The sequence below is a fragment of the Channa argus genome, chromosome 7 (assembly GCF_033026475.1).
Source record: "Channa argus isolate prfri chromosome 7, Channa argus male v1.0, whole genome shotgun sequence".
Classification (NCBI taxonomy): Eukaryota; Metazoa; Chordata; class Actinopteri; order Anabantiformes; family Channidae; genus Channa; species Channa argus.
The window spans coordinates 7,681,471-7,742,999 of record NC_090203.1 but is presented as its reverse complement, the minus strand read 5'-3'; the positions used below and the strand labels follow the sequence as shown (position 1 = coordinate 7,742,999).

The following is a 61,529-nucleotide window of genomic DNA, read 5'->3' as shown; positions in this document are numbered from 1 at the left end:
GGCGGATGTGCAGCTTATAGATTTAGATAAACTGGTGTTGAGAGCATGAGTGCATACATGAGGATGATGCTCTGTTCTTCTACTGATAGCCTCAGTCAGCACCTCATTTTCTAATTCCCTTTTACTGTTGCATCATCTCTTAATGCTCTTCCCTTTTTGTTTTTCATTGTGCTCTAAGTTGGCAGGCAACACCAGGGATTTTACAAATAAACTGAATGTGAAAGTGCTGAGTGAAGTCACCCACAAAATTCCTGTCGCTTTGTTCCTCGCGCACACAAGCAGCCAGATTCGGGGAGCAAAAAGTACCAATTTAAAAACCATAATTTACCACTATGTCTGTTTTTGGTGTCCGTGTGGCACATACCACTTAAAAATAATTTCAGTTTGAAAACAAGAGGGTTTTGAGGTTAATGTGGGGCCAAGCTGCAGCTGAACGTTGGCTCCAACATTTTTGTCATTCCCATGTACTTTATTTGTCTGCTGTGTCTCAAACTTGTTGCACATTGCAAATGCTACCACCACCTTCTTCCCATTACGTTTGTGTTTGACTGAGGCTTTAGTTCATAGCTCATATTGTACAAGCCGATGATCTTTGTTCAGCCACGAGCAGAAAGTTCATCGACAGGTAGCGTTTCAGCTCAGAGTTGTGGCACCTTCTTGAGTTCAGTGAATACCCAGGGTGGGAGCTCCCTTTCAGTGCGTGAATAATTAATAGATCAAACTTAGAACTTACAACGGGGGCAATTTAATCTCCTGACTATTTGATGAGCAGGGCTTAGGTTCACTGGACTCAGCTGCATGTGGCTGACGGTGAAGAAAGGCTCTTAGTTAAATGGATGAAGGTGCAGAAAACTTACACAATATACAGATGCCACAGTTGCCTGATGAGATGAGTGTTTGTTATGTCCCGTGCTGAATAAAGGGCAGTGCGATGAAGGTGGATTAGGAGTAGAACAATCAGTTTTCTCGGTATGTTAACAGCCCAATCCTGTCTCTTATCTCCATAGCGTGTGAGAGCAGATATGGATAGGCTGAGGTGGGCTTTTGGCAGGTTGCACAGAGTCGTAGGAGTGCCGGGTTATGAAAGAATCTCTTGCACATGTCTTGAGTTACTCAGTGCTGGAAAGGTTGAGTTCTGAGGGATCCAGAGTCTTAGCATGTCCTGTTCTCTAATCATCGCTCTCTCTCAAGTAACAAACAGGTGCTGGAGATGACTGGCTGTGCCACTTTTTTGGCTCTTTTCTGTAAATATGACTTTAGCTCAGAGGTGTTGATGACATTGTGAGTCATTAAACGTTAAGAAGTAAATAAACTTAGTGGTGGGGAAGAGAGTCTGAAGCGTTTCCCAAATAGGAGAAGCTCCAAGTGCTCCCCTGCTCTGTTAGGACCTCTATGTAATTCAGAAAAAAGTGTAAATTATTGCTATAGAATTGCATTCATTGGAAAAACCAACCCCCACACGAGTGTGGATTTACGTGTGTTTCAACAGGGTATGACTGACGTGTCAGAGACGTGACGAGATACTGTGACGAGATACTGTGATCCCTTTAATACCTCTTTACCTAATTTTCAGTCCCTGAGTAGAGAAAGACTCTTTAGACAAGGACTGGAAAACTATATGAGTTCTTACATCATTGTGCATCAGATAAAAATAAAATACCTTACATGTTACTTTGTAACCTTTGTATTTCCAAGTAAATCCTAGTGTATGTGATTTTTATTTTTGTACTTTTCGATTAACAAAGAATGCAATGTCGCTTGCAGAAATGTTTAGACACACCAAATGGCATGGTCTGTAGTGTGATTCAAAGCCACAACCAACAGCCAAATATGGTCCTATTTTTCTTTATTGAGCTGCGAGGGAGGACCTCCCATAGCTAAGATCCGAACATGTTCTACGTGTCCTCTTCACACAAGAGCTGTAAATACAGGCAGCGTATGACACTATCTAAAAAAGATCTCAGCAGTGGATATGACAAAGGCCTTCAGTCTGAGCGCGTGTTGCATTTCCCAGAGAGAGTTGACTACTCTGTATTTTCAAAGGATAAACATGCTCAATTCATCATCCAAGTCTAAATACAGCTTGAAATGCCCCGACCCAAAAGTGGTTGTGATTGTTAGTTGTTTTGTTTTGTGATTGATCCCTTGAATTGGCCGGTCGTGAGTTTAGCTCTTCAGATTACAGAGATCTCTGATGTTAGGATAAAAGTATGTATTACAGTTAGAATTAGTCATTTAGCAGATGCTTTTATCCAAAGCCACTTACAAGTAACTAGCAGACACTAGGGACAACTTCGGGGTTCAGTGTCTTGCCCAGGGACACTTCAGTTTGTAGCCAGGAGTACCAGGAGTCCAACCACTGACCGTGTGGTTCGTTGACGACTGCTCTACTAACTGAGTTACAGCCATATTAGACAAGAATGACAGTTTAGGAACTAGATTAGATATTAATGTTGCTAGTCTGAGTAAGTAAATGTCTGTGTGATATGCTACAGCTTGAAAGTGGTTGGCTTAGCCTATAGCATAAAAACTGTAATCAGATTAAGAATCCAGCTTGGTCAAAAATCCAGATCAAGATTGGATTCAAGAATCCAGCCTGGTTTTGCAGAAAGGCTACAAAACATACTTACAATCGCACCTTTTAAACTAAATTACTAATAAAAATTTGTAACAAGGCCCCAAAAGATCTGGAATATTGCCTAAAAAAGGTTCTAATCTTTTATTCAAGCAAAAGGTCAAAGCAGATTATCTACATTTTAACTTAAAGTACAATGAAAACTATGTATTTGAAATAATAGTTATTATGGTAATTATTGTAAAATGTACAGTAATTTAAAGATAAGTGTTGGTAAAAATGGAGCCGATTTTAACTATTTTATGTGCTCACAGGTGGTAAACCCATATTGATACATCAAGGTTCATAATATTTCTATAATAATGATTTATTTTTGTATTAAAACCAACAGGTGGTATTAATGTTGTGGTTCCATGCATCTTAACCCGTTCCTCCACTATTATCTTCACCTTTAACACCCTCTTCTGTTTTCTGTTTTCAACCCTCAGCAGGCCGTGGTACTTGTAGATGTGTTGTCACACACAGTCCAGAACCAGCCTCCATCTTTTCGCAGTCTGTAAGGACTTATTTCAGCGCCTCCTTAGAGCATCTTGAACACAACACTTATGAGCTCAAGCACTCACTGACCATCCTCACACAGCTGGTGTCGTGCTTCTCTGCCAGCTCACCCCAATCTTCATGGGTTGAACCACCAGAAGTTCGACAATCTCCACTTCAGTATCTCCTCCTCTTAATTCTCTGTGCAACCCCTCAACCTTCCCCGCCCCCCCCCCTCCTCCATTTAGTACAGCCCTGCTCTGTCTACTCCACCATTGTGATGGCTTGTCGTGCCTCAGGCTTGTTTGGACATACAACTGCAACATCACCCTCCACTACGCAGACTTCCGAACGCAGCAGCCACTAGAGTGGAAAAAACAAAGAGACAGGAGGAGGGGGGGAAAAGGGTGAGAGAGAAAGAGAGCAGTACCACACAAGAGAGGAGGGATCACCCATCCTAGCAGCAGAGGGATCCACCTGTCCCACAGAGGAAGGGGGCCCCCCCACCTGATCCATCTGGCTGCAGGGGGGGACCCTGCGTGGCCGTGAAGGCAACAGGGACTATGCAGCTGGGACTGTTGGCACTAGCAATGGTATTCCTAAGTTCCATGGGTCATGGCGATGTTCAGAAGTTCTCCAAGGCAAGAAGACACATACGAGGTGAGTTCTCTCCCTTCACTTGGTTTGTTTTGATTTTCCTCCTCTTCAGCACTGCCGCCTTTCCTTTCTGCGGTTCTGAGTCACAGTGGTGGATGTCTCATAAACATTTAACAAGCAAAGTAACAATAACATTTTGTTTATCTTCTCATCATTCTCATTTGTTTTTCCTGGGGGGGTTATGTTAGGTTCAGTGTTTCTCCTGAATGGCTCATGTTTCTTTCTCTTTTTAAGATTATGCTTCTCTCAGTTTATGTAAAACTCTTATGGGTATTAGAATTGTTTATAGTGGGGTTTTTGATGGATTCGTCCTCAAAGCCATTTCTTTTTTGTGTGTCTGGCTCTGTGGGCACATAATGGAATGAGTACCTGACAGTTGTAAGCTCTCAACTGGACCATGCTGCCGCTGTTGTTGTAAGCATTTTTCTGACCTCACGCAACCACAAAGACGGTGCTTAGGCCGACATGCAGTATATCTCTGGCCTGAGAGCCTCAGCGCTGGTGTTACCATCAGCTTTGAAATAATTCTTCCTTTACACACAAGGAGCTTTTAGCCAATGCCAAGCTCGCCCCAACCGCTGTGAACCAGAATTTATGTAATACAGCGTCTGGCTGCAGGAACAGATGTGGTGTTATTGAAATCAAACATACTGCAAAGGAAGAAGTTTGTGTCATAAAAATGAAATAAACTGTATAGCTGTTCACATGCATACATGTTATATGCTGTCTCAGTTTGTTATGTGCAACTGGAGGAAGGACAAAAGGATTTGGGTCACTGACCATATACATCCTCCAAAGCATCAGTCACTCAAGGAGGAGTTTACATGTCTGATTTACAGCTTCTATGTCTTTATTGCCATCAGGCTGTGTTTTTTTTCTTAAAATATCTCCCATGGCAAAGAGCTGATGATAGGTTGTTTTTTCCTGCTGGGGCTGAATTCAGTGTAATGCAACTATAAACCTCAAGCTATCAGAGAGGACAGTATTCATCCCAATGCTTTAGACAGCACAGACCTTCTGCTATGTAACAAACAGTTTACAACATCACATTGTCAGATTCATACACGCTCCTCTTCTGTGGTTAAATATTACTCCCCTGAGTCATTACTTTGTCATTATTAGTGATATTGTGCAATACATGGCAGTAACCGCAGTACTTGAGGTTACTGTGACCCAGGTGTGGTGTAATCTGTTGATAGGAGAACCCTTTTAAAGTTGTTTTTTTTTTTTAACAGTCCAACTTATTTCAGGGAGACAGGAGACCAGATGGATGCCTGTGTGAAAGTGTGTATATAGAGTTGATACGGCAGAGGATTGTAAATCAACTCAGACGACTGTGGTTTGTTTTTTCTGAATAGCTCCTAGAAAAAGGGTGCGCACTTTGCCACACTTTTCCTAGAAGTGTTTTAGATTAATCGTTGTGTGCACCACGTTTTTGCCATTTTGGAAGAGTTGCATTAATGTGTAAGCCAGGAAATACAAGGGAGGGAAGTGCATCTTCAGTGCCTTTCGAAATGGAGGACATGGGATACTTTGTGGCTAGTATCACCATAGAAGAACTTTGCCGATACCGTCTGTGTTCTCAGCCATGTCTGTCATTATCGCAGTTTTCGAATACCGAATATCTAACTGACCCCAGTGGAGGCCCTCTGTGACGTTAGTTGCCTGATTTTGACTGGCTTGTCTGTCAGCCCCAATTACCCGGGTTTCTCCTAATGAAAATCTGTTAAGGATCTCCAGCAAGCAGTTTGAAGTAAACAGTGAGTAACTGTTCAAAGATGTTTGGCATGGCCTCTGTTAGACTAAGCTGCGAGCATTAACCCCTGCTTGTTGGAGCGATAAAATGCTGGCAGGTTTATGGCTGTATCCATGGAGATTCTGTGAGAGAGGTGTGCTGTCGCTGCTTCACCAGTCAACAAGGTGTTCAAGTATTAGTGAAACCAGAAATAAAAAGAACTCGACGACGCTGGTTGACTACATTATCCTGTGCCGAAACGTGTTAGTATAATAAAAACGTTTCTTCCATTAGTTAACCAGCGTTGCCGAGTTCTTTTCTTTTGTCGATCTGTAGGGATACCAGCAAATATTCGGTTCCCTGGTGGTGTTTTTGGAGCAGAGTGTTGACAACTACCTGCTTTTATTTCCTCATCAAAATCCATACATGGCTGGAAACAGTTTGTTTTTATGTGATGGTGCACCACGCTGTTTCCTCCATCAACCCAGCTGTTCATTTTCTCTCTGTTTACCTTATGTTTCCACAGTTAGTACTGAGGGGCCACCATCTTGTCCCAAAGGCTGTGACCGATGCTCTGAGTATAACGGCTGCATTAAATGTAAGCCCAAGCTCTTCATCTTCCTGGAGCGCAATGACATCCGTCAGATAGGTGTGTGCCTCGCCTCCTGTCCTATGGGATACTTTGGTATGAGGAACCCCGAAGGAAACAACAGATGCTCCCGTGAGTTTTGCTTTTTCTTGTAGAAGCAGAAAGTGTCAGTGGTACATGAACAGGATGTGTAAGTAAGCACATCTCGTATTCCCTGTGAGAAAACGACACCTTATGTCAAATCCAACTTGCATGAGTGTAAATGATCTGTTTCTTTGGTTCATCATTTCCTGTTACAATATAGGGGGACACCCTGCTCATTTGTCTTGTATTAATCTCTATATTACTGCACGTGGGTCGATAAAATCGACATGCTTATTATTAAATGCACACTAACAGGGACATTTTCAATAATAATGAGCCACTTGATGAAATTGATGTGTTGCTACAGTAGTTATTATATATATGGGAAAGGGCATGGAATAGCCATAAACAACAGCTAACAATTTGCTCAACTGGATTTTTAATTTGATCTTAATTGGTTGGTTATAGGCATCTTTTGTTAATTTGGAAGGTGGGTCAAAGGGTGGCCACAATACCAGACTTACTTATCTGGCTCTCGTGGCACCGGTCTCGTACTTTTAGCCGATGAGAGCCAGCACATCAGCCTGCTGTCTGTTTCTTCTTATGTGTGGGCAGAAAACAGAATTGCAACAAAATCCCAACAAAAACATTTCTAATGCATTGTTGTTTGTCTCTTTTTAAGAGGATGTCTGTGTTTTTCATTTGGCCTTCATGTGCAGGGTTCGTGCAAGGCCACAGCTCATGTATGTTATGCCTTTGTTTTTACAAACCTTATTCGAATAATGCATCATGTACATTCTGTATATCTGTAGGCAGTGTAGCAAGTGTACAGTAACAGTTAGTATACATATTTGGTGGGCAGATACAGTGCACTCCGTCCAAATGTGGGAGACACATGGTGGTTACTCTTCTCTTTCAAGACTTTTTGCTTGACTGCCAATTCCTACAGTGCATCTCCTGATAACTATCAGATGTGCTAAATAATGTTTTCTGAGAAAAGGTTTACACAATCCCAAAGCAGGTAAACAGAGCAAATATTATCAGGTTTAAGGATGTTGCAAAAAGCAGCTGTAATTATTCAGATGCCACAGTATGGATGATGGTACTATTTCAGAATCAGAAATCTGTTTTATTGGTATGCAAACATACAAAGACTGGTTCTTGGTGTTAGCTTCCTAAATAGAACATACAATATAAGTACAATATTAAGAAATAAAATGAGTAAATAAAAGCAAAGATGCAGAAGGCAACATGGAAATTTGGATGAGAATGTAAAACCTCTGGAAATTAAAACTACTTTCATTTTTAATTAAATAAATTAAATTAAATACATTGATGACTTTGATTAATTGAAATTTGAAATGTATACTAGCAATGACTAAGGGAAAGAGGTCTGTGAAATAAGCTATACTGTACTTGCATGTGTCATTAGAAGGTAGGTTGTAAACATGGAGTATTTAATAGTGATTAGTGGATCTTGTGCTTTACAACTGTGATAATGAGAGGTACAAAAGAGACTTTGTATCTTTTTCTAAAGTAATTACATCTTACTTGGTGTTTTTTGCACAATTCAATTATATCTCAGTGTTTTTCACTTTAATTAAATATTAGAATGTCACCAAATTAATCCTTTAGCAGAGAGGAATGAATTTCTTCAACAAATTCTCTTTGGAGGCCCTCAGTGGCTAACCTGGGTTATTATCCAGTCATCTGACTTTATGTCATCCTAGAATATCTTGTTAGCAACATTTGTCTTACATTATAGAGCTACAAATGTCAGGACTGTCACATTTAACTGTCAAGGGCTTAAAAATAGTAATTGGGAGCAGAAGGCAAGAACTTAAAGATCTCAGTGATGGATTTCTACGCTTGGCATAGCACCAGCTGCAGAATAAACATTCTTAACTTCAGCACACATGAACACGATGAGCCTGGATCTCAATATGTTTCCCATATAGGACCACTGACACACGGACTTCCATCTTTCACTGCTGTTTTCAGGGAGGTTAATTCAGATGTAGTGAGTGATGGGAATAAGGAAGTGCCTTTCATGAGGAAGCCAGGGCTTTTGGGAGTCTTTTAAGATGTCTGGTTTTTATCCTCCTGTGTTTGTAATTATCCAAATTTCAAGAAGTTGTTTGTTTTACTGGAGAGTCAGAGAATTTAATGAGGCTGAGGTGTGGAGAAACCCACTTTTGAGAAATCCAGTGAAGTGATACACTTCTGGCTGTACTCGTTCATTGTTGCTTTCCAAAAAGCACAAGGCCTGTGGTGCATGTGTTTTTAAGAGAAGAGTGTTACTCCCCCTAAAAAGACCCTGTGTTGTTAGATTACTAATAAATCTCTCTGAAAAAATAAAATTCAACTTCCTCTTGTCCTCTCTCTGGACAACCATTTGCATGTATGTGTAAGCCAAAAATGTATTGAATACCTCATTAAACGAATCGAGATGTCTGCATATCTACTAGTTTTTATGAGGTAAATGATATGATTAGGACCCATTCATACTTTGCCTGAACTTCTATGACGTTTTCATTTGATCCTCTGTTTTTTCTGTCTCTCTTGTGTCTTTCAGAATGTAAAATAGACAATTGTGAAGCATGTTTCAATCGCAATTTTTGCACAAAATGTAAGGAGGGCTTGTATTCACACAGTGGGCGATGTTATGTAAGCTGTCCTCCAGGACAGCGCACAGTCAATGACACCATGGAATGTGTCGGTGAGTGACATTTAACGTTTCTTTCTGGGCTACCTCTTATAATATACGAACTATAATTAACTATCTGAGCAGCAAACTTGCCAGACTAGAAAATAGGATGTGAACTCTTGAGTAACAACAACAAAATATCTTGACATTTTCTTTACATGCTTTTATGTTTCTTGAAATAAATTTAATATAAGTTAGAAATGATGCTGACACTTTAGCTTGACCCTGAGAAAAGAAATGTTTCCTTAAAAAGTAGCTATTGTCTTGAAATACAGTATCCAACAGTAACAGCCAAATGCTTTTGTGAATTTTCAGTTTTGTAGGACCCTTCTCAATCTGTCCCTTTCTAGTCAATAAACAAACAAACGAAAAAATAGCTTTCAGACTGGGAAATGACTTAAACTCATTACCCTGTGCTAAGCTGTAAAAGGCAGACTTGAAGGCTGCAAAACAAATGTGAGAAGTTGGAACTGTGAACCATTCACTCACCACCTTCAATTTTTCCCCCCCAGGTCAGCGTGCTTTGGAGTGCGAACTTGGCGAGTGGAGCCAGTGGAGTTCCTGCATGAAGAAGAACAAAACATGTGGATTTAAGAAAGGCTCGCAATCTCGGTTTCGTGTACCCCTTCTGCAGGTTCACAGCCCAGACACCTCTCCGGTGTCCTTTGTGCCCTCCCAGAACTGCACATCACTGACAGAGAGACGGAAGTGTGTTGTGACCAAGACGCCCTGTGTGAGAGGTAAACACAAACACAAACCGAATAAAGACACGTACCGTACCGAAATTACTGCTAATTCACAACTAAAGCTCAAATCAAATACATTTGAACATGCAGCAAAGTCTCTGCGCTTCATGAAAAGCTTTGACCAGTTTAAATGATGACTGATGGAACCATTACTCAACATCCACAGACTTGCATTCCCGCCCGTGTGTGTTCCCCGCAGCGTGTTGATTGGGTTTAGTTTGGCTGAGATCACAGAAGGATACAGAATTTCTTGACTTCACAGCATGTAAACAATAAACTCCATCGAGCCAAGCAGATGAAGGGCGAACATACGCACTGCAAAGCTGGACAAGGATCAGAGCTACAGTAGATAGGATTATTTGTTTTAAGGACCACTGAAGCATGAAGCACTAACATGTGTGCTTGGACCTTTATCAGCCACACAGCAGGATACCAGTCATTCTAGTCCCAGTCAATGGCCATTATCAACTTTCACAACTTTAGTGGTTGTTCTTGGCCTCATGTGCAGCTGAGGCTAAGAAATGACAGGTTTGGTTCAGACTTTATTAGATGAAAAATGCAACAAAACCAGCAATGATCCTGAGTATTTGCTTTTTAAAACTTTGTTGTAGCAGTGAAAGATATAAAAAATTTACCAGCAGCAATGCTGGGATGATAAACCTTAATCTGTGTATCTCTAAACGTCACCGTAAAATATTTTGTTTTGCAGAATTAACCAGTTTTAACCAGTGTTGGAAAAACAATTACAAGGGCTAAGAGAACTGTAAACAAGCAGTATTTTAAGCCTTTATTGGATGGTGGCACGCTTAGGGGATTTGTGGCACATCAGAAGCATTGCATAATATTTGCACAGTGTTGGCAACTGTACAGAAATTGCAACATGATATGCCAGCATATATGTGAGCAAACATGGAGGGTGATTGCATATTCCAGCACAATCTTCCACTCAGTAGTTTCTTTGGTGATCTGACCCTAAAGAGCTTTATATGATCTGACATTGTCCTATATAGATCTGTGGTCATGTCTAGAGGGAAGGAAGCTATGTAGTGTGTAATTGCTCAGTGAGGAGGGGGGGCTCTTAGTTGGATATGTTGTGTCAGGACACCTTGAGAAATGAGAAGCAAATGCACTCCAATGGCTGCATCATGGAAAGAATTCCATTCCACTCGGTTCAGAAGAACAATTAACAGTGAAATATTATAAACTGCCCTATAAAAGCCGCTATGTTGTCCAATTACCTTGGAGCAGTGGTGGCTCACATCAGAAAGCCTAGGATGGCACGTGAGGCATCACGTCACAAGCGATGAATTCTTTTTGGGTTGTGAAATGGCCAGCTGACTTTTTTTACTCCGTTGTGTTTCCTTCATTGTATGAGAATAAGTCATTTTACTTCAAAGATGAACAGGAATTAATTTTGCTCTGTAAGGTAAATGGGTGATGGTACCATGACTTCAGTGAACCAGTTCAATCGGGTAAACTCACACAGCTGTGGATTCATCCGTGGGAGTTGGCTGGCAGGCTGGCTAAATAAAACACAGGGGGCAGACATTGTATAACATTAGTGATTTAGTGGTCTGCAGATCTCACGCTTTGTCTTGATTCCCCCCCGCCCGCTTTTCCTGAAGCTCCACAAAAGGGTCTCACACGAAAACAGAATTTTCTGGAAGTGTTATTGCATTCGTCAGGCATAACTGTTTAGCTTGGATGCAGCAGATGTGCAATCAGAGCTGTCAAACTGATGGAGTCCCCCTCTCGGCTCCATTAGTGATTTGTCAGAAGTATCTAAGTCCTTACATAGTAAACCCATCAACTCAGAAGCTGCAAAGTGCACTTGAGGACCCTTTACTTCCCTCAGGCTCCACTTTTGCTCACTATGCCTCATTCATAGACCTTTAATGTATTGCTGCTCAATATTATATGCTTGTTAAAAAAAAAAGTGATCACCAGGGGCTGAATGTGAGCAAGGGGTTTAAATAATGAGGCTTGATTGAGTGAGGAATTGCAGCTGATCACGGGTGTGGCTGATGGCAGGAGAGGGAAAATGAACAAGGAACAAAGTGGGAGGGCAGCCGTAATGTGTGAGTAGGTGCACCCCATTTGGCCATGCCAGTGTGCCGTTTTTAGATAGCGGCAAGCTTGGGGAAACTTTTGTAACCCTGATCATCATCAGCTGATAAACAACTGAGGATTTTAATAGCAGTCTTTGTTGAGCACATCTTTCAGGTTGGCATAAATTGGTGCTGTTGCCGGGCAGACTTTGAAGCGCACATTATGTGGCATGTGACTGAGGGCATGTAGGGAGTGGCCAGGTGATATTGTGTATGTATGTGTGTGAGCAGGAACAGGAGGACGAGAATAAATGAAAAATAAAAAATAAAAATTAGGGCAAAGACGTGGATGACGACAGCCACCAAATTTCACTTCTCCGAAGGAGCTACAGGCTTTTGTGGTTGAGATGGAAAAGCAGCTGTTGATACAGGTGTTTTCATACTGCAGTCCTTGAATCATATTCACAGCACTGTGGTGATCACCATTTAACTGACTGTGTGACTTCTAAAAGCAGCTGGCTGCCCCACTGATGATTTAAGTGAATCACTTTTAAAGGGGAGAATATTTATGCAATCGCTCATTTTGGTCTGTTTTTCTAAATATTTTAAAAAAGCTAAATACAATTGACTATGATTCAATTCATGTTCTTGGGTGACTACCTTTTAGAGGCCATGTCTGTTTGATGAGGCGACACATACGTGACATACGTTTCGGACGTACATTCTCCTTATACTGTACAATGTGAGGCAACTCCCCAAATTAGTTTTCAGTGATGTTTTGGCATTAATAGTGCTCAAAAAAAGATTATATATTCCTGTTTATGTACTACTGTGTGGGACTAAACATTTCACTTCTCAGTTGACAGTAAAACAACTGTGACCCTACATGGGCTTGTGGTGAATAAATATTTTCGTGTTAAGTCTGTCCACATTCAACTACATCACATCCACTTCATCACCGTACATTCACACTGGCTGTGTAGAAATCCTTTTTGGTGAAATTTGAGCAACATTGTACCCTGAGTTTTTTGTTTTTTGGAGTATGCACTTACCCCAAAGAATCATAACTGTTTATACAACAAGTTTAAAAATCCTGGAAAAGAAATAAACACAGACCTACGGTTAGTACTGCTGGGCAGTAGACAAACACGGTGGCGCCATAAGCCCTGCTATTGTCAGCTGTGTCGTGGACACTGTACAGCCCTTGGCATGTGTTCAGTCAGTTTCCCGAATGTGCAGAGACTCTCAATGCACAAGTTCATAACAAACATCCTCCAGCGTAACTACACTCCCTCCGATATACAAAACCGAATACTTTTGAGTGCTGCCTAAACAATACTCATCTGACACTAGACACAATGCCCAGTTCCACTTTTTGTCAGCTCTGCACATCCTTATGGGCCATTACTGGGCCCTTGACAATGTTTAACTCATTATTTCAGAAGTGATTTCAAGCTGATTTATGTGACAGGAATTACTGTCACTTAACTGTCCTGAGTGCTCCAAACGTGCAATTTTTTAAAATCGTCATCTTAACTAAGCTCTTATCTTTCTTGATTGGACTATTCGGGGACATTAACTACACTGTGCTGGTTTATATTTAGAGAGCAATTATGCTCTTAAAATGTGTGATAAGTGTGAATCCTAATGTAAGCATATCAGCAGAGAGGAGACAGGGTAGCTGTATGTGTGTGGTTTTATATACTGAATAGCTCTTAAAATAGAAAAAAAAAAAGATTACAGAGTGTAAAGTGTCTTTGGGGCAGAACTTGAATGAATGTCAGGTATAAGGTCAACCATGTAAAATGGGATTGCTATTAGTTTTAGTACCAGACAAATTAAATTTGGGATGTGATGGTTGCACCAGAGGAAAAACTAAGAGAATATCAAAGGAGAAGTCTGCACAAATGTTCATGGCAATTAGTCTAAAAGATGTTGACATATTTTAGTCTTGAACAGAGTGGTGGACTGATTACTTGATCAATCAACAGGACAAGTAAACTAATTTTTAAGTGTTTAGATCTGTCTTTTTTTTTTTTCGGTCCTATGAAGTTGGGGCACACTGGTCATATATCGTCAGCAAGGATTCCATTATGACTTAATGAATGAATTAATATTTTTGAAAGATTAAAATTTGGTTTTGGTTGTGTTTAAAGCCCCACAACAACTACTACACATTCTGATCTTTTATTATTTCCCAGAATTAAAGTTTTGGATTTTTGAGTAGTCAAGCAGAGGCATTTCTACATACAACATCCAATCATGTGAAATAACTCTTCAGCTCAGTGTTGCCACAACAGTGGATCAAGCTACCAAACACTGCACACTTAGCAGCCTCACTTCCAATGCACTAACATCTTTTTAAAAAAACCCTACAAAAAAAAAATCTATCTTGTATTTGTTTCTAATGAAATGGTAACACGTCTTCTGACAGCACTTTGCTTGAAAGGGCAACTTCAACAATTACCAACTTGCTTTCTATGGCTTTAGTTTAGTGTGTAAATGTACATTAATGCTTTTAAACTTCCCTCTGACTTTCTTATATTTAAACATTTCTCTGCTTCTAACTGAAAATCACCTGGAGGAGTTTTTGGAGGAGCTCTGGAAAATACTAACCTCCATAGTATGAAAAACAAGATGACATAATCTGAGCAGATAATAAACAGATGATATGTTGTTAGAGGGAAGTCAGAGGGAAGTTTAATGGCATTTAAGTAGATGTACTACCCAAACTAGATCCAAATGAAAAAAGTTCAAAATCAATGAAGGTGTCCTTTAATGTTTTCCCCCTGACTTAGATTTTTGTTTGCCTTGTTCCACACTTTTGATAAAAGCATCTGCCAAACTAAATGTAAATGTAAATAAGACAACCTAGCATTAATCGTGATTTCTCTGAATTTTTGTTTCAGAAAGGAAGAGTAAGGGAGGCCGACAAGATGACACAAACAGGAAAGAGAGGGAGAATGCACGTGGGCGAGGACGAAACGGAAAAGATGGTGGTAGAGGAGGAGGAGGAGGAGGAGGAGCTGGAGGTGGAGGTGGAGGGATTGGGAAGAGGAGAAAAGGCCAGAGCAGGGCAACCACTGCTCCCAGCGTCACAACCAGTTTTGTCACCTAAACCCCAACACCAGCTGGATGGGGCTGAGCGAAAAAAAACACAGACAATGCTTCAACCAGCTACACTAACAATGGACTCAAAGAATCAGAGTGGTAGAGGAATGGGTTAATGCTGCTATGCACTGTAGAACTGGAGGACTGCTGCAACATAAAAGGCATATCTGGAAGACACTGCGGTCTCAGTGGCACTGGACAACACAGCCACAGTGAAGATTGTGGCTGGGCACGCTTCTTACAGTCACGAACTGCGACTGTGGCACTCGTTGAACTAAGAACACATCCCATGTTTTAAATGCAGCATTAAATCTAAAAGTGTGATCATGAATGAAGAGTCCCTTCAGACTATGATGGATTTTGTTCCCCTCACAATCTGTTCTTGATTTGTTTTAGTGTGTGTGAGAGGTGGTCGATGGAGTTTCTCAACCGTCACTGTACGTGATGTAAAGAGAATGAAAAGAATTATGTCTTTGTACCTTTATTTCATGTTGGGAGATTGAACAAAAAGAAGGCACTGGAAATCATTCGTGGTTGCTGAGGACAGAAAGTCCTCTGTATATCATTTAGAGAAGGGAATGTATTGCAAAATAAAGTGTAGAGAGGGATTACTGGGAGCTCGGCTCCTCTCCTTCTCCAGTGTCTTGACACAAACCTTTGCCATTTGGTAGTTTAGTTGTTTGATTCCAAATAAATGTTGCTGTTTGTCTTAGAAAATGACTGCAAAGAAAACAATGAATAAAAACACAAGTATTGCATGTGTCCAAGGTTGCATGTGTGTACCCTTGTGCCTCTAAGTGTGTATGTGTTTGTCTCCCCCCCTCCCCAGCTCAGTGTGTTTGTGTATTTTGTATGCATTTCTGCATGGAAATAAGTTGTTTGTACATGTGAGTTTACGTTTGTAAAAGTGTTCCTATTGGTGTCATAGATTGGAGGAATAGGGTCTGGAAAACAAAGCAATCGAAATGTTAATGCACAGCGATATATCAAATATGCAGTAACTACAAGCCACTGATTTTAATGTAAGCCATCAAATCATCAGCTGCTCTGTAATCGTGTATGTTTGCAACAGGTTCTGAAGATCTTTGCACAACTGTTTCCTACTGCTCAAGTTTCAGAACAATCATAGTATTTTACACATTTATACTCAAAAGCCTTGCTAAGCGACAATGCAGATACAGATGTTTGTTTTTTCTTAAAAGGTTTTCCATGGGACAGTTTGCTTTACACACGATATTAGTTTCAGGAAAAGTTACGTGCTACAATATTCATTCATACTATGGATTGTGATACATAATATGTCAAACAGTGTTTATCATCAAACATAAGAAGTACTAGTATCTTTATGTATAGCTTATTCTGTGAACACATTAATAAAATTCAGATGAAGCTGAAAGAACTTCTTTCACACACTGGTTTTGCTATTAGTCTCATTGAAAACAATACTTCTACTGCGGCGGCGGGAATCATGAGCGCTTTCTACTAATAAATGTTTTAAACAAATCTCAAGGTTACAAACTTATTTGGAAGGGAGAAACAAAGTCACCGGTAAACTGTGAATTATCACCTTTATCCTTAGTTTGTCTTCTTATCAGACGTGCTTGTTGTTGATTCAACCTTCAAATAACGTGGTAGAAATTCTAGCTAAACCATTGACTTATTTATGGCTGTTTTTATATTATGCATAGCAAGCGAATACATGATCAATCAGGCCTACATTTATTTTGTTTTTTTCTCAGGACATGCATATAAAAGCCCGGGGAAAGTATTATTTTATTCTCTGATGTGAGATACATTTTAAAAATCTGCATAGGGAATGATGCCTCCAGTCAAGACCCCCCCTGTATTTACAGCACGGTCTTCCCCAAGACTGCAGGAGGCCATTTTGGATAGTGGAGGACCTTAGATGTTGTGATGGTCCTGATCATTGCCTAATGCCGGCGCCTGGACATGGGCTGTAAAAGCAGAGACAGAAATAAAAACTAATGGTGTGTCATAGCCAGAAGGGAGGGGATATACCATGCCTTGGCCCTACATCAAAACAGCCGTTTCTCATTATCAAAAGGGAGGGCAGGGGGAATGGTAGAGTATGCACCGTAAATTACACATGCATCGCTCTTCCTGACCATAAATTCTTACGCTGGCTCCATTGGACGGACCCACTCTCTCGTTGCACTCATGTTCTGCACTCCTGTGTTTTCCAAGAGAAATGAATGGTAACTCTTTGTAGTACATGGGTGCCCATGATATGCCAGGATCCTTAACACTGAATGATTTCATTACTTTAGTTTGGCCTTTAGGCCAGGCCTCAGGGAGTACATCGCGTCAACAAGGAACACCCATGTCCATGCCTGACTTAAAAACAAAAGCCCTGATCCAAATGTGAACAAAAGGGATTAACCACCAAACCAAAAGTCTTATTGTGAGCCTGATATCATTGTCAAAGTGACAGAGATGTGTCTTTTAACACATAGACTACCAATGTACAAGACACCTAAATCCAACATCATAGTGTTTTCTAAGACTGTAAATGGCTTGTTTATCCAATAAACTGCAGCTCCAATATCACTTCCAGAAACAAAGTGAAGTCAGGTAACCTACACACATACACAAAGTTTTTTGCAACAATCAGCTTCCTTTGAATTGTAGCAAAATTTGGAAACTGACCACTGCAAGGTTGATACAGGTTTTATAGGGCAAATTGTTATTTTAGGTGATCTGATCCTTTCAACTCATTATTTCATCACAGTCTCAAACTGCCTGAAACCCCTGTTGGCTTGCAACAATATTTTTTTCACGTTTCAGTTTATTAAAAAGCATGACATCGTTTTTGTAGAAAACTCCCAAACTTCTGTCATCGAATAAGAGCTCTGAAGGTACATGAGGCCAGTGGAGTCTCCAACTGACTAGGCAGTGATTGCCAACAGAACCTACTTGACCCCCATCCTGACAGTTTAGCTGTTTCCAGCTCTTTAGACATTAGCCTTTGGAAAAGTCCTGTCAGCAATCCCACTCATCCATGGTAATTTTTCATCTCTTAAAAGATGTACAACCATCCACTTCATGACTCAAGAATTAATTTGAGGATCTACAAAGTTTTCTCTTCAATTCAGCAATTTTGCTACAAATTGCACACCAACACTTAACAGTCTAATGTGTTTGATCAGCAACAGATATCCATAAAAACAGAGGGCTATACTAAATCAAGATTGATGTGTTTAAATGCATCGTATCATACATTGCACCACAGTTAAAGCTAATTCTCATCACTGCTGATAACATAACCACAGTGACAAAGCAACACCAGATGAACTAATGAGCAAAACAAGAAGCTTAACTGATCCAAAGTGAACATAGCTGCACACAAAGTGTAACAAAGACAATGCATTTTCAAAAGTCTTTTACATCTCATATATTATCTATGGCACCAGTATGAAGTTTCACGGTGAGCACTGACACCTGCCTTTGTCACCAGCTCCAGGCTGGGCTTCACCACTCTCCTAAAGTGGCACATTTAGAAGGTGTGGTCTTTGGATGCCTCAAACTAAGGTATTTGACTAGTCATACGTACATTGCAGATATGTGAATTACATCTATCTAATGAAACCTATAATGATGCAATCACATGATTTTGCTGTCAATAATTTTATAAAATTGACTATCTAAAAATTAATCAAAATCCAGTGATGATATGTTTAATTTAATTTAATTAGCCAGGTTTGAATATGTAAATACATTACAATTTCACATCCAAGCCAATGTGGAAATTTGAACAGTATAAATGTAAGTGCAGATAGACTTTTGAGTAGGTGTTTATTAATCATAAGTGCACTAGAGAGATCTTAAATGTAAATTCTGTCCTTCTAATAACTTTTAAAACAGCTTGTGAAAGCAGTTCCTCCCCAAGAGAAATAAAGATTTGTCAAGATATTCCTGACAAAGAAAGTGCGGAACCCAGACGATGGGGGAAACATAGTGAGTTTAGCTGTTATTTTGAAAAACCTAATTTAAACCAAATGTGCCATGGGCTGTGGAAAGGTCAGAAACCCTTGACCGAGGAGAAGAAAAGTTCAAAAGGTGTTTGTAGCTTGGTAGACATGACACTGGATATGTACTGCCCCCATTTGGAGGTTATTGGTGCTACATCAGAAGAAAGCTGTGATGTTTCAACAAAGTCTTTATGGTGAGCGATTCCTAATGCCTTTAAGTAGAGAAAGAACAAGAGAGAAACCATATTTACTTTGAAATCTTGTGTTTGTGATAAATTGAATTTTACAATTATCACACCCCATTTTTTATATTTACATTCTGATTCTTGCAGTAGATATAAGCACAGGTACAACATATCCTAATTGTGGTTTTTGGATGTCTCAAACTAAGTATAGTTCTTCCTCTGTTTATCTGAGTAGACACCTTTTGGTCTGCAAAGATAGGTCTTCTTTTGCTTCAGACTTAAGTGAAACAAGAGACACAAATGGTAAATTCACACACACACACACACACACACACACACTCACACACAGATCGCGGGGCTCATCTTACCCACCAGCAGCAACTTGATGTTCAGCGTCTTGCCAAAAGACACTTTGCGTGTACCCAGGAGGGACCAAGAGTCAAAATGCTGACCTTGCGGTTTGACCTTGAGTATGCAGGTTAAGATTTAAATTCAAAGATTCTAATTATTCCAATATTTTAACTACAACTGACACGTTGGAAATTATGGTTCACGGTATAGAGGAGAAACTGCAATAAATGAAATAGCCACAAGAGGGGCCCGTGCCCACATTTAAGACTCAGCCCTGCAGCTTAGCCGTCATTATTATGTGTGGAAAGACAAGAATTCAAATCCAAAGCTGGGTCTTGGTTCGCTGTATCATTCATGAAATAACATGCAAAACGTGACAACTCATAAGCAGTAAAAAATCTCCCTTTCTTCTCAAGAAGCTTGGTTAAATGATTTGAACCATTATTGGACAGAGAAAAGACAAATAAAAGTGAAAAAATAATTAAAGAGAGGATCATAATGAATACAGGCATCACTGTATTAAAAATCGATTTGGAAATAGATTTTGTGATAAATTTCTGTTTATACTTTACAAGAACATCAAATAAAAGCATTCACAAACAATAATCTGTCACAAAAAAGCATCTTTAGGTGTAATTTTTTTTCATCTTTCCACAGATACAATTGGCCTCAACTGTCCATGTCTCCTCGTTGAACCTTTGAGGATGTGTGACCTTCATTTTCCTGCCTTAGCCTTCCATCTACACATTCCCTTAGAAGGTCTCTCTGGTTTTTATATGGTGAAAAATCATGAAGGTAGCATAGAAGTATAGGAATTATTTTCACCTGGTGCTATAAATTCATTCAACAAGATTTATGCTGAAAAACATGCCTTTTGGCCTTCAAACATGATCTCCACAGTTTACTGCTCCTAGAAAATCATTTCCTATGACCAATATGAAATTGCTAATCAACACTTATCCAATCCTTGTGTACTCACTTTGCTAATTTTTTAATTAAAAGCGAGCTGTTTGTCTTTTTTCACCTAATCTGAGATAAGAATAAGATGTATCCAAAGAACTAAAGAGCTTTCACACTTTTGTCAATGCTAAACCTTTATGACATTTAGAATTACAGTCAATCACAGTCAATCCACTCCTCAAACGTTTTGCATTCCCCACACGTCATCTCCGAACAACTGCTCGAATAGAGCGGCCCAGCTGCCAACGTGACAGGACAGTACACTGGAGTGCACAAGGCTGGAAAGTAATGCGTGTGTATTGCTATATATATTATACATTATATATTTAAGGGATCGCCCTTAATTCACCTCTGCTTCATAAACTAGTGCAGAGTCAGACAAACCTTGCAGTAGGAATGTTTTCACTGACAACCTGAGATCCCAATGAAGCAGAACAGTAATCAAGAGGTTCTTCATTTCCTGTCAACACCTTTGGCTCATTTGATCTGTCTGTCATCGTCCTCACTGCACTCACCGTTAGTCTGAGTGCGACTGCACTAGAGACTCACTGAACTGTGATCCATGCTCCACTGTTGTGTTTAATCTTTCTACTGCTTATTACTGTTGTTTTTCCATTTTTATTGCTGTACAAAAACCCTACTACAACATTAAATAGTAAACAAGCTCTCACTCAAAAGAGCAAGAAACTGGATCAAGAAAATGTGCTGACACTAAATGCTCTGCTCTTCAGGAACAAAAGACGAGTTTATACTGACTATTGTCCATTTCAGACATTAGGTTTTTATGGTTTATATGTCAGACCAAATACCAAGACGGACAAAGCTCAAAACCACAGTCAAGACAATAGATGCTCATAATTTCTTGTGTCCTGTTCAAGCCTGCGTCTCTTTTTAAGAATTTATCACATTCCTGGACTCCTACTTTAATGGACTGTTTTAGTTTCAAATCCACATCGAAGGCTCGAAAGTGTAAAATGTATAAGGAGGGAGAAAATGGCAACAGAACAAACAAACTGTTTGTTCTCACAAACTTGTAGAATGTGTGAAATTACAGTTTGGGTGTGAAACACAAGTACAAAATACACAAGCTGACTATATATAGAACACTTTCTGCATATTGTGATTTTGCTAACAAAACTACCTTCTGCTTGTCGTTGTATTTACAATGATGATAAACATGTGGCCCATTATTATAACCAAGGTGAGAGGTGGCCTCATCATCCTGTTGGAATAGTAAACCAGCTAGGATCCTGAGCTGTAGCTGTCATCAGGCATCCTGAGAAAAAGAGGGATTTTTAACAGAGGTCAGAGCAGATCGGTGGACACAATCAACCCTGAACTCTGGAAAAGCAAGTCCTTGTTTTCCTGTTGAGAGCGCTCATTACAAGAGACAGTAAGACCTTCCCACAAGCAAGCACAACTCCTTGACCTCAGATGGGAGTGAATGGAGAGGACAAAGCCTTGGCCAAGCCACAGAGGCAGACTCCAAACCTCGCCAACAAGCACCAGCCCTGTGAGTGTCAGCTTGGGACAGAAATGAATGTTGCTGTTTAGTTCTTTCTTCCTCCAGCCACGGTACAAAGACTCTCAGTACATTGTGAGTTGCCACAGCTGCTGTGCTGTGAACTCTTGTGCTGTGATACTTTACACCAGTAGTGTAAGATGATTTCTTAACATGGTTTACTTAACTAAAAGTATCAGTACTACTTACAAGTGAAAGTCCTGCATTCGCTATAATAACTGTATTCTGTCGGGTAGGTTGTGAATTTCATAGTGGGGATGAATAATGTTTGGTAGTTATATTGTGTTTTGTATTATTATTCTCGATCAGAAAAGTAACTAATGAAGTATAACTCATTTCATTATTGCAGTGAAGTAAAAGTACAATATTTGCCTCTAAAATCTAGTAAAGTCAAAGTCAAAGTATACGGTAGCAGAAAATTGAACTACTTTAAAACTGTGCTTAATTATAATTTTGATGTACCAGTCTGTACAACTGCTTCAGCTAATCAGTGAAATGACTGTCACTCAACTACACATCCCGTCCCATAGTCTTTAAATGCTGCAGGTGCATCTGTCTGTTTATATCCAACTACTGGCTGAGACTTCAAGTTGCTGAGAAATTTAACTTAAGGTAAATTGTGTTTTTGATTTTTATTTGTAAAACGCGCTGTTTCTTATTTTGTACTCAACCAAAGTTTTGAACCATTCAGAGTCAAGAGTAGTGTCTTAAAGATATGAGCATGGCCAAAGAAATGGGATAAAAAGGGATGTATAACTAAAACAATTGCCTTAATTGTAAAGACGTGATGCTACATATAAAAGAGTGAAATTACACAATTTAATTAAACAATAAAATTGGACATTGATGAGCTACATGTCAAAAACTTCTTCCAACTTGTGTTTGCCATATGAACGTTTCAGAATTTAATTTTAAACTGTAAAATGACATGTTTAGTCATTTAATTTATTTCTGACTTGGCATTGCTCCATTCTACAGCTTCTCCAGTAGCACACATGCACCTAAGAATTCACTGAGCTATGCTGAATTACCAATGAGAGTTATCTCAGACATTTGGGGTTAAACCACATCTGCTGAGGTTACATACTACAGACATGACTGCGGTGGACCAGTGCACTTTGTCAAGTGGACACCTAATACTAAATCGAGTAATGACACAGAACATGGACGAATCCATAGAAATGTATGACTGCTTCCACGTACCACAGTGGAAAATACTGTAAAATTACATTTAAATGTATATTTAAAATTAGTTCTCTATCAAATCTTATGGCAAGTCGCTTTTGTTTCTCATGTTAAATCCTAGGAAGAACATTTGTCTGTGGTATAGAAGGCAGTAGCTTTAACAAACCAGAGAACAACACAGTAACCACAGTTTAATTCCTGCATAAATTAAACTTGCCTCTACAGTGTTCTACGAGGCTGTTTTTGAAATTACACTCACTTGCAGAGTGACTCAGACACAAAACAGAAAACCAAGGATGAGTCTATTGTGAAAGCAGAGACCTTGTGCCCATGCATCACTGCTGATAACTGGACTGTAAACTCATACACTTTAGTCATAATCTTCAGGGTTAGATTGACAAATAGGTCAATAAACTAAAACATTAACTCAGAAGTCAGAGCCAGCTGTGTTTTTGTGGAGGCTTGGGTCTTTCAGCATCTGCAGCACCATGCTGTGAATGTTGAGTCTATATATATATTTTCTGTGTTGTGGGTTTCTGGGGCGGCTACATGAAGGTGGCGGACACAAACAGACTAGACATTTCAATCAGTAGGACTGTCTCTTTTCTGATAGTGAAACTGGACCTTGAGAGGAGGATGACGTCCAAACTCTTCTTAGTTCTCCATTTTTGTGCAACTGATGACTGATTTTTGTACAATTCTTGTATTTTCTATTGTTATAAGGACTTTCAATGACATAATCCATTCCCTTGCAATTTACACTAATCCTAACCATCACAATTAAATGCCTAACACGAAGCCTTCCCCTAACCCATGTCTAAACCAATTCTAACCCTAAAACTTGGTCTTAACCCTTAAACAAGCCTTTAAACTTTTTATCACTGACAAAATGTTCCCAATTTACCAAAAAGCCTCAACTTGGTAAAAACGTATTTTGGCACCTACTAAGTAACAAGTACAATCATACACACACACACAGACACACAGACACACACACACACTCACACACACACACACACACACACACACATTACAGGTGTATTTCCCAATCAGCATTTAACAGATCACAAGCTCCTACACCAGGTTCAGCCTGAAGAGAGTCACTGGGACTAAAAAAATGCTGCAAATAAACATTTCTTTTATCTAAGATTATTTTAGGAGCTTAAAATAGAAAGATGTGGTACAAAACCACTTTTTTTTAACTGCTTGATTCAAAAATAAACTGATTTGGTGGATTTCCCACACGAGAAACAGTAGCATTGTACACTGACTCATGCAATGGTGTGTATGTCTAGACATGGTAAAAGACATGACCTCAAGTTGCTGCAATATACCTCTGCTGGCCCAAGCTTGATCAAGTTTATCTGCTTATATCTAGCTTGATCTCTATGTCTAGGATGATCATTCATTTCTTATTTAATTTATGTTCATCAGTGCTTGAAGGAGGAGGAGGAGGGCGGGCTGAACAAGAAAACATACTGAATATGCTAAAACCAGATCTTAACCCTCAAACAGGCATTCAAAATTATAAAAAATTTCAAAAGTTTGCCTCCCGTTTAATGCTATGACAAAACATTCTCCATTTGCACTTATAATGTCCTCCAACCGCTTTGAGTACCCTCTGAGCAGCGTTTGTTTCCTTTCATGTGTAGCTTTAGCCCATCTTCCTGGCATAATTGTTCCAGATCTACCAGATCACTTGCTTGTCTGCCTTCTTCAAATCTATCCACAGGTAAGTGGAAACTGGAAAAGCCATTATAGAAAATTCACCTCATTTAAAAAAAAAAAACTGTTCCTGAGTTGATTTTTTACTTTGTATCTTGTTGAAGGATTAAACTTCCTCGTCATTTGAAGCTTTTCTTACTCATTGTGTAAAGCACTGCTTTGAAATCTTCTGATACTGGGTTGCGTTCATTGTTCCTTCCACTTTACGCAAAGTTCCAGTACTTGGTGCTTTTTTTCCCCCGCCACACATGCCTGTGTGAATTATGACCAAATAACATCTCATTGGACTAAATCATCTTATTTCCAAACTCATTTGGTTTGTTCATATGCTCCTAAGATCTGGCTGCCTGGTCTAGAAGTAAGCCATGACTTCCTACGTCCTATTCTCCTAAACAGTCCAGAGGTGTGTGGACTAAGCTAAGATGGACTTTTATTCCAGTTGCCTCTGACTTTCCTTTGCCTGTGTCTTTTAATACACTCCCTGACCATTTTGCTACCTACAACGATGAGGAAACATTTTTATTAGGCGAATGTACATGAAACAGTATGTTGGCTGAAAAATCATTCTCTGCTTTACTCTTTCTGCCATTTTAACTGCCATTTGCATTTCTGCAAACATTTTTACCCTACTGTGCATAATTGTCTGTTTTTATAACAATATTCCAACTACTCTGAGACTTGAACACCACCAAAATAATACCATGTTATTTTTATGTCTTTTACCATGTTCTTCAAAGAAAATTAGTTAATAACAGTGATTCTCAGGCCGAATTTGATTTAGTGACCATTGAAAAAGGGTCTCACAGAGCCAAACATCACATAAAGTCTGATTCAACTTTCTAACGCTGCATTCGGTTTGCAATAGGTTTACTTACTATACTTGCTATATACTGTATACACAGGCTAGAGATGTATGGAGGTAGAATTTGTAGATTTCCATACAGCAAAGAACCCAGTTGCTGCTTGTAATTGTCTATTAGAAAGTGACTTACCTCATCTGCCTTTGCAGCTAAACTGTAGGAAATGGGCAATATCAACTTTCAGTGTATCTTTTTCAATCTGTGCTACACTGCACATGGATTTAGTTTAAATTAATTCAATCACAGTCAAGAAAATGCATGACATGGATTAAGCAAGCTATTTTCTTTTATTACATCTGGCATCATTTCAGCGAGGCTACACACAGTTTAATGCATACCAAAAGAAATTTGATTAATTTTTGATTTCAGGCTGCTTGGCTGCTTAAAACAAAAAGCAAAAAAGTTTTATTGATTCGCAAACCAGGACTCGTGAGGCTTCTGTCAAATACAGAAAGATAATAGTGTAAACCGCTAATCAGATGAATACTTAAAAGTCAGTTTGAATTCAACTTAAACAAAAAATAAAAACATTAAAGCCTCTGAAATTATACACAAATCGGAATTCGTTATGTAAGACAGAGCATTAAATAAAGTGTGGAACAGATGCAGTAAATAGACAGATGAATACATATTTTCATACTTGTGGCTAAGAGCACTTTCTATAAATAATTAAAAACAAACTTTTCTTTATTGAATCAAGATTTATTGGTTTCTGAGGATTTACTTTGCTCTGAACGGTGATGAGTACTGAAAGAGGTGATTATCTGTGAAGGAGTGCTAATCGTCCCTCGCTACTGTTTTTATGGAGCCAAATATCAGTAAATGATTGTGACCTGAGCCTGTATTAACATGAATTCATAAGCCTCACTTCCCCTCTGATGCTATAGACCTACTGTACGCTCTAAGTTTTCATGTTCAGAATTTGAATAATCAAATCTGGAATTGAGTCATTTTAGAAGTTACTGTAAGTGTCCCTCTGTAGCAAGGTTTCAGTTTATGAATCAGTTAATAATACATTTTATTTTACATCCAGTATAAACATTTACATGTGCAGCTATAATGAAATTAGACTGCTGTGTTAAGTATCGGACCTGTATTTGTCTTGTCATGTTCATACAGTTTGTTTTTGTATTGACTTTTAAGTAAATGTTAGGTGTAGCAGCAAAATAATGAGCCTAATATTTTTTTGTAAAGTAACTTTATCAGGAAAGTAAGATAATCCAGCATTACTGCTGTTTGGACATTTGAAACCCCAATGCTTTCTCAGTTCTAGTATTGTTTTTTTAAGGAACCTCTATTGCTTAAACTTGATTCTAGATTAAACTAAATACAGGAAAAACACCCTGATGAAGACAAGAAATACATGGGTACAATAAAGAAGATTACTTGACCAGTGTCGCCAAGTTGTTTTCAAGATTCAAACATTTTTATTGATCCCATAGGGAAATTTTGTTGCCTTGTTACAGCTGCTCTCCATTTGAAAAGTAGAGAAGAAAGAAAAAAAAACGTCCACCAAGCCAAGACAATAAACAAGTACAAGTACAAACTACTGATCAATAATTGAGAAAAAACCCAGGTTGAAGGGTAAAACATAAATGAAAGAAAAGTAATAAATGAAATAAAAACAACACTATTTGTCTATTTTCACCTCTGGATTCACACAACTTTATCACCTTGTTGCAAGCTGTTAAAATGGGAGGGAGGCAAAGAAGATTTATAGGAGGGAGGTGTGGAATAAAATGACCATCACAGGCTGAAAGCAGACGAACAGCAGCACAACAGGCGACAGAACAGAGAGAACAAATGCGCTCAGCCACTTCTATGACAGGTTTGACAGCTCACTCCAAGCTTGCTGACACCATCCAGCTCTTTTCTGCTGATAGACACACTTTTGGAGATGTAGGCAGACTTACACCTTGTGTTCTTAATCAACAGCCACCTCACTGTAGGCCACAGTATATCATGTCATAGGGAGACAGTTCTGTATCCTAGACTGTGGTCAGTGGCACGGCAGCAGGTTGTGCTTCCAGCACAACTGTGAGTCGTGCAGAAGATCCCATAAATCACTTCCATTGTGGTTTGGATCATGGTCAGACAGGACCTGGAGATAGTCATGGACTTCAAGTAGCCTAGAGTAGTGGGTTGAAATAGTGTCGGTTAGGACATACAAGTAGCTTGGACTGCAGCTGGACAATAAACTGGACTGATCAGTGAGCACAGAAGGCCTTTACAAAAAAATAAAAATAAAAAAAATAAAATAAAAACAAGGACAGAACATCCTTTTTCCTAAGGAGGCTCAGGTCATTCAACATCTGTAGTGAACTGCTGTGAATGTTTTGTCTGGCTTTGGTGGCCAGTGTTTACTTCTACATTGTGGCCTGCTAGGGAGACAGAATTAAGGATAAAGCTGCTTAGCTGTAAGACAAGCTGGTCAGAGAGCTAGCTTGGTGGTTGGGGTGGAGCAGGACTCGGTGCTGAGAGGAGGACTCTATTATGGACAACACCAACCACACGCACCACAGCAGTCATCAGCCACAGCTCTGCGTTGTTTTCTTGTCTCCATCTATGGATTAAAATTACTCAGTGCTTTTCCCATAGGATACAGTTGACTGCTGGCTAGCTGTCCCCTCTTTGCCTCTCTCCTCCTTCAAGTAAATACAAAGGGAGCCACGCGGAGCTGACCCTCTAATGAAAGTGCCATGGAGCAACTCCAAATGCGAACATCCTCCTTCTCTCTTTCCGTCTGTCTCTCCCATACTCGTTTTCGCTCCCACTTCCACCACCAGTCACCCCGCTCCCCTCCCCCCACACAGCTACGAGTTTTCCATTTCCTTTTTTGGTAAAAAAATCTAAAACAGAGGCAGGGAGGAGGACGTTTTACCAATGTCGACAGGAGAGTGTATCTGGCCGTCTGTGTATGTGTATGTGTGCTTCATCAAGGCGATGAAACAGTCGACTCAGCATAAACAATGTTGTATATATACACACACACACACACACACACACACACACATCTACAGATATGCACTCACTCTCCCTTTTACTCCTCCTCTCTGTCAGACACACGGACACACACAAATATTTGAAACCTACCAACACAAACACACTTTTGCTCTTTTATTTTACATGCATGGGTTTCTCCAGCACTTTCTCACACTCACGCTTTCATGCCCCTCCACCAATGAATTTGCCTACACAAACACACGCACGCGCCCCCACACACGTGCGCACAGATCTTTCCTAGAAAGACCTTTTAAACACAGCAGAAGTATTTTCTCTGGCTTTGACGGTAAGCAGACCTCTACAAACAGATATGAGCTCATAAACCAGTAATGGACATTTCACTCTAACCACAGAACAGAAAAACTATCCAGCAAAGATCAGTTAATGTAAATTTATTCAATAAAAATTCACAAATAAGACTAAGCATTGTTGCATTTAGCCATATCAATGATCCTTTTTTGTTTTGTTTTTTTACAGTAATTGTTATTGCCTGCATCTTAAAATGTATATTTGCCAACTCTGACTCACCAGCATCAAAGCTGAATCACTCCAATATAGTGTTTTTTTTATACTTTTTCATTGCATTGCAAAATAATAATGTGAAACACCACAAAAACATAAGAGCAATGAAATAATTCTTAAGGCAATTCGTGGCAGACGAAGACATGCATATTCCAGGAAAACACAACAGTAATGCATTGCATTTCAGCTTCTTTGGGGCTATAAACACTGGTCCATTACCACAAATAAAACATACAGAAATAAAAGGAAATGTTCTGTAAATTAGGTATAAGTTTGTCAAAAGTAAGTACAAGACAAACAAAAATTGTCTATGTGTTTTGTGCCTTGTCTGTGTTTTAATATGGTAGCACGATGATCTTGTATGCAAAGTGCAATGACTTTATTGATCATAAGTACCATAAACTTTTGACACTTTGACGTATTTCAATTATTTTTTAGAACCTTTCAAATTTTTGCCAATTTTTACAACAGTGTCACCCTTTCTTCCATGGCGCTATGTACAGTAACTGGTAAAAGACGCATAAAGACGAGCATACATACATACATACATACATACATACATACATACAAGCAAGATAACTTACATGAGAAAAGCAACATTCAAAATGCATAAAACTGCAGTTGGAAGAGCAATAAAACGGTAAATCGAAATAGAGACAAAGGTGTATATACTGTAGTATACTGTATCCTCACAGGATGACATCTACCTGAAGTGGCAACATAAGTAAAATACAAGAGTTTTTGCAAAGTGACTAGCATTTTGCATTTATTTGGTTAATAAAAAGAAATATTAATCTTAAGGGACTCTATGAAATTTGTTTCATAAAAAAAGCTACTTTTTTTAAAGAGGTTGTCTTTATGATGATTCATGGAAACAATGGAGCATTAAAGCAGGATTTTGTGCCTTCCTGAATGAAATTCTGAGCCAGACAGGTATAAAGAGAAATCTTTATATGAAAATGACCTGAGAGGCAGCATTAGCCTGTGACTTAGGGGTCTTGACATGCTGTGACAAAAGGCAAAAAGTGGGTCAAAAAAAAGGTGTGTAGGTGGTAAATAACTACTCTATAGATTCATGTGGCATTCACGGCACAGGATCCTTTCACCATCAGGGAAAAAGCCGACGCCCACCAGTGAAACGGAGCACTGGGAGCAGGTGAAGCATGGCTGATGCCACTGGCGATCTTCAAATGAGATGTACTTTCCCCCTCCAAAACCTGGACAGAAGCATAATGAAACAAAGACAAACCTGTGTCAAAGTGGCGCAATGTTAGCTCACTACAAATTCAACCACAGGCAGGCCAAGTAAAGTCCACTTTACTTTTTTCTCCAGCATTTTTAAACAGATTCATAAGGCAGTATTACTTATCTATGTGGAACACAATGACGTAATCTTGCCTGTGATTGGTTTTCCGCAGGCCTCACACTTTTTGGCATACAGGCTGCCAAAGCACTTGAGGCAGTAAGGGCTGTCGTCTCGGGAGGTGAAATGTTGACCCGCCAGCTGCGTCTTACAGCTGGTGCACACAAAGCACTCCTTATGCCATGGCTCATCCCGATAGGTCACGCCACCCTTAGCCAGAGTCTGAAAATAGGAGAGGTCAAAGGTTATAAGGACATTCTTTTAATTGACTTCTGAAATCTATTCCCATGTACACTGTTGCAAACCTCCAATCTCCAGTCTCCCGTTCGCCATTGGGAAGGGTTTCACTCATTAAAAGCATAATTTGAATCTCTTTAAGTCCAGCAATTTGTGGAGATGCTTTATAGTTTCGCTTACTTTTTTACAGCGTGTGCAACGTGGAGCAAACTTTTCCTCGTAGCAGGGCACACAATAGTGTTCATCTTTGTCAGGGATGAAGGACTTTGAGCCAATAGGCTGCCCACAGCTGTGACAGATGAAACAGCCCTCGTGCCATGTAGAGCCTGCATACTCCAACTTCCTTGTACCTAGCAGAAAAACAAGACATGACAGGAAGCAGAGATAGAGAAAGAAAATTAAAATTGAGATGGAAAGAAAAATTACAGATGGAAAGAAAAAAAGTGCAGGATAATTCGTTTATTTTACTGTCATTTGATTGTTATGACATTTTTTGTATTTTTTGGTGGTGATTTTATTGAAAAATGAAATAATACTCTTGAATTACAAGAAAGCATATTAAACTCATTTATTTTCACTAAGATTTATTTTTATTTTAAATCATAATACCACAGGTCCCACTCCTCTTTTCTACAGCTGGAAACTGGCAACAGTCCTTACAAGAAAAGAAATAATGCCACTTTCCTCCTCTGTGTCCCCAACCAATTCATCTTCTATCCCTTGGATGTTGAGTTTTTTATTGAACTGCTCGGTTTATTCGATGGCAGCGCAGTGGTTTGTGTGGGACCGACATTTTGTACTACTGCTGTCTGCAGATTGCTAACATTTCACAGCTTCAGGCTGTCTGCTGTGGTATTCTCTAATCAAAAACACAAAAATCCCCCCCAGAAGCATTCCAGGTTATAAGCTTACAGGAAATACAGTGGCTCAAAGAGGACAATATTAGCTTTTAGCTAAGAGGATTTTACAAATACAAAAATGTCAAACTGAAATCCACAATACAGCACCTCTAATTATTGAGCCCAATTATACACGTATTGTAACAAATTTAAAGGGCTGCAAGCAAAGCCTCTTTGCAAGGTACCATGTGCCTGTTGATACAGTACGTCTTATAGGTTTTCAGTTTCTGTACCGCAAGTGTTTTATATAAACTATGGGTCAAAAGACGAGGACCATTTTCTGCACAACAGTACATCATCTGTGGGACTGTCTCTGGCAACCGGAGCAGTTTTATCAGATCAAACTTTTTAAACAAAATAGCGTTTGAGGAATCAATTTACATGGTTTGGTATAAAGTTTCTTTTCCCTTTTTGTCACCATCATAAACCACTTCTGCTTATTAAACAAATACAAGTGTGTGTGGGTGTGTATTCTTTAGGCTGTATATGTCTTTGTATGATGATAAATTGTACAACGTGTAGTTCTACTGTTAGAGGAAATGTTTTACTCTTCAGAAGCACAACATAGCTGCTCTTTCTATGGTTTACTCACCGTGAAACACTGATGACACACGGTGAAAGTAAGTTACACTACTGTAAAACATGGTTGACATTATACTGCAGATGTTGACGTTATCTCTATTTAAAACAATCTTTATTTTTCAAGGTGAATCACTCTGGGCCATACTTAATTATTAATTCTAAATTATATTAAATGCTCCATTGCAAATGTGTGATCTTCACAAGGAACACGAAATTGGGTATAGAAGAACTCTAAGGAAACGCCGAACTCTTTTTGGAATCTCTTGCTACTTTGTGACGACTGTGTAAGCAACCACAGGGGCACTGGAATAACTGACTTGCTTATCTTTTGTTATCATCAGACTGCTGGCAGGCGGCCAGCCCTAGGGATCTGGCGTACAGACCACAAGCCAAGCAGACTGGCAGTCACACATTCAGCCCTGGCTGTTAGCCAATCACGGACCATCGCCTTTGTCTTATACTGGCCGTCCACATTTTTTCCAAAACTGATTTCCTTCTATATGGGCTTGGTCTGTTACTTTATACTTTTAATATCCCTGCAACCTTTTGCCAATGATGCAGGGATATAAATGGATTTCCAAAGTAATTCGGCTAAATCTATCTTTAACATTTAATTTGTACATCACTATGAAAATTAAATGTGAGTCAATTAAGATAATTCTTGCTCAGTGAGTTATCACATTTCAGCTTCTTTTAACAAAAACCTTGCAGTGTCCCCGTTTTCATCTGTACCTGGCATGACAATCTTGTCGCAGGCTACACACTTGGACGAGAACTCATTACAGTAGCAGTCGTTGCAGAGCAAGGCGTCATCCTGGCTGGTGAAGGGCTCATCTGCCAATGAGCGATCGCAGCGGAAACAGCGGAAGCAGTGCTCATGATAGTGCCGGTCTTCATAAAAGAGCTCCTGGCAGAAGAACAAAAGGAGAAAAGGATACTGGACTTCATATCACAGTGTTATAAATATATCAGAGAAATAAAAAAACCTTAATCGCAATGTGTTTCCTCCAACACAGTTACTTTTGCATGTTTTAAAGTTTCAGTATTGGAGCCATCTACAGGAGATGAGTAAGGGTTAGGGCTGCAAGACTAAACAGCGACAAAGGTTTCCAGTTACAACAGGAATGGAGAGGAGAGACTGGTCTGGGTTAAACTGACACGTCTGCATAGGCTGTCAAGAGTATGTGGTGGTTTGCACATGCTGTACTTATGTGCACGCTTCTGTTAAAATGGTCTTACAATGATGGGAGAGCACTGATTGTCTGCAGGGCACTGAGCCAAGACAATCCTGACCACAGCATGTGAGGGTGTTGATAACTCATAGGGCTCCTTAGCTAAGTAAACTACTAAGCACTTAAGCGTGGCCCATCTGTAAACTGTGAATAGTGTACGTTGGTTAAATTAGGTTAAATTATTCGCTTTACGTTAGTGTATTCCATTCACAGAAGATTGCATTTTTACTTGATTGGAGAGAATAGGGAGACGTTCCCTCATGCTACATTTTTACAATCTTAGAGAAAATTGCCTGTTGGCTTAGGTTAACTTGAAAATTGTCCTTATTATAGCATATTAAATAAGCCCTTTCTCTGTCTTGCCACACACAATATGCCTCATTTGGCATGAATTATGCATCATTACCATGACTTAAGCTCTGTTTTAACAATTCAAGCCCATGTCAAAACATGGTAAAAAATGAGTTAAAACAAATTTGTGTTCCTCTTTGATCTGCTTTATCTTTGTTTAAATGTTTAAAATGTGGCGCACACTGTGGAAACACTGACATCATATGTGGGACATGTTCCAGCACGTCTTACATAAAAATAATTGTTACCAGAAATTTCTAGATAAAGTTCTTAATGTATTTTTCATTTTAAATCACAAGACAATGAGATGATTCTCCACTTAGAACTGTTATTGCACAAGAGAAAGCACATTGCATGTCTGATCATGTCAAAATGGATGCCTTACCCGTGCATCATGGCCAATGAGTTCTTTGCACTCATCACATGTGTTTGAGAACAGGCTGTCATAACAGGGGATGCAGTAGGGACTTTCATCTGACTGGATGTACTTGCGGCCGTACAAAGATTCTTTACAATTGTCACAGTCGAAACGGTCAGCCATTGGAATTGTGCAAATCTAAAACACAGAAAGAAGACAGAAACTTTTTTTATTATGTAAATACTATCAAATACAAATAAGGACAAGAAGACAGAGGAGAGGACAAGGGGAAAGTAGTAGGAAAGGAGGGAGAGTGTTGAGGAATGATACAGTCAACTTTTCCGGTATGGCAGTTGGACATGTGTAGAGACTTTCAGTGCCAATATTTATGTTGTAAATGCTTTGACTTGTACTAGCAATGAAGCTAAGCTAGAACAAAACGCACAGTGGAGTGAAAAATGAAGAGACAGGGGAAAAGAGAGAGAGCACGAGTGACATGGGAGGCAGTGCATAATGCCCAAGTTTTATTGGTGTGTGATAAGTGCAACGGAAACAAAGGAAGGGAGGGGGGTAAGTGAGGGAGCCGTCAGTTGCATTAACTACCAAGCTCCTTCCTGCAGCTGTCAACTGCTTAAATCTGCAAGCTAAAGATTAAACTACAGCTGAACAACCTGCATAAGTAGAAAACAGTTGCTGAGAGAGGTTGGGATAAAGCAGTATATCCTTGCATGTAAAACCCACACATCATACGCACCTGTAAATATTAATGAAACAAGGGTCTACTTGTAGGTAGACCACCAACAGCTACAGAAACCTGGTGAACTATTTGTGAGTGTTAGTTTCAAAAGTACAGACGCTCGAGGCACAAGTGGCTTCTTTTCGGCATAACAATGCAACTACAGTAACATGCACACATGGTTACGTGGGTTTGACTGTCTATGAACGTGGTTTTCATTGTGCGATAGGCCTCTTGATCGTGAAAGAGCACACAACACAACAAAGTGACAGAATAATATTGTGAGAGCATTATGGCAACAATATCAAGTTGCCAAAACATTACAGCATAGCTGGAGGAAAGCCCAGTGATACAGTAAGTGATACAGGCCCCTTGGCAAGATGCACTGTTGGCTATTCATTCCCACTACCCTGTAATAACAAACATTTCCGATAGTATAATCAGTCAGACTTCAGAGTGGCCCTGTGCTGCCTGTCTTACACTGGCACACACATGAAAAACAGCTACATACATGTATGCAAAGGCACAAGTTGTACTTTTCTGAATGGCTAGAACACTAAACATTCATCAATGGATTTACTCTTTTCATGAAAACCTTCAACAATACTCACCCAGTCAGATCTGTTTCGACCTTTCTGCAAAACTCTAAACACATTCTCACTGGCAAAACACGGTCTGCGCGCTGGTGAAATTTGATGCAAAATAGCACAAACGGGTGAAAAAGGTTAACCACCACCAACACACTGTTGTCATCATTAACACGCTAAAGGTCAAAACTGTGCACACAAGTGTCATATCAGATGAAGGACCCACACATCATAGGTGTTTTGGTCTCATTTTCAGTGACCTCCACATCAGGACATTCAGAAAGTTACACTTGAATGTTAGAGTAGAGTAGAGACTAAGAAGTCTCAGTACGCCGGTCACAGATGAAATATTATTAGAGAAAACTTGCCAGTACAGTATAAGCGTATGCACACCTCTAATACTGTGAAAGATGGCCCATAAAACCCTGTGGCTCATCCCCAGGAATGAGGCATGAATACAACAATATGTAAAATTCCTGCGCCAAGAGCAGACTGTTTTCTGTGTTTTTTTGTTGCCGTATGTAGTGACTGCTGTGTAGAGTTTATGCATTGCCTGGCTTTGTGTGTCACTTGACAGCAGTGTTTGGTTTTGAGCAAAGGTAAAATATTTTGATTTTGATTGCTTAATTTTTTCCAAAGGCTTTGTGAATGTAGCTTGACATCTGGGTTTAGCGAAAAGGAGAAGAGATTTCAGGAAATGTGTTTTAACAATTTAGAAAAATATTACCACATGGTGGTTTCAATGTTGTGGTGCACAGGTGTCAGCATTGGAAAATGTAATGCTGCTCACACACCAAAGCCAAAGCCAAATCACACAGGACCCATCATCAAAGGAAACGCGAGTCACAGACTCTCAAGTTTCATTTATTTCAGCCCTTTGAGAGACAAAAGCTCTTAATGATTCAGGGTGAGACAGTCAAGATCTAGCAGACGTCACCTGCTTCCAGTGCTCATATTCTTAACCCAGTGACTTCACAACAACAACAACAACCAAAACTGAAGAGACCCTCCCCATCTTTCAATGACCTCTTTTGACAGAATTGATCCTTTATAGTTTTGAGCCATGTATAAACACTGTCTCATGTACAGACTCTCATATCTCTCCATCTAATGACTGAATGTATACATCTTATGCATCACATTATAGAATCATCCATCTTGAGGCTCTGGCAAACTATCAGAATAAGCAGCTGTGGTCGGCCTGTGTAATCTACAGTGAGGTGATGAACTTGCAAGTCTGTGTTTTAACGTTAATTTCGCCCCATCTGAAACATCATCTGTCAGAAAACCCCAGAGCTGTTGCCAGCAGCCCACATAACCACCTGGATAAGATCAACAAAGTATAGAGCTGAAAATGGGCATGGTGACCATAATGTTATCTGCCTTGCAAGGTAGGTTTATACTGCTTTTGTTTGCCAGGTAAGGGAATGAGACAAGGCATGACTCATGGAGCTGGGAAGCCAGTACTGTGACATGTGATGTCAGCTTTCATTTCCAAAGCAAATGTTTATGAGCTGTTTATTGCACTCCATTTTATTCATATGTATCCTCCAAATATCCTTATCCTGCAGAAAGTAGGCCACAGAGCCTCTTGAGACCGAGGGAAATACGCGTGGGCTATAAATGTATAATAAATATTTCAATGTTTATCTATCATGTCTGTTACTGGAAGGATCACACAAGGGGTTCCTTGATGCTTTATTCCCCCATTGCTACAGTCCCAGGCAGCCTTGGTTAGTCTCTCTTTCTACAGGTGTTTTATAGTCTATTGGGAATTGAGGGGTTTGAGCAAAAATATCTTGTTTGCCAGCAATCAGGTAAAATCAAGTAACAGTGAACTCACAAAAGCACAGATGGAAATGTGACACTAAACCGCAGAAATTTTAAATCGCAAGACATAAATATGTATTACTTTAACACTCAATAGATAGAACTTCCAGGTCTTGTAGGGTTTCATTTTCAGAGATATTCCCTTTGAGTATCAGCATGTAAGTTGCAAATGCAGAGCCTGAAATGAAGTCCTGATGGCACGGGCTCTCACAAAGGGGGGCATGACGTCAGTGCAGTGATCCGTAGGGCAGCAGACTAAGACAAGACTTGAAATAAAACCCACAAGAGGAGGGTAGAAGAGAGGAGAGGAGGGTTTAGTCATAGTAAACTCCAGTCAGGAGGCCAGTTCTCACAGGGCTTTTATCTACTACTGTACTGTATGTGCTAACTTCCCAGCCGATGTCCATCTCCTTCCTGGCCAGGATTCAGTGACTAAGAACCCCATTCTGGTTTAATAATGTTCCCAAATACCAGACCCATGACTGAGTTCTGCCCACTGGGAAAAGTGTGGGCTTTAAGGAAAACACTGCTGCCTCCACACAGGACAGTGGTCCAGAAATACTACAGTCAGTTTAATTACTGCAAGACAAAGTAAGGATCTTTGTTTAATAAAGGCAACAGTGCATTTCATTCTCAACACAGTTCATCTGAAAGACTAAAATCATCATTTATCCAACTACATAAATTGATTATTGTGAATGATTTTTAAGACATGCAACTCTCTGGTTTTCCTGACCCTTATAGGCCACAGTCTGCTAGATAAAAGGCTAAAGACTAGTGTTTCGTGGTCAGTCTGATCAAAGCCAGATCAAACCATAACTGCTGGCCAAACTTCTGTAAAATAACAGCAGATATTAATGGTTGACAGAGAATGAATCCTGTTCTTTTTGAGGCTCTTTTGCCCTCACATTGCAGAAATGATCGTCATTTCACAAAGAAATTATCAAAATTCAATTGTCTTTTTACACCAGGCTCAGGGCCAAATGTGTGCAGGGGCCACAAAACTGGAACATACACTAAATGAGACAGACTAATTTTTTCCTTAATGAAAACACAGATCCTCAGTGTGATATTCATTCTTTAAAACTCTTTCACATTATGGGATGGATACTTTCCAACCTTAAGGGGCCCGCAAACAAGAGTTGAACCTTTTGTTTCTTTCACACATCTGGCTATAAGATAGCGGAAGAATGCCAAGGCCACAAGTCATCCCAACCCTCCCTGACTGGTATAAGACGGTGAAGTTCAGGGCCAAATGTGAGACACCACGGAGCAGCAGACCACCGCAAACAAACAGACTGTATGCTGTTGCTAGGCAACATAGTCATGGTTGGTTACCAAAGGGCTAGCAGATACCCTGCCCAGTAGGTCCTGTCCCACAGGCAGACCTGCTAATCCCCAGCCTAAACTTTGGCTACGCTCTAGTTGATTCCAAATGAAACGTCCACACAGCCTGGTGGGAACAAGCCTGTCAGCTCGTCCCCTCTCCTATTTTTTTCATTAGAATAATTTTCTTGTAAAATATATTTGCTCTTAACTAAATGAAGCATTTGACATCAACAGAGGACGAAGATTATCTTGACAGCAGCGAGCAGTAACTGTGTGCTGCACAAACACAAGCACAGCATCTTCTTTCCCAATGTCTTCAGCTGCATACAGAGTTGGATTGTCATTGTAAAAGTCATGGAGAACAGATAATCTCTAAATGACTGTTTGTCTTACACCAATTGTGGCTTAGTGTGTGTGCCTGAGTCAATGCTGATAAAGTCGAGCTGGGATAGAAAATGTGGCCTTGGGACAAGAGCTCAGTGAAATCACACCAATTATTAGCATTAGTCAACAGGTGTTCACTGTCCTCCATGACTTAGCAGCATAAATCCTCGCAAACCAGTTAGACATTACAGTATTTTCAGTATTAATACAGAAGTTTAAGTGTAGAACGACTTTGTTGCCAAATGGTGAACATAAAAACATTAAACCTAAAAACCTCAAATTAAAACTACTTCCAGGAGAGACAGCGTTGACAGAGTGATACTATGGACAGTTCTCATCATTTTGAAAACGCTGCGTTAAATGCTTTATAAACCTTTAGTGCATTGGAAAACAGTTCAAAGGTTTTGGCTATGCAGTACTATGAGCTGTACAAGTAATAAGCAGAAACCATTACATTTGTTAGGTCTGTGTTTATAAGGTCCATTGTGACTAGCGTGCTTTTATATCCAAGTGGACACTTTAACAAGTGTAGATTTTACTGTGCATACTAGGATCTACTTTACTTAAAAAGTAAGTGCTATAAAGACCACTCGATCAGCTTTAACTGTCTGGGTCTTTTGGCAGCAAACAGACTCACAAATTAGTAGAAGGTCTCCTAGAAGTTACAGACAGCTGCCCTTTTTACAAGTCCCAGAGAGAGAGAGAGTGTGATGAAGAAAGGAAGAGAAATCACACACAAGTGTGGGACCAAAAGAGACAAAGAGAATAAAACTGAAGAAGGTGAAATTTTAAAGCAACTGAATGTTGGAGCAACACTTTAAACGTATGACAAGTCTTAAATCAAAATAAAGGAAAAGTGAAATGGCTGCGTTTGGATAAACACATGCCATTACATAGCGCTCTGTCTGGTGCCTGGACATCTTCCAGACACAGTAAAGCTCCTTGGCTGGGTTTAGAATGAGGAAAAAATACAGTACTGGACACTTAAGTATATCATTTGAGGGCCTGGTTGAGCGTATCAAAAGTAAAGCGCAATGTCAAAAACACACTTCAAAAACGTTCAGTTGTGTCCCAGACCAGTGGCCACTTGAAAGAAGTCGGATGGAGATGTCTGTCGTCTGATTTATTTTATTCCAGTGCCCCACGACCATAGAAGACTTTCCATTTGGTCACAAATGTGAAAAGGCAATTGCATTAATTGTGCAAGACTTATTTGGAACGTTTCTTTATGACACAATGTCAGAGGGGTTTGGGTCCATGTTCTTTATCAAGGGATTGGCAACTGAGGTCAGGTCCTTTGGGAGAAGCTTCCAAACCCACATATTCTCTGAGAGTCGTCACTCTACGAAATGAATAATTGTTTGCATAAAAATTGACTGAAGTGGCCAAAACGAGTCAAGAGTTGCACATTGAAATATTTGCTGTATATTAGTGAAATGGTTGGATTGCCGTTTCTGCTGGCTTTTACTGGATCTGCTAAATGAAGCCCAGGAATTGAAAGGACACATCGAGGCAGCGACGCTTATCACAGGAAGTGGAGGAAATCGTTCATGAAGGGGAGATAATGTTGCGTCTTCATTCATAAAGAATTAGCTTATTTAAACAAGCTCCACTACAATAGAATTTCAGTCTAGTTAAAGATCAAACAGTTTGGACACATTATTCTTAACCAGCAAACCAGAACTGCAAACATCATCGTGGTATGTAAGCCTCTGAGCAATCTGCGGTCATCACAGTTTATTCTATGGATTGAAATTAAGCCACCGTTAAGATGTGACTGGTAAACAAACAGTGTCTTTACTGCAAGTTGTGTCATTTTGTAGAACCCGGGCCATGCATGTTGTTGTGACATTAAATGAGGCTTAAGTGCAGGAAGCTACAGGGAACATCACTTACACAGTTTCTTTGAACATCAGCGAACGGGTTATGGCAGGACGGAGGGAAAAAGGGGTGAGCGGGGGTTGGTTTGTGTGCGAGTGTGTGATGTGTGTGTGTGTGTGTGTGTGGGGGGGGGGGGTGTACCTGAGACTACTCCTCTGTGGGAGACTTGGTCAGACTAGAGGATAGAGTATAGGCTGCAGGACCAGACACTGGAATGCTAACCTGTTATTGTCCCTGAGCATTTAAACACTGGCTGGTGTGGAGTGGGAGGCGTCAGAGGGCTCCAACGAAAGCCAACATTGTAAACATACAGGAGGAAAATGACTACCTGCAGCAGAAAGTGTCACCATAGCCTTTGTAATTTGTCCCCTCTTGGCAACTTTTAATGACCATGCAAGTGCGGTGATAGGACTTGATGTCTTATAATATTAGCTTTGAATCTCTTGTGTGGTACACATGGCAGCATCACAGGAAGGCTACGAGTGAATAGCAGCTGCTCTCAAAAAACTATATGTCAAACCTTTTAAAACCTATTAAAATGTTTTGACATCATAGAGATTGTGTGTACAAAAGACAAACAAAGGAACAGTACAACTTGCACTGACATATGTTTAGTTATTGTTAAAACATAATATTTGTCATAGTCTGACATTTAATTGGCACACTTACACATAAGGACGTGCTAGCGAGCAGTACTCCATGTGCATGGAACTTTATGGAACATCTGTCCCCACAGGCCGGTCTCAATCCCAATCTTCCACAATACTCCAATGACACCAAACAATAACATCACAATTACTCTAAATCATACAGTACTGTTCTAACCACCATGAGGGAAAGTTTGGAACTTTATTCTCATATCACTGTGTGCGGATAGCCAGAAGACTGCATTTTTGGCCTACATTTGTCTCCTTTTGAAGAAAAAAAAATGCTGCCATACATTAGCGCTTCACATCTGGTTTGCATTGGGGAAACTATGCAGTCAACTCCTGTGTGCCAGCGGAGGTTTTAGAGAGTCACTGCCTGGAGAATGCAAAAAAGTTTGTCTTTTTTTCTTCCCCCTCCATTCTTGGTGCTGGTATTTGCTGGTCAATGTTTAGATGGCAGAGGTAAAACTGGAGTTCGAGTGGGAAAAATGGAAGCAAACTTTCAAAGCAAGCACAATTGTGACAGACTGCTAGCTGATCGTTGAGGTGGTAAACTGCGTCTACAGGAGAGGAAGGCTAAAAACAAAAAAAAAGGTATGTTAAAAAGAATATGTGATAAAATATTTAAAAATATTCAAAGCTAATGCCTGTAGAACAACACGGTACTGTCACAATTTTAAGCATAATAATTACAGTAAAAGGGTATAAAAGACTGCAGGGTAACACACTGTCTTGGGGCTTTTTGGTGTCTTCGAAAAGAGTTTGTACAACAATATTGAGAGGAAGATTATATCATTTCTCTATGAACAAACATAGCCATTAATCCTAGGATCCCCTTTTTCACTAAAGTTTCTCTGGACAAGTTTGTGCCCAAAAAACAGCACACTTAGTCACTGTCCTGATATCTTCACATTCTCCCTGTCATCTTTGGCCCTGTGATCCAAGGGTTGGGACATCCCTTTGAAATCTGAAGCCCTCCGTCACCCATCTCCACTCTGATAACTGCTTTGTTTTGTGGAGTTCTGTGGAACTGTGCATCATTGGAATAAATGTACTGCATGCGTATCACGTTTACCACAAAGTAGTCCCAACCTAAATGTAAGGAGAATGAGTAAACTCAAGTGAGGTCAGAGCATCAACAGGGTTTGTAAAAACTTGCTATTTGGGTGATTCATTTACTGGTTTGCAAACTCCAGGAGAGGATGTTTTTTTTTTTTTTTTTTACAAAACTAGCCTCCAGAGAGGAAGCAGAAAGAGCCCCTCTGATGCAGTATATCTAATGTCAAAACAGAAATAACTGTCTGTGTATTTGTGTCTTGACTACAGGACAAGGAAGACTCAGCAAATGTCTTATAAATATAGAATTACCTGTGGCCTGCTCCTATAAATACAACCATCTGCTTTAAACTGTCATATGCAAATGATTTAGGGGTGGGTTTGACCTCCTTTTATAAACGCAGATCCTAATATGGATTTGAGGCACATGCCTTTGAGCTGTTGCTATGGCATTTTGGACTCTAAACTCCCAGAGGATTTTGTATTTTTTTGGCTTAGCTGTCCCTGAATTTTTGATTTGACAGAATATTGGTCATGGAATTATGGGCTGCTTTCTGCTATGACTATGTCTTTATTGTTTGGCAGAAGCGTGTGTTATACAGCTTTGTGTCCCTGATATAAACCCAGATACTGTCTTTATCCCTTGATCTTGTTCTCCGTAATTGGAAAATGTCGAATTTTACTCTCATTTCAAAAACAAAAAGCAAAATAAAGGCACTGGAATGGTTGAGAAAATCTGGGCATAATAATATGTGCTCCATTATCATTTTGACGCGAATGTGTCCATACCACTGCTGATTTACACAATAGCTTTGGGAGTGTGAATGACCCATACGGGCCAAACACCACAGCTTATTGTGACCCAAAAGACACAAAATGGCTCCTGCATCTGGTCAATCCCAGGTGGTCTTCTAATGTTGCTGAGTCAGGACAACATAGACAGGACATCAAGGAGCTGGGCTAAGGTTTCACAAGCTGCACACTCAGCAGTCAAATCATGCCACACACACACATAACTGCTTGCAATTATTTATAACTCATTCAGACTTGTGGCTCGTGGCTGCAGCGATGGCACCTGACCCTGAGGTTAATTCTCAGACAAGAAAGCTTTTTTCTCCTTCTCTTCTTTTTAAACATACACCCCAGCCTCCCCAGGCATGAATATTCAGCATGTTGTTCAAGGCAGGTGAATGTTCACAATCACTGTGTACAGAGGTCTTTCATGGGTAATATACATGATAAGCAAACAAATATCCACATTCTTGGCATTAGACAAACTCCCACAACTGTTAAATACTTAAAAACAAATCTCTCTCCCAAGAAAACAGATTCGTATGATGAAAAAAATGACATTGGCCCAGACAATCAAGGCGGACCTGCCAAATGTGAAACGACTGGGATTAATATCTCTGTAGTCTTTTCCAGTATATGCAGCCATTTTCCCCTTCTCAGGCACATTTCTATGGCAACAGGTAAACAGTGTCCTCACTGCCCTGGACCATAAACCTCTTGGCAGTGACGTTTAGCTCTCATTTCATCCTGCACAGTGCTGACTGAGGGCACAACCCCCCAGTTTATTAGGGATGCTGTGGCAATGTGAAAATTGATGTGTTGGCCATATGAAACACTGAGCTCATCAGGGAATTCAGATATTTTGTATTTATACACCCAAATGTTACATCATGCATAATTTTAGACTGACTATTTCTAGAGTGAGGAAATCTGGTCAAACCTGCTTAATATAAATTTGACAATTAACCAGTGCATATGGTTAAATGTATACTACATGTGTGTACTTTTAACCACCACGCAGTAAAACACGAGCATAAAACCAAATATCCAAAAACGGATATGATAATGTGGGTTGACCTCTAAAACTCTCTGTGCACCATTTTCATGTTGTATTCTTCCTTTAGTCTGCTATTCGCTGTTGGACCCAAACACAAGTTCATTTCCTACTGGACAATGACCCCTTTCACCAGTCCAAGTCAGTATGCATGCACACTTTGCTTCTTCCTCTTATTCCAAACAGAGACATCTCTGGTACTTCTCAGAAAGACCGTCACACACATTTGCAAACACACAGTCACAATGAAAAACAGGCATATTGCGTCTAAACACACAGACACAATGTTAAATAAAGTCAAAGTTGCAGAGACAGACACACCTGCAGCCACGTGTATGAATAGTTACACCTACAGTATTATGCACACACACACACCAAGCTGGGGGATCAAACAAAAAAATAAACATAGCAGTCCAACTGGGGGACAATGGGTGACTTGTGCAGGAAGAGCAGACACAGTGAACAGCTGCATACACACACCAACAGTTTATTCAAGGGTCTTTGTGGGGACTTCCCGTTGAGTGGAACTGCTGTGCATAATCACAACCCACTGCCTAAATGGAGCTGATAATATCAAACAATTTGATGTATTTAGGAAGTGAGTTTCAAACAAAGTGGCAAGATTTTGGTAATAACAATCCAAACATACTAGATGTAGAGTAGACAAGTAGATGATAAATTCAAATCCGACTGTCAAACTGAAACTGACTGCTGCCAAGCCATCCTCTTTAGCCCTCAATCCTGACCAAAAGAACAGAAGATGGAAGCGTTAAATATTCACAAAATGATGTCATTGTTGGTGGTGACTACTTGAGAGAACTACAAACTGCAATGATTAGAAAAAATAAATCTGTTTCTACTCAGACTCCACTGGAGATATTAAACTGTTCCCCTGATAATTCTGCAAAAATTGAAGGAAAAATGAAAGCTAGCAGGACTCGATGTCTAAGAGGCATCACCTGCTTTTCTTCTTTGTCATTCTCCCTGTTTGCATTGACCTCCAAGTAGATTACTGGGGAGTGAGTCATGTGCCCGTTGGATAGCGTGGCAGCTCATTTTTGCTCATTGTAAACCAAACGCATGCTGATGAATTGCTGCAAAATCTGGGAAGTGCACATGTGAGCGGCGCACTAGTGGAGGTTAGTAACCTATGGGTCATTTATCCGCCTCGCCATACTGCCAGTGCTGAAATGCAGTAGACAGGCCGTGTGGCTGAAATGAGCTCACTTCAAAAGGTGTCCATAAATCATGCCACCATGCCTCTAAGACTGCCCCCACCCCTCTGCTATACACGTCCTCCAATCGCTCACCCATCTATCCTTTTCTCCGCTGTCCTCCAGTCTAGGTTCAGACCTTGTGCCTTTATGCCTTCCTTGTTTTTACATGTGATTTGTGTTGTGAGCCTATGAATCCACCCACAGTACCAGGATAGTTTAATTTTTTGTGTACTGACATAGCAGTAAGCAGGTCATGTTAAATCAATCATAGCAGATGGACGGGGAAGCGGCGTAGTGGTAATGGTAGATGTAAACATGTAACTGATTAGCATGGGTATCAAAACGCAATAATCCCTTGGGAAGACACTGGATCTCAGTGGATTTCTGTGAGGTTCCTTGAAGTCTTGAGAAGAGCTGCAAGTTCAGAAATCCTATAGGTAGTTTCTCGACTTTGCCAGAAGAGCGCTGCAATCCGTCAGGTCCTTATCTCGCTGTGTCACACAATGATATCTCTTTATCATGCAGCCATGCAAAACACCATTCATCTTCCCCACCTAATTCATTATCAGTGATAAAATGCAAAGTCCTAGCTGCACTGGTTAAATCGAGAGACGATGCGAAAACAGGTGCTTTGGTAAACACTGATAGCATTGTTGAATTATGTTGCTTCTCAAGCAGACCTGTCTATCTGTTTCAATCTATTAACTACAACGCTCGTCGAACTGTTGTCCGACCTCATTCTGCTTTCACCGTGCCCCTCTTTCCTATATAGGAGTATTCTTGGCTTCAAGGGATATGGCACTGGCGTTTAACAGAAAACAGACACAAATAACCTGTGAAGCTAGTTGCAGGGTCCAGGTTCCCGCCATGGCTCGAGGCCTCTTCATCGATCAAGTGAAGTGTAAATGTGTGTCATGCGCTGTGTAAATTAACAGGATATATGGCTCTGCCTTGATTATTGGACTAGCAGCAGGATCCAGTGGCACAAGTAGATCAAAGTTAAAAGCTACACGTCATAAACTTACACGCAGTGCTGTGCACAGACACTGTAATACTCCCCTGACCGATCACCACCAAGCATGACGCAGTGGGGCCAGCGACCATCAGCGTGCATGATTTCTCTGGGACGCTTTTACTTAATTTCCTTTCTTTAGCAATCACTAAACCCTAAGCAGTCTCTGATGAGAAAGCGAGCGATAGAATGAGAGATGGAGGACTTGTGAGGGGGGTTGAATACTTTCACAGTGAAGTCACTGCGCTTGTGTCACTGGCCCTCTGCTGTGCTTTGCTCACCGTCTGGCCCCCATTTTACCCATTGATCTAATTTTCACTGCCGACGCTGGATGTGGTTCTGTTTGAACCCAAATGTTTGGCCACATTACAGCTCTGACAGAATGGCAAACGTATGGCGAAGACGAAAAATAAATGGGTGATATTTGCCAGACTCTGGAATAGAGTAAAGAATGCACACTTTATACCAGTGTTCAGCGAGATGGGAAATCTAAAACAAATTTACACATGATGTTTTCCTTAAAGACATTACTAATATCACCTGCTATAATTATATTCAAACTGGACAGCGCTGGTATTTTAGTGACTGAGCAGCCTGTCACCTGCCACCTTAAACTGGTTACACTTTCTGTTGTGTCAGCGTCTATTGCCTGTAGGTAGCTTGGTGGCAGAGACGTGTTACATTTGCACTTTACTGCTGCTAAAGTGATCAAGCTTCGTCTCCGTAGGTGGTTTGACTGAATGCCTGAGACATATACACTAAATCAAGCTGCTAGTTGTAATGTGGGTCTGTATATGTCACAGAATATCTCCAGCATCACAGAGACAGCTTTAGTTCCAGGCATAATGGCAGAGAACTACACAGATAAGACAACAGTACAACACTGCACTAAACTCCAAGTGAAACTTAAGTGAAATTAACACCTGACTGGAGACTTATGACTGCTGTTTCTTTAGTGATTTTCCAGTAGATAAAAAGGCATTAGTGTCCCTATAACCACATTTTTTACCAGTCAATTTGAAATGACATTGTTATGAAATCACACAAAGCTCTGTCCTGTTTCATTTTTACCATCTCTACTGCTGTATCACATCCCGGATCTACAGGAGCTTCGAGCCCTCTGTGATTATTCTAAATAAAGCAACTACAGTATTCTCTGCAACTGGACATGTGTGAATGATTTGGTGATTGTGCTGAATTCTCTGATGTCACTCTGTACTGAGTTATGTCCAATTACTACAAACACACTGAGCTCAATATGGTCTGCTGGTTGTGAACACGGTCAAACAATGCAGTACTTCACTGTAATAATCCCACTGCACCAATGTTGAAATTTGTCATTACATAAGGTGAATTGAGAGATGACGCCTCGTGCTCTAGGGGAGTCGCAACATGTTCTTCCTCTTGTGTACTTCTGTTTGATAAGGGTAAGAGTAAATGGAATTTCTGCACACTGATAGAAATGTTTCCAAGATGTAGGGGTGGTACACACAGAGTAAAATACACACAGTAAGGACTTACATTTGCCTTTGATTACGCCTTTCTGTGACAGCATGTTGACAGATGCGCCCACGGGCGATAATGGTGTGCTCAGACCACTCCTCTCTCCATCTCATCATTTCATTTTCTCTCTTTTCAACTGAAGAAGCCAAGAGATCTCTCCTGTTGCTTGTCCCTGTCGTAAATTACCGTCATTGTTTCATTTCAGAGCTGACGTCCTTTTATAGCCACACCAAGGACACTTTCTGCCATTTATGGCTCATCCAAAGCACAATCTGGGGGCCAGACATCCCATGAAGGTGAGAAAACACAGGGAAGCGAAGGAGGCCAAAAAACATCCTGCCATCTTCCTACTCCTATTCAATGCAACTTTGACAGCTTTACAAATTAGTACCAAAGTGTGCCCCAACAGTGCCAAGTGTACTCTTCGCTGTGTATTTTGGGCATGACTGTCATATACAGTTCAATTTATGTTCTAGTGACTGACATAAATCCTCACCTCAGTGTATGTACCAAGTCTGGCTTGTCTCAGCCTGTCTTCCCTATAAAGACTATTGTCTCCCCAGCAGAGCCAGAGAGGCGAAAGTGAGAGGGTGAGACAAAATGTGCGTGTGCATCTGTAAATACTAGAGGGAAGCAGAAAACATAAAGAACACGAATGACGATATGGTGTAACACAATGTGAGACACATTCTTGCTCGCTCACTTTTTCACCGGGCATTTTTACAGTGTTTGCTGTCAGCGAGGAGAATGCTCTTGCTCAGAGCTGCATGCAAAATAAACAGTTTTAATTTATCGGAGACAAGATAATACACATCAAATCTGAACAAGTCACAACTATTCAAGTCAGGTTCTTCTGGTTCATTCCTGGAAGAGAACAGCCTTGTGCAACACAGAACATCTGTGCATGTTTGAGGAGAAATGTGCATGTTCTAAACACCTTGCCGTACACCCACACTCCCATGACTGCACTGCCTTCACCATGATGTCACAGTCTGGGTTCATTCTTTGCAGATGTGGGAGCCAGTCCTATTAACTGTTTGGGAAGCAATCAACACTATGCAGTTGGCACTGTGGCAAACTCAAGTTACTAGCCATATAAAGAAACTGCCACAACAGTCGGGGATGAAGGTGGTGACACAGTAGAGGAATGGTGGAACAAACAATGCACATACAAAGCGCCAAGGCTTTATTATGTCTCCAAGACATCTGTTATGAGAACAGATTACTGCTAACATTTTGCTGTGGAGAAATATTTTGGTAACGGCCCCCTCTCGTTAAGGTTTACAGTGTTTTGAAAGGTGACATATTGAGCCTCGGGTACTGTTGTCTTGTTCGAGGCCTGTTGTGTATCACTGTGTGGTCAAGGACTGCATGCCACATGGTCTCAAATTATTGCCCAATTAAGCCAATGTACCAGAACATCCAATAGGGAGAATGACGACATTGCTGATCCCACAGTTATAAAACCACTCCGTCAGCGCTACGTACTACAGACACATGGTTGCTGTGAATTACTCAAGACCCAGTGATAAGATACAATGGTGAGCATGAGAGATTAGAAATACATGTATTTATGGAGCCCACATGAAATACAGAATAAACCAATTTATTGTTGATCCACTTTTACCATAAGTCATGATGATTACAGGTCATTTGGTCAGCGATTACCTCAGTAATATCAAGAAGATGATCACTCAAACCAAATAGAATAAGACTTGGCTCTCACTCTTAGCAAAGATCTAACAGGGTGGAATAACATCTTATTTCCTTATAAACTGGTACTTTTTGTCCACAGTCTTTACATCTGTGCTTCCCCCACAAATCATCCTGTGTCTCTGCTGCTTGATGCGACATGCTCAGCTGCCATGCTTGGACTTTTGCAACTATATTCACTGGATAGAATGTGATGTTTTCCCAGGATAACATCCTTAATAGGCACCAACGTGTTGAGCAAACAGTAACGTTAGGCAATAACAGAACGATCTGCATACTTTTCTTACCCACAGCAGAGGAGAGGGAAATCTGAGGAAATACAGACAGGTATACTAAGGATCCGGTTCCCAGGAACAACTCAAGGCAGGTTCGACACAGTTGGTAACCACTGCACATTCACGTCATCGTAGCATTCCTATCATCAGGTCCTGTGATTTCTACACGCCTTACCCTTCTGCTGGAGAATGACCGCAACCCTCCCTTTAGGCAAAGGTGCAGGGAAACTGTCAGAGCATGACTCATACATATCCTCAACACTTGTTCTTAGCTTGACAGAGTGTGATGATGCAGTAGTGAGTCGACACAATTTCTGCAAACAACATCTGGTTTGTGTGAGAAACTGTCAGAAAACACTGCTTTATCAGAAAACACTGATAAAGCAAAAAAGGATAACAGGAATTCAATGTGTAATATATATGACCGTGATCAAATCTTATTTTTATGGCTCGATATCACAAATTTGACTCAAGAGACTTTACAGTCTATATAGATGCCCTCCACCCTCAGACCTAAGGCAAACTCCCTTCTGGGAAAAATTTTACGTCAGCTTATGCCACATTTATACTTTGGCTGTGTTAAGTGAGGCAAAGCAAGCAGTGAGCACCCTGGTAGCTAAACGGTTACAGCTCATACTATAAACCTACGATGTCACTGGTCCATCTGGGGACATTGTTGCAAGTCATCCTCTCTCTCCCCTTGTATTTCTTGTGCACCCTTCACTGCCATCTATCAAATAAAGACCAAACTGCCAAAAAATAGAAAACAAGTAAGTGTGCACATGTGAGATGTTTTTAATTCTGTGCATAAAATTTGGCTTTTCCTTTGAGAGTACTAGGTATGTACCACGTATAGAGCTGTAATTGTAGCCCTAAGGGAATGTAATTACCTCATTAGCACAGTCGCTTATACACAGTTTTTACTATCTCCCTTTACATAAAATCTCTCATAAAGTGAACACGTTAGCAGAGAGTGAACAAAGAGTGAGTAAAGAGAGCAAGGCAGGACTGCTGGATTGTGAGGGGGTGCATATTATCTCCCACAGGGGTCCTGGATCAAAGGATCAAATTTCAGGAGTTTACCAACAAAGCAGCCATGGAGGAAGTCTCGCACCCCTCACAATAACAGCACCTGGCCATCCCCACACAGGAAACCTGAGGTCACTTCCCCCCTTTCAGGGAACGCAGACGCACTCCTGCTGCCAGCCACGTGCCCTCACAGCATATTGACTACCATGAGAGGAGGCACGGAGACACACACAACATGAACATTTGAATGACGGGTAAATTTAAAGCCAAGAACATATGATTTCCTTAGGATGTTTTACTGGCACAGTTCAAAGAAGTGCATGGAGGTTGTATGCAAGACTGCCAGAGCAAAGTGAGTTCCAATTCCCCTTTTTTTGGTCTCACATGTGACACAGATGTGGTGTTTCTTTAATCTGTCTGAACAGCTAAATGCTGTGCATTTTTAATTCTGGTTGGAAGCACATGAATAAGAAGTTAAAAAACAAGGTATGCACCCGAATAGCTGCGCTGGAATGTGGCGATTGGAAAACATTTTAGCGAAAATTGGGTCTCAAAGAAAAACACAAATGAACAAGCAGTTGATAATTAGGGACACACCCCGTATATTTCAGAACACATGTCCTGACCAAATGTACTTGAAACAACTAGATGAAGCATCACAGTGAGAGATAAAAATCATCAGATACAACCAGCAGCTTGGAACAGCAGCATAAAATCCTGCTGTTTAAATGTAGCCTTACACAGAATGTGACAGAGAGTAATGGAAACAATGCAAACTGTGCCCAGACTCCTCTGAAAGGGACAGACAGCTGCATAATGTCAAACTGTTTCGACACAAATTTAAACTCTGCTCTCTAACCACCTGCAACCACTTGACTGCCCATTCTCCATCATTATCGTTGGCCTGGTATCAAATGATGCCTACCCATAAAACCAGCCACAACCAGTCCGGGTCATTTAGTCACAATCCCACTGCAGTTTAGTGCTGGCCGGGGTCCAACCACCACGCGGAGCTAACCTTTGGAAAACACTGAGACCTCTAAAGAATGTGGCCATGGTCAACGAAACAGAGAGGGAGAGAGGAAGAGGAAGAAACCAAACAAATACATTATGCCGCCCGAAATGGGACACTGTCTGCCATGTGACTGCTTAGGGATTATTTTGTGTTACTGTGAAAATAAGGTGGCAGTGGTGGAAGCACTGCATGACAACTTCAGAGACCAAATTGCTCATTGGTGTAAGTTCTGTATTAACAGGCAGGTGGTGGAGTAAAATCTGCTGTTGGGATTTGAAGATTTGTAACTTTCAGTAGTGGCTATAACCTACTTTGCGTGTCTGGAACTACAGTTAAGTCTTCTTGACTGATAATTGCTAAATACTATTACAGTCTAACTCAAGTTACCTCACATTCTACTACTAAGAGGTTGTTTTTCAGTTTCTACTTAAATTACATTGAACATTAATAAGTTTGTGTTACATAAGCAAATTAGGACTATTTTTTTAATGTGTGTGTGTAACCAGCTTAATGCAATGTTCTGTTATGTTTCTGACATTCTTTTGTCAATTCTTCAATTAGGAACTGAGGCCAAATGTAACTTGATGAATTATGAGCTCCATGGTATTGACAGGCCATTTTGAGTTTGGTTTGCAGTAGTTTACATTTTCTTTTGGAGGTTTTGTATCTGTTTCTGTCTCTAGCTTTGGGCATTTCGTGTCTGCTTTTGATCATTTTGCATCTTTTTAGGGATGTTGTGCATTTCTTTCTTGTAATTTTGCGTCTTTAAACTGAGCTCTTCTCCAGAAACATGGCCAGTAACATCAAAAGGCTCTATGAACCCCTTGACCTCTTCTTGGCCCCCTGGGCCTGTGCCTGGTAGGTCCGTTCAGTAATCCCTCCATGGTAATACACTCCCAGCCCAGTGCTCTTGAGCAATTCGTCCTTTCTGGCAAGACCAAACACTTCTCCTTCCCACTGTTCCCAGATAACGCAACAGGTGATACACCAAACAACCATCATGGGGGTGACACTACTTTTGTGCTCTGTGAGGTGATGATGTACACCCAAAACAAACCCAGAAGCCGCAGTGTAGACACACCCTTTACAGACGCACACTGTTTTACTCCACTTCCTGCCTCTGAAGAAAAGACGAGTTTAGCCTGAGGGACTTCAAACTCGGAGGCCTTCACGCAGCGCTCAGCTGGGAGCTTCAGCAGTTTTTCCTTAATCCTTCTTCCGCACAGTTCAATGGGTCACACAGCCCAATACAGCCTGTTCTTCCACTAAGGGGATGTTGTTTATTTGTTCTTGCCTTGTGTGTGCACTTTATATTACAGAGGGGCATGTGTGCAGGTGTAGGATGGTGACAGACAATACAGAAAAACAAGAAGACATAAATAAGACAAAGAGAAAAACACACGGGCAGACAGAAAATAACCAGAACCCTCGCCCCCTCACTTATCACAGTAAGAGAAGGGTTTCTCATTTGTCAGAGGTTTCCTCTGCAGACTTCTCCCCTGGCAACATGTTTGACTAAGGTGTGAAATATAAAGGCTTGTCATATTGTCAAGCCCACGCTTGCTTTCATCTGTACACTAAGATTTTTCTAATCAGCAAAAACTCACAAAATGAATAGTATATTTAAAAAAAGAGCATTATTCATTTTAAACTAACCAAACTACTAGTTTTCACATAACAACTTCAATGTTTTTACAACTGTTGATTTTGCAACTTTGGCCTAAAGAAAATAAACTTTTCCCCAAAGAATTTAATTTATATTAGTTTTACATTTAAATACTGTACTATTGCTACTAATTACATCACTTTGAATAAATAGTTTTTTATCCCATTCCTTTTCATTGCATTGTCGATACACTATCCCATCAAATGAAACACTCGTTTGCTCGTATTTAACACCCAAAGTTGTTTCAGTGTTTCCTGAAGCCGACAAAGAAGAAGTGAACACCGACCACCCAAAAAGTGTCGATATGTGATTTTTGAAAAAAAAAGAGAGTCCTACCAGGAGTAATGTATGAAGCTCGAAGGCACCTTTTGCAGCTTGACAGTGGTGAGCCGCCTCTCTCTGTCAGCAAACCCTCGCTCGGTTCAGGACTGGGATCAGTTTGCAAGTCGCAGAGCGTCGCCCCGCCAGCTGTGAAACTTTGTGTGTTTCTTCTACTCAAACTTCAGCTGCGAAGAGTGATGCAGTTTGCCGGCTACTTTTGTCCTACTACTGAGGAAGTAGCTGGTGAGTCACAAAATCCCGCCCCCCTCCCAAAAAAAAAAAAAAAACAACATCCCTCCCTCCTTCTAGCGATTTCAAACTAGCGCAGAGGTGGAGGGTAGATCCCATCAGGGTCCTGGAGTGCTGGATGGTCCAAACCTGCTTTTCACAGGGTTTCTGATAAGGGGCGTGGGCACCAGGGTACTTCTGAACTTCTTTTTAATCACCGATGCAAGAAAAACTAAAAGGCAAAAAAAGGTAAAATTAAAAGGCTTCCATTCAAAATGTACTACAGTAAAAGTAGAAAAGTATTTATTAGCTAAAATATTAAAGTATCAAAAGTAAAACTATTGTTTTACGCAGAATATCTTATTTCACATTGAATATATGTTGGATTATTATTCTTGATGCATTCATGTGTTCATCACTTTAATGTGGGAGCTGTTTTGATGATTATTTGATGATTATTCAGTGAATCACTTTACTTCCTACTGGGTAGTTTTTCAGTTTCACAGTTTTGCTCAAGAAAGACAGATTCTTTTTACAGATTCTTGTTTTATTGACAGAATCTGATTAGTACCTAATAACTACAGTGTTTATATAAATCTAGTGGATTATAAGAAGGATTTTCTCAACTGAAATATAGTAAAGTAAATGTCTTAAGTAGATGACAATGGAAACATTCAAGTAAAGTAGAAATAGGGAACCTCAAATGTGTAGTTGAGTAAAGTACTTAAGTAAATGTATTTAGTTATTTTACACAACTATTTCTAACTTGGAAATTAGCCAATAGTTTAATCAACGAATGTATAAGATAGACCGAAATGTTTGACATGTTTTGAAATACACACACCTTCGTTTCTAAATTTATAATGTAAGGCCCTTACACATGGGTCTACACTGTATTAAACCCACCCAGTCACGTTAAATGTGTGAACATTCTTGGGGTTTCACCTGTGATTCAGTAATGGTGGGTAAACTTGGTGAGTGAACTTGGTCAAAATCATTCCCAGAAATTTCAATAAGTAAAACAGGTTTTGGTGAAATACAGCTCACAATATGATTAAAGTGGGGTCAGGATTGTGTATTTTCTAGATAACTCATGGGTCTCTATTCCTCTAGTCATTGCCTTTTAAATATTCCTAACAGAGAATTAAAACAAGACTCGAATTGTTGGAGAAACACTGAACATTGGAACAGTAAATGTACAAACAGGAAACAGATTAGTAGGATATCAGCTTCACCAAAACATCCACATCCTACTCAAACTTTCTCTATTCTATATGTACTTTGCTCTAAAGTGAACTTTGTTGACTAAGCCCTGACATGACCAAACAGGGTAAAGATCAAGCCATGCAGCTGGTAAATTTCGCTTCCTTATTCCATAGTGTGGCTCCTTTCTCCTGATGTTTCATTTCTATCATGACTCAATGAGTGGGCGTGACGTCTACCCTGGATGCAGCTGGCTGCCATTTTGTCATGGATGTAACCTTATATTTGATCATTTGAGTCATTACCATTAATCAGTGTTGGTGCAATGTTGACAGAAGCACCACCCTGTGTGATAGATGGCTTTGTTTTGCCCTGATTACCTGGCAAGAATTCTATGAGCTGTAGTCTTAGAGTCTGTAGCTTCAGTTATGTGAGCTGTGCACGTGTATTCAATCACTGTGTGAAGTGAGGATCATTTTCTTTCTTTTGGAAACTCACAAGAATGATTACATGCAGGAATCCTCCATTCATTTCTCCACGGATGCTATTTGACCATTTGAAAAGCTCTTGGTGAACTAAACTTTATAGTTACACCTTAAATCTCTCCATAAAAAGTCACCAATCATCCGTTGTAGGCTTTTTAACACAACAGCCTGACATTTTAGGGCATATACCAAGCCCGGTAGAAATTGGGGAGGGTTACGTCAGGAAGGGCACCTGGCATAAAAACTGTGCCCAATCAACATGCGGACAAATGATCCGCTGTGGCGACCCTGAACTCATGGCATAAACCGAAAGGATGAAAAAAATACTATCTGAGAGTTAGATGAGAAGATTGATAACAATAGTTAATGTATAGCAGTTAGCTGATCTTAGCATAAAGCCTGAACATGGGCAAATGGGTAATGGAGCTCTGTATAAAGTAAGGTTCACGACGGAAAACGGCATTTGCATATGCAGCTAAGGTCATAGAGGAAACTATGTGACTGATTTCTGCTACTTCTTCTTCTTACTAGTAACTGATACATCATACCACCCTTAGCCACATTCGTATGCCTGCAACTATTTGTGTTTGTGTTTTTTTGGAAACACAAAAGCAGCTGCTAAATGCTACACAGACGTTTTTACATATTGGCATGAACATGTGACTCTTGTCTTTCATGGTCCCGTGACAACTGAAAGTGTCTGACCCAGTGTAATCCAGTCTGACCCCTCTATTCGCCACAACCCCCAATTATAAATTCTAAATTTACACCGTGAGGTGTGGTCCTTTTAGACAGCTTGCAACAAATTAGAGGATAGATTTTTGAGAGGAATGGCCTAGTGACTCCCCCACTGCTTCATTCTTTGTCTAAACCTTTAAGGGAAAAGATTTTTTTTTATATTGCTATGAAAAATTGGCTCAAAGTATAAAAATTATTGCTGAATATATTTTATAAAAAACTAATGTGAAGTGTAAAAGGTGTCACTGGGGTCATTCGTTCCTTTCAGTTGCAGTCATCTTGAAGCTGACTCAACTTACTTGTGAACGCCAAGTATATCGAAATTGTGGGCCATGGGATTTTTCAATGGCAAGAGCTCTCCAGTGACCTGTAATTCCCCTATGACCCATCTCTACTGGGAGATTCCATTAATAGTGAACTTGAAGTGGTCCATGGAATGCTTTTACTCACACCCCTAATGGTCTCCGTCAGCTCTTCTAGCATCCATCTGCTCTGTGTGACTATTCTTGTAGTTATTATCAAGTTTATGAATGGCCTAAGAGGACAGTAATGAGCACAGTAATGATCACGTACTCCAGTATTTGCCAGTTAGTGTTAAAGCATATGAAACTACAATACTGCAGCAGTAAATGTTGGATATTTCCTGGAGCACGTAGTTGGCCTAAGGAGCGTGAGTTCCCTTTACTCATCTGGCACAGTCCCATGGGAATTGGTAAAAGTTGACCAGTAGCAGAGCCAGCTCTCCCCGCTTCCTCTCTGCATCCTCAGGGGATTATTTGGGGTAACATTTGTGTGCTCCGTACAGCCTCCCAGAACTCTGCCCCTCTGCACAGAGGCTACGGAGAAGGAACTTGCACTCAGCATTTAGCAATGAGATGGTGCCTAATTTGGTGCAACACTCAAAATCTTCTTGACCATGTGCTTTTGGAGCAACTATATTAAAAATGAGCTCAAAAGAGCACCCTTACCCAGAGCAGCAGAATAATAAATTTTGTCCCACTTAAGTAACAGGTGTGTGTGTGTGTGTGTGTGTGTGTGTGTGTGTGAGTGTGTGTGACTTGTATCCCTAGTGTCTGCTATTATATTATAAAACATTTTGTTACAAAGTTTGCGTAAAAGCCCAAAGGGATTATGGATATAAAAAAAAAAACATCTAGAAACATATGCTAGCTCTAAACTCCAAACAATCTTTCACCATCAACAAAAGTAAATATTCGATGATGTTGTGATAATAGCCTTTTTCAGCGCACTTGAAATATATTGTGCCACTTTTTCCCACCTCAGTGCTCAATTGTTTAGTGTATAAACAGGTTATGCTACAAAACACCCTCAAAACTCAAGCAGAGAAAATAAGTACCTTATTGGTACTTAATTGCATACAATTTTTGTTTTACAAGGGTTTGTGGTTAAGGGACTATGGTGAGAATCCCACCCAGGAGTGCACGTGGGTGGGACCCACATTGGGTATGTGGACCGGCCGTGACGAAGCAAAAGGGGGATATTTAGAGGTGAGGCTGGAAATGTCCAGTAATCAGTGGTGAAAAAAGAATTAAGATAATGCTTAAATTAAACTACCAATGTACAACTACTGTAAATGCTCTTCATAGCTTGCCTTCCAAACATGATGTTGTTTTTTTTTCTCTTTTTATACCTTTTAGGGGATGCAACTAAATAATCCCACAGGAAAAACGTCTGGATCATGCATTCTTCAACTGGGCTGGCCTGGCAGCCCACTGCAGATGAGGACCAACCATGGTCAGAGGAGACATACCAAAGCCCTGAGCTCAGCCCAAGGGCTTCAGTCTTACAACATGTTTTTTTTTTTTTTTTTTTGCAGGGTCATATTAGAAAATCAAATGGCTCTGCATCTGCCCCACAAGGGCATTCCTCCATTGCTGACCCTGAACAAACCCGCAACTTCTTCTCTTACTGGTCTCACATTAGCTTGTTACAAGCCCCTGACTTCCAAAGTATTATTTACCCCTGCTGTGGCTCACCAGGCATTTCACATGTAATGATAAATACTTAGATGAGTTAAACAGCACGGAGCCAAATAAGTCAGTACGCAGACATTTAACCCGTAAATCCTGGCTGCCGTCTGTGTTTGCCTAGTTAAACACATGCTAGCGGGTGAGTGGATCGGTCAGGCCTTGGGCTGAAACTATCACAGGAGTTGGGGTCATTAACCATCAGACTGATAAACAAGCCCGTGACATAATGTGGAAACACTGATCCCATTCATAGGTCTCATCACCCACAAAACATTCTGCATGCCGGACAAATCTCACACATATAAAACAAATTCCTTGTGGTTTGAGGGTGGATAGCGTGCTGCCATGGGGGGAAATGGCTGTAAAGTGAATGTTACTATCTGTCCTGGCTTCTTCTCACATCCACAAACAGTTGGGAGCCTGGGTGAGATTAAGGGACTGGTGCCATTGTGGCTTACTCTTTGTCTCTTCCCTCCTTGAAACATCATGTCAGGAAGTAGATAGTCTTTTTCTGGTGGTGACCCAATCATCTTCCTCTTACATTTTGTTTTAACTCAAAGCGGAGAAAAAAAACAGAATAGAGAACCATTATACTATAAGTGTATTTTCATTCTTTGTTGGTCAAAATCATAATCGAACAGTTCCACCTGTGGGATACCAACCGAAGGATGGCAGTTCAAATGAGAAGGTTGCAGTTCATTCCTTGCTGGAGCATGTGGCACTCTTTTAGGAAATATTAGAGTTTCACTGAAATCTCTTTTACATCAATTGGTCTGGACATAAATCAAAACAGGGGTCTGGATCCTGAGCGGAAACATGCAGTAAATGTCCATGTTGGAAAAACATAAACTTGTTACCAATTAGTGTTAACTGTGCACCCTGGCAAAGGCAGGCCCTCATTATAATGACCAAAATAATTTGGTCTAAGAACAGTGCAGCCAAAACATATTAAGGCAGACCTCACTTATTTTATGTTGTTCTCGTGCCAAGCTTGGCCTGTATACAGCTTCAGAATGGTAGTTACCAATTGCATTGGTTTTTGAGCTGCATAAATATCATTAATCCCATTTCCTCATGTCAGTAAGCCCTATTGTGCAATTTTTGTGGTTTTCTATTTTTTGAGACCAAATGAAATTTTACAGCTTAAAAATTCCCATTAGATAAGAAACATTAATAAGAAAATTGGGCAATTAAGTTGTTCAAATGTTTCCACCCATTTATGTTTTCAAAGTGATTTAACACAGGCTAATGGCAATCTTGGAAACCGTGTAAATAGACTTGTAAGTAGGCAGCAGGGTTTGCAGAACAAAATAAAGATTCTGTGTGCCAAATATTCTACAGTAGCATTATAAACAATATGTATTAAAAAGAATACTCATTCAGAATAATGGCTCCTAGATTATACCTTTATGTAAAGCCTTATTATTACTTATACATTAACAGGTAAGGGACATTTTGTTGTAACCTAAGAAGATCGAACCAATTAGGCCTTTAAATACGTAATATAGTGTAGATTAGTTCAAGGTACAACAATGGTCCCTCTTTTCTAAATTGTCTATGTGTTTCATTTAGAATATCTACAAAGTAACTGGTGCCCATAGCTGTCAAATAAATATAGGATTAAAAGCACCTTTCAGAAGGTAGTGGAGTACCATAAAGTGCATGTATGTCACCATTGTACTTTAACTTCGGTACTTCATTTGAAGTGCTTAGTAATCCTCCATCTGTGCAATTACTACTCTATGTCTAATGTTCGGTTTTATCTGAGAATCCTTGGTCGTCCCAGTTCAAAACACAGGATTTTAAAATCTGTCCCACAGCGCCCTCGAGTGTTTTCATGCTCGACTACAACCCGCAGGAAGGGAAAAAAAACATTGTACGTGTTGCAAAAGATGAGTAACAATTCCTAAGTTTTACTTTCAATAACAATATATATAAAAAATACATTTTTATAGCATTGAGTCTTCCTATAACGGTAACGTTGTGTCCGTGTAAGCTGAATTGCGAATCTGCGTTGCTGAAACGAAGAGCAGCTCAGTCTGAGCCAAGCAGGAACCCACGTGTCCCAGCCAACAGAGAAGCATCAGAGCTGAAGTCGCAGGGAGGGTTCACCATAAGCAGGGTCCTACAACGTTGTACTGTACCTCCGTTGACCTCCTTGTTGTTGCATTGTTACGTTCGAGGACATTTTGTTCAAGATGTCTTCGTTCAGGAAAGCGCTGAAATCCCGGCAGAGAAACCACCATGAAAGGTCCCAGGTGAGCATGTCGGCGTTAGGTTGGCTAGCTGGTTAGCTAGCTGGTTGGCTGGTTAGCTTGCTAGTAGAGCAGCCAGATGATATCTAGTAAAATGCTTCGGCAGTAACATATTTGGGAATGTCTACACCTTACTAGCAAGCTAGCAGGTATGATTTCTTGTCCCCGTGGCACAAGGTGATGAAAGTAGCTAACATTGAAAGTACATAGCTGCTCTTAACCTGTTTTCTTCTGGTGGACCAGCCTGGTTTTAGGAAACATTTGGGGTTGCTTGAGAAGAAGAAGGACTACAAACTCCGTGCTGAGTGAGTTGAATCAAGTTTGAGAAACCCGTTGTAACTTTCTGTGCTTTATATCCCAAATCACAAACTGTTATTTTATTAAGGAATATGTTTTTACCGAGCAACTCCGTGTTTTCTGTTAATATAGTGATTACCACAAAAAACAAAACACCCTTGCTGCTCTACGA

General features: G+C 40.2%; 3 protein-coding genes across 6 annotated transcripts in view; 2 read left to right on the top strand and 1 right to left on the bottom strand.

Annotated features, from left to right (window-relative positions):
• The window catches only part of rspo1 (R-spondin 1), a 17,444-nt gene extending 1,243 nt beyond the window's left edge, over window positions 1-16,201 (top strand). The window contains exons 2-6 of one of the 3 annotated variants that reach the window (XM_067511548.1): window positions 3,067-3,772; window positions 6,031-6,225; window positions 8,753-8,896; window positions 9,397-9,624; window positions 14,592-16,201. In XM_067511548.1, coding sequence (XP_067367649.1) covers window positions 3,676-3,772; window positions 6,031-6,225; window positions 8,753-8,896; window positions 9,397-9,624; window positions 14,592-14,905 — 978 coding nt within the window. In that variant the 5' untranslated portion in view covers window positions 3,067-3,675 and the 3' untranslated portion in view covers window positions 14,906-16,201. Of the gene's footprint in view, window positions 1-3,063; window positions 3,773-6,030; window positions 6,226-8,752; window positions 8,897-9,396; window positions 9,625-14,587 lie in introns of all 3 variants that reach the window. The other 2 variants (XM_067511547.1, XM_067511549.1) reach the window with 2 other exon arrangements.
• Window positions 16,202-28,945: 12,744 nt separating this feature from the next.
• On the bottom strand, window positions 28,946-54,387 carry fhl3a (four and a half LIM domains 3a). Of its 2 annotated transcripts, none has more exons than XM_067510571.1 (6): window positions 54,176-54,387; window positions 34,141-34,311; window positions 32,905-33,079; window positions 30,872-31,041; window positions 30,490-30,676; window positions 28,946-30,308 (listed from the first exon to the last, which is right to left on the bottom strand). In XM_067510571.1, exons 2-6 carry the CDS (start codon window positions 34,294-34,296, stop codon window positions 30,157-30,159), a joined length of 840 nt encoding a protein of 279 aa, XP_067366672.1. In that variant the 5' UTR covers window positions 34,297-34,311; window positions 54,176-54,387; the 3' UTR covers window positions 28,946-30,156. The 2 variants fall into 2 exon arrangements, with proteins under 2 accessions (XP_067366672.1, XP_067366673.1); XM_067510572.1 differs by lacking the exon at window positions 54,176-54,387 and adding an exon at window positions 53,255-53,279.
• Window positions 54,388-60,734: 6,347 nt separating this feature from the next.
• The window catches only part of utp11 (UTP11 small subunit processome component), a 2,695-nt gene continuing 1,900 nt past the window's right edge, over window positions 60,735-61,529 (top strand). The window contains exons 1-3 of the mRNA XM_067510574.1: window positions 60,735-61,063; window positions 61,304-61,365; window positions 61,490-61,529. The exon at window positions 61,490-61,529 is cut by the window's right edge and continues 63 nt beyond it. Coding sequence (XP_067366675.1) covers window positions 61,004-61,063; window positions 61,304-61,365; window positions 61,490-61,529 — 162 coding nt within the window. The 5' untranslated portion in view covers window positions 60,735-61,003. The remainder of the gene's footprint in view (window positions 61,064-61,303; window positions 61,366-61,489) is intronic.

Bases quoted from the DNA above. Each gene is read 5' to 3' on its own strand.
- fhl3a (XM_067510571.1), bottom strand. From the start codon at position 34,296: ATGGCTGACCGTTTCGACTGTGACAATTGTAAAGAATCTTTGTACGGC. The intron at 33,080-34,140 runs GTAAGGCATCCA...TTCTTCTGCCAG, and splicing joins TCATTGGCCATGATGCACGG to GAGCTCTTTTATGAAGACCG. The intron at 31,042-32,904 runs GTACAGATGAAA...TTTTTCTGCTAG, and splicing joins CGACAAGATTGTCATGCCAG to GTACAAGGAAGTTGGAGTAT.